The 72,089-nt window shown below is 44.6% G+C and overlaps 1 protein-coding gene and 2 pseudogenes across 1 annotated transcript; all 3 read right to left on the bottom strand.

The window, feature by feature from the left end:
* Nucleotides 1-10,191: 10,191 nt before the first annotated feature.
* LOC119334355 lies at nucleotides 10,192-11,906 on the bottom strand (annotated as a pseudogene).
* A 20,755-nt stretch (nucleotides 11,907-32,661) lies between these two features.
* LOC119332796 lies at nucleotides 32,662-38,093 on the bottom strand (annotated as a pseudogene).
* A 5,036-nt stretch (nucleotides 38,094-43,129) lies between these two features.
* Nucleotides 43,130-46,609, bottom strand: LOC119334551 (histidine-containing phosphotransfer protein 1-like). The gene is made up of 6 exons (XM_037607098.1): nucleotides 46,491-46,609; nucleotides 46,068-46,198; nucleotides 45,911-45,979; nucleotides 44,668-44,739; nucleotides 44,131-44,204; nucleotides 43,130-43,531 (listed from the first exon to the last, which is right to left on the bottom strand). The coding sequence occupies exons 1-5, from the start codon at nucleotides 46,545-46,547 to the stop codon at nucleotides 44,138-44,140; spliced, it is 396 nt and encodes a 131-aa protein (XP_037462995.1). The 5' UTR covers nucleotides 46,548-46,609; the 3' UTR covers nucleotides 43,130-43,531; nucleotides 44,131-44,137.
* Nucleotides 46,610-72,089: the final 25,480 nt, after the last annotated feature.

Below are 72,089 nucleotides of genomic sequence, written 5' to 3'. Positions count from 1 at the left end.
AAATTCCTCCTGTCTGTGCTCATCCCACGTACGTACATCGTTTCCATTCCACAGCTGTAAAAGTTCTTCAACTAATGGCCTTAGGTACACATCAATTTCGTTGCCGGGTTGCTTAGGGCCTTGGATGAGAACTGGCATCATAATGAATTTCCGCTTCATGCACATCCAAGGAGGAAGGTTATACATACATAGAGTCACGGGCCAGGTGCTGTGATTGCTGCTCTGCTTCCCGAAAGGATTAATGCCATCCGCACTTAAAGCAAACCATACATTCCTTGGGTCCTTTGCAAACTCATCCCAATACTTTCTCTCGATTTTTCTCCACTACGATACGTCAGCGGGTGCTCTCAACTTCCCATCTTTCTTTCGGTTCTCACTGTCATTGCATCAACTTGGCATGCTCTTCATTTCTGAATAGACGTTTCAACCGTGGTATTATAGGAGCATACCACATCACCTTCTCAGGAACCCTCTTCCTGAGGGGCTCGCCATCAACATCACCAGGGTCATCTCGTCTGATCTTATACCGCAACGCACCGCATACCGGGCATGCGTTCAGATCCTTGTATGCACCGTGGTAGAGGATGCAGTCATTAGGGCATGCATGCATTTTCTCCACCTCCAATCCTAGAGGGCATACGACCTTCTTTGTTGCGTATGTACTGTCGGGCAATTCGTTATCCTTTGGAAGCTTCTTCTTCAATATTTTCAGTAGCTTCTCAAATCCTTTGTCAGCCACAGCATTCTCTGCCTTCCACTGCAGCAATTCTAGTACGGTACCGAGCTTTGTGTTGCCATGTTCGCAATTGGGGTATAACCCTTTTTTGTGATCCTCTAACATGCGATCGAACTTCAGCTTCTCCTTTTGACTAATGCATTGCGTCCTTGCATCGACAATGACCCGGCGGAGATCATCATCATCGGGCACATCGTCTGGTTCCTCTTGATCTTCAGCAGCTTCACCCGTGGCAGCATCATTGGGCACATCGTATGGTTCCTCTTGATCTTCACCAGCTCCCCCCGTTGCAGCATCACCGTATTCAGGGGGCACATAGTTGTCATCGTACTCTTCTTCTTCGCCGTCTTCCATCATAACCCCTATTTCTCCGTGCCTCGTCCAAACATTATAGTGTGGCATGAAACCCTTGTAAAGCAGGTGGGAGTGAAGGATTTTCCGGATAGAGTAAGACCTCGTATTCCCACATTCAGTGCATGGACAACACATAAAACCATTCTGCTTGTTTGCCTCAGTCGCATCGAGAAACTCATGCACGCCCTTAATGTACTCGCGGGTGTGTCTGTCACCGTACATCCATTGCCGGTTCATCTGCGTGCATTATATATAACTAAGTGTCCAAATTAATAGAAGTTCATCATCACATTAAAACCAAAGTGCATACATAGTTCTCATCTAATAACATATAGCTCTCCAGAGCATCTAATTAATTAAACCATACATTGAAACTATGTAAAACATTTCAATGCGAAAACAAATGCGATCATAATCGCAACCAAGGTAACAATTGATCCAACGGCATAATGATACCAAGCCTCGGTATTAATGGCATATTTTCTAATGTTTCTAATCTTCAAGCGCATTGCATCCATCTTGATCTTGTGATCATCGACGACATCCGCAACATGCAACTCCAATATCATCTTCTCCTCCTCAATTTTTTTTATTTTTTCCTTCAACAAATTGTTTTCTTCTTCAGCTAAATTTAACCTCTCGACAATAGGGTCGGTTGGCATTTCCGATTCACATACATCGTAGATAAATAAAATCTATGTCACGTTGGTTGGCATAATTTTCATAAACAATAAATGAACCAATAGTTATAAAGATAATATACATACCAAATCCGAATCATAGACAGGACGAGGGCCGACGGGGGCGGATACCAAAACCATCGCACTATATAAGATGCAATAAAAATGTAAAAAAATGATACAAGTATCTATCTAAACATACAAGTAAGATTATTTTTCCTTTCAGAAAGAAGATAAGAACAAGAGGCTCACCACGGTGGTGTCGGTGATGAGATCGGCGCGGGTGATCGACGGCGGTGAAGACGGGGACAGGGCGTGACGAACCGCTAAATCTAGACAAATCTCGAGGAAAATGGAGCTTGGAGGTCGAGCTTCGAGAGGAGAAAGCTTAAGTAGTGTGGCTCGGGCATTTCATCGAACATCTCATATGCATAGGAGGTGAGCTAGAGCACCACAAAGCCCTCTCCCCCTCGGCCAGAAAAAACAGAGCACTGTGCTCTGCTCTTGCGCGAGGGGGTATATATAGGCACCTCATTGGTCCCGGTTGATGACAAGAACCGGGACTAAAGGGAAGCCTTTGGTCCCGGTTCAAGCCACCAACCGGGACCAATGGTGGTGGGCCAGGAGCGAGGCCCATTGGTCCCGGTTCGTCCCACCAACCGGGACCAAAAGGTCCAGACGAACCGGGACCAATGGCCCACGTGGCCCGGCCGGCCCCCTGGGCTCACGAACCGGGACCAAAGCCCACATTGGTCCCAGTTCTAGACTGAACCAGGACTAATTGGCTGAGCCGGCCTGGACCATAGCCCTGTTTTCTACTAGTGGTGGTTTATTTGTTGGAGTCCCTTATTTTCAGTCGACGGAAATGAAATTCAGTTGCAGTTGATTATGTCCATCATTGTCTATCTTTCTCCTATGTCATTGACGTCGACCTGTTAGCTATGTATTTAAAAAAATGTCAATCATGTATTTTGAAACATGTTTAACATATATTAAAAAATGTTACACATTCATAATAAAAAATTACAATGTGCATTAAACAAGTAAACATGTGTAAAAAATATAAACCTATGAAAACTGAAAATATAAACAAATAAAACCAAAGAGATATTAAACAGAAAAACAAGAACTAAAGAAAATCAAAGGAAAAACCGACAATAATAGTGAAAATCTATAAGAATAATATATATAAATAAATCAAAAACTCAGGCCGATGGTAGGCATAGTAGTGGGCTGCACCGGCGGAGCTATGGCAAGGCTCAAAGAGCCGTGGCTCGCCCTGGGGCTGGAGCAAAAAAAATTTGATAGCACTGATTGTACCCTCCGGCTACCCAGTAGATTCACGCTTATACCCCTAAAACAACACAAAAGCAGACTCGCGCTTGAGCGACGTACCGCGCACCCCCCAAGCCCCTGATCCAGTGTATCGACCGGCCCATCGACGGTTTATTCCCTACCATCTTTTTTGCTTTTTATGTTTTCTCTGCCAGTTTTTCTTTTTCTTTTTTTCTTTTTTACTTTCTTTTCTGTTTTCCTTTTATTATATTTTCTCTTCTTGACCTTTTCACTTTTTTTGCATTTTTTTCTTTTCGCCAACATTTTTTAGTTCGTCAAATTCAGCACATGTTCAACCATGTAAACAAATGTTAAACAATTCAGAAAATATTCATCGAATTCCATTCTTTTTGTTGACCAGATATAAAAAAATTCAACTAAATTAAAATAAAATCATCAAATTAAAAAATTAAAAATTGTTCGTCCAATTCTATGTCTGTTCATTGTTTTCCAAATATGTTCATCAGATTCACAATTTATTCATCATTTTTTTGAAAAAACAAATCATCAAATTCAGAAAAATTTCGTTGAATTAAAAATTTGTTCCCAATTTAAAAAAATCTTGAATACAAAATTTGTTCATCAACTTCAAAAATTGTTCATCAAATTTTAAAAAAATATTCTTCATAATTAGAAAAACTCATAAATATCTATCAAAAAAAATTAAGATTAAAAATGTTCATTATTTTTTAGATCACAAACTTTTTTTGAATTCAAGAAGTGTTTTTATCAGTACGCAATTTTTTTAAATTTTTAGAACTTGTTATAATCCCGAATTACTCTAACAGAATAAAAAAAATCATAAAATGTAAAAGTAAAAGTAAAAATAACAACAAAAACAGAATAAAAACAGGGAGGGCGCCACCCATGCATGGGCCGGCCCAACAGGGCCTGCGGAGCTGGAGGGTGCGCGCTGTCGCGACTGGGGGCACCTCACGCGCCAAATAAGGGAGCAACTTGTTAACGAGCGCTCCTTCGGGAGCCTCGCAACGATCAGCACCATTTGGTGCGCTCTCAGCCATTCGTCACGTGTTGCGCTCTGGACGCTTTCTTCGGATTTTTTTCCCGCACGCGTTTTCGGCTTGTTAAACGGTTTTTTTCAGTTTTTTTTGACATTTCAGTTTTCCCCCGGTCTTTCTTACCTTTTCGATCAAAAAAAAATTTGAAAAAAAAATTGCACGAAAAAAACGCGTTTTTTCCCTTTCGCGAAAGTCACGTTTTTTCTTCCGCGAGAGGCACGGTTGTGCTTTAGCGAGAGTCACGGCCGTGCCTTTCGAAACCAAAAAAAAATGTGTTTTCTGTTTTTTTTTCTTTCGCGAGAGTCACGGTTTTGCTTCCGCGAGAGGCACGGTTGTGCTTTCGCGAGAGTCACGGCCATGCCTCTCGGAAAGGGAAAAACAAAATGCATTTTCTGTTTTTTTTCTTTCGTGAGAGTCATGGTTTTGCTTCCAGCGAGAGGCACAGTTGTGTTTTCGCGAAAGTCACGGTCGTGCCTCTAGGAAAAGGAAAAAAATACGCGTTTTCTGTTTTTTTTCGCGAGAGTCACGGTTTTGCTTTCGCGATGGGCACGGTTGTGCTTTCGCGAGAGTCACGGTCGTGCCTCTCGGAAATGGAAAAAACATGTTTTCTGTTTTTTTCCTTCCACGAGAGTCACGGTTTTGCTTCCACCAGAGACACGGTTGTGATTTCACGAGAGGCACGGGCGTGCCTCTTACGGAAAGAGAAAAAAAACCATGCTCCCGGTTCAGTTTTTTCGCTCAGTTTTTCTCGTCCGTTTTTTTGTGAAAAAAAAAAGTTTGTCAAAACCTATCAACATGGGATCTAGTTTTGAAGATCTCGACGCGAGGAATCCAATGGTGAAAACTGTTCGAGATTTGGACGCACGGTTTAAGAGATAAAACATTTTGAATAAACGGATACGAAAAAGGGAAAACTCCCAGTTTACGACAAGTGGTGCGCTGCATGTGCGCCACTTGTCGTGACCCGGAAAAGTGGAGTGTTCTTTGCAACGAGTACTTCTTAATTAATGATTTCGGCCAAATAAGGTCTCACGACGAATAGCACCGGCGGGAGGAGAAGCCGACTCCTACTTGACGCCTTAGGGCATCTCCAGCCGTTCGGCCCCCCAGGGCGCCTAAATAGAGCGGCCTGGGGCGTGCCGGGGCTAGTTCGGCCCCTGGGGGAGACCTAGCGCCCAGTCGCGCCCCCACGCGCCGGCCCCAGGATGCAGGAAATTTAAACTTGGTCGTTCCCGCTCACAAAAGACGCCGCAAATCCGGCGATCGGACGTAGTCTGGCGTTAAAAAAACAGAGTTCGCGTGCGCAATGATTCACTCGGCGTGGTCGGCTCCAGGCGTTGGCGGAGTCGGCGTGCGCGGGCTCGGCGGTGTCGGAGTTGCTTCGGTGCTGGGCTGTGTCGGCGCGGCTTCGGCACTGCTGGGCGGCGACGTAGAGGCGTCGTTTGGATTTGGCGTCCGTGTGGTCGTGGACGTCGTCGGCGTCGTCGGTGTTGCCGTCGGCACCTCGTCTAGGATGAGGCCGCGCTGCACCAGGTACCACGCCTTGAGCTTCTCGTCATTGCTCTGGAGCATGTCCGCCCCGCCCATCAGAAAAGCCATGTCGGTGTTCCTCTTCTTCGCGGCGACGTTCGTCCGGAGCAGGTCGAGTTTGATGGCGTTGTTCTTCATCAGCGACGACCACCGCGCCTCGGTCTTCTCTTCGCGCAGGACGGCCCGGGCCTGCGCGTCGGCGAGGCAATGCTTGATGGACTCCTGCACTCGTGCGGTTGCCGCGTCGGCGTTTTTCCCCTTCTTCGCCAACTTGTGGCCGTCCGGCCGCCCCTCTGACGCGTCCGGAGTCGGCGCGTCCGGCTTGTATGTCTCCTTGGCCTTGTCGAGGGCACGCTGGACTTCCGCCCACTTCTCGCACTTGTCAATGCGCTTGTAGACGTGGACGTGCTTGAAGTCGGCGTCTTGGTTGTCGCCCCGATACATGGTGAACATACGCAGCAGCTGATCTTCAACGCTGGCGCCGCTCTCCGGGCGAGCCGCGACCTCCTCGACGATTCCATGCCATTTGTTGCACGCCAATTGGACACGGCCCCAATGGTTCGCCATCGCCTTGGAGCCGCGCTGCATGTAGACGCCTTTGAAGTAGGGGTCGACGAGCTTCCGCTCGTCGAACTCGGCCTTGATGCGGTCCGAGTACGTCTCCAAGCTCTGGTTCGCGCCGGTAGTCGGGTCGAGGCAGACGACTTTCCATGCTTCGGTGAGGCATTCCTCCTCCTTGGACATCCACTTGATGCGCGGTTCGCCTGACCTGGCCGCCCGCTGCTTCTTCTTCTGGCGCCCCTTCGCCGGAACAGGAGCCAGCTCATCCTCCTCCTCCTCCTCCTCCTCCTCCTCCTCCTCGGGTTTCTGCGCGTCCTCGCCGTAGACGTAGCCGAGCTCGGCCTCCATGTCGCCGCTGAGATCCACTACCTCGTCCTGGGTGGCGAATCCGGGAGAGGCGGCGGCCGCGGTCGATCATGTCGCGATGATGTCGTCCATGTCGGCTCCCGTGTCGTCGGCGTCGCCGAGGTGCGAGAAGGGCAGAGGCCCACGGTAGAGATGGGGCGTCGGTGTGGACGCGTAGGAGGCGGGCGGCGAGTAGTTGTATGGAGGGTACTGCACGCCGACGAAGGCGGGCGAGGGCGTGCGCGTAGCGGGGTGACCATGAGGGAAGGTCACGTTTGGGTTGAACCCACCGTGCGCGTAGCCGGGTGACGATGAACCCCATGGAGATCCGGCGCCTTGCTGTCCCCAGGGCGCGTACTGGGTGTGGCTGACGACAGGTGGATTCATCGCCGCCTGGTCGACCGATGAAGACGCCGCCGCGCGCGCCGCGTTGTCGCGGGCCTTCTTGGTGATGGCCCTGTTCCGCCTGTCGGCGGTGACCGCTTCGCGCCGCTAAACTTCCACCCTCCACTCGGCGTTCGACAGGCCCGGCGGCTTCGATGGCGGCGCCCTCGACTTCCTCTGCTTCGGCTGGACCACGGCGCCATTCGCGTTTGCCGCCGCGCGCGGCATGGCGTACTTCTTCGGCGACATGGCGGCGACTGGAAGGCGAGCGGGAGGGGGGTTTGGCGGGAGAAAGGGGGAGAATGGCGGGAGGAAGGCGAGCGAGCAGGAGAGATGCGAGGGAAAAGCGTCGACAAACGGCGGAAAAAGGCCCTCGGGTCGCCTCCAGGGCGGGCCCACGTGCCTTTTTTGCTTGCGCCGGCTCCTCAAGCGCCCCCAGGGCGCCGGGTTCGGCCTGGGTCCGCCGGCACCAGTTTTGGCCCGAGCCGGCGAAAAACGGCCTTCTGGGGGCGCGACTGGGCCTTTTTTTGGCGCCGGCGCGACAAAATCGCCTGGGGAGGGCCTGTTGGGGACGCGGCTGGAGATGCCCTTATGCGCCAGTTTTTGTTGTTTTGCCAAACCGGCGCACACCATTCGATCAGGTTGGACTGGCCGATCAAATAGTTTTTGCGGGAAGTTTTCCCGGGTTTGTGAAGATCTAAAAGCATACTAGGCCTTTTTATTAACTTTTTCTGGACTGGTTGTTTTCGGTTTTATTTCAGTTTTTTCTTTTCTTTTCTATATTATTTTTCATTTTCATTTTGTTGTTCCTTTTCCCCTCCTTTTATTTTCTTTCTATTTTTCATGGGCGTGAGCTTTTTTTTAAATTGAACTTTTCTTAAAATTTATGAACCTTTTCGAAATTCATGATTTTTTTTCAAATGCATGAATATATTAAAATGGTGAAAGTTTTTCTGAAATATTTATTTCACAATCCATGTATTATTTTCAAATTCGAGATTTTTTAAAAAACATTATTGAACATTTTTCAAATCCATGAAGTAAGTCGATGAACTAGTTTAAAATCCGTGATATTTTTCCAAATTTATGATTTTTTAAATCAATGATATTTTTGTCAATTCGTAAGTATTTTTTAAGAATAATCAACTTTTTTCGATTTCATGAATTTTCCGAATTTTCATAAAAAATTCAAGTCCGTGAAGTTTTTATTTCAAGAACTTTCTTTTTGTTTTTTCCGTTAATTAGATTTTGGAATTTTTAGTTTCTTTTGCGTTTTGTCCAAAAGCCAACGATTGACTGGCCGACTAGTCAACCATTGACCAAACGAATCAGGTGCGCCCGGTATGATAGGTCGGCTCATATCTGCAAGCACCCCTAACCAGCACAGAAGGGGACGATTAGGAGGTCTGGAGCAGAAGGATACTTTTGAGGTTTTTTGACGGTATGGCACCAAATAGGGCAAAAAATAGGGCCATATAATAGGGCACAATTGCTCCAATGGCCGCTCGAAAATAACGTAACTACAAGGCAGCCGCATCAACAATTTTTTGCCCACATTTTACATAGGACAACAAAAATATATGAACAACAACATATTAAAACCAATGTTCAAAATATCGTTTGATTCACCGATTTATCATCTAGTTTATCGCTATCAATGGGTGACCGCTAAGTTTTACCTTACCTTTTCTATTTATCATTTGAGCCAATCTATCACCCTGAAAAGTGATTAATCGGGAATCTAGGGATTAATTGGGCTGGTCTCTTGTGTTTAGAAACCCAAAAAGGGTCTCCCCTTCAGTAGACCATCGCACATTACACTTCATCCCCCATTCCATAGGCCATGCATTGTAGTGTTGTCCCATTTTATTTGTCATTACTCATTGTTTGACATGTAATATGTAGTTATATATTGATATAGTGTTGTCATATTTAAATGCTTACAACACACTGATGGTTATTTCCATTTTTACCTTATTAGGGCTCGGAACCTAGGAATTACAAGCAAAACCGGACTGATTAATAGTCGACCGATAAAATTTATTATTAGTATTTGAAAAAGTAGATATGACGGAGTCGTATCAGATATCCCTCGTGTGCCATGAGTCAGAATCCCTCTCGAGGGAACCGAATATCCGTCCGCGTAGACTTGGTTCCATAGAAAGGGTTCCAGCAGGCCCATGATCGAGCCCAGGTGCCTTGGACAGCCACTCGGAATTCGATGAGCCGACATTCGGGCCGCGAGACGTCCTCTCCAGAAGAAATTGAAAAATGGGTATCACTGAGTCTTCTTCCCAACTGCTCAATGTTTGTCCCTCCGTAGGCATGGACAAACTGAGTCCGCCGAGGTCTCTTGCTCCAACCTCAGATCCGTTGATCAGTCGGATGTCTTGCCGGAAGAAAGCACACAACAACTCTCCAGCGAAACCTCGACTGACTCGGGGGCTACTATCGAGTTTATAAATACGGGGTAGGACCAAGTATATGAATGGCCCGTCGGAGGTCCATGATCATATAATATACAGTCCAAAAGGCAATGGGCCAAGGGGCTTCATCATCAGCCCATCGGAGACAAGGTGGGCCAAATCCACACTAAGCCCCAACAGTTAGACTGCGGCTCAGCCGACTGTCGAGTACCCGCAGATGGACGAAGATGAATGGAGCTGTTGGCTAGACCATTAGTCAGCTATCGGCAATATAACCCAGTTAAATATGGTAGTTACCAGTAGTAAATGTCATGGAACAGTCGGACACACCTGAGGCTATGAATAATATTAATACCAGCCCTTTATGTACCCCTACCTGGCGTACTCTATATAAGCTATGAGGGAAGCCCCGGGCTGAAGGTTGAACTTCCACACTTTGTACCTTACGCTAAGAGCTAAGAGCACCACAGAGTAGGGTATTACTTCCACCGCAGAGGGCCTTAATGTGTATAAATCCTTGAGCATACTCTCAACCGCACCGTTCACTAGATATATTGCCTCTACATTCCTACCCTCCTAGTATTGTCAGGATTATATTCATGACAGACATAATAGCTTCTACAACAACCAAATTGATTTCGTTAGATGCATCACAAAATATGTATACATAATGTAACATGTTTTTCTTCCAAAATAATGTAACGCATTTGGTTTTATAGATGGCGAAGCACTTTTCTACAAACGTAATGTGGAATGAAGTGCAAATATCGATGTTTTTTAGTACGATGGAACAAGCGAATTACAGCAAACGGGGGCCAACCTATTGTACCTCTTGCATTGTGGGGATATCCAGAAGTACTCTAAAACTTTACATTACGTGCACCCATGCATCTGCAAGGAAGGGCGCATACTTATAAACTTAGAATCAATAAAAGAAGCTTAGACAAATTACATGGTATTGCTGGGTTGGTATTGTCATTCATTCGATCCGCCGTTTGAGGATCTTGGTCCACAACCCATTCTTCATCTTGAGCACAACTGATGGCTTTGACTCTACAACGTACCCTCCCACCATCTCAAAATCGAAGTTCCACACCATGGCGGCAACGACACTCTTCATCTGCACTACCGAGATGTGCTTGCCCAAGCACGATCTCGGCCCGGCGTTGAATGCTAGGAACTTGTAGGATGGTACGTACAGAAGCTTGCTGTCCTCTTTGACCCATCTTTCTGGGCGGTACTCGGTGCAATCCTTGCCCCACACACCTTCCATCCTTCCCATTGAGTAGAGTGAAATCAGGATGGTTTCACCCCTTTGCACCTTGTGACCGCTCGGCAGTATGTCATCGGTCATCACCGTCTTGCGCTCGATGGGGCCCGGTGGGTACAGCCTCATGGATTCGAACAATGCCGCGTGCAGGTAGACGAGCGGTTCGGTCTCCTCTGGCTCAAAGATCATCATGTGGTTGCCGCAGGTGGTGGTTGCTTTGTGCATGGCAATGGGAGCTAGTTCTCTTCTGATGATCGACACGACGTGTGGGTGTTTGATGAGGTTGTAGAAGGGCCAGGTGAGGGTCGTGCCGACCATGTCACGCCCAGCAAACATGTAGTTGATCAGGGTCGCGTACAGGAAGGCATTAGGTTTTCCGTGGTCGTCGGTATACTCTGGGTCATGGATGTAGGAAGAAACAATGTCTACCTTCTTTTGATCTTGCTCTTTATCCATGTCCATGTGGACTGGTCCGTCTCTCCATTTCTTCATCATCTATGTGACAAATCGGTGCAGTTCCGATTGCGCTGTGGCGAGCTTCCACTCCGGGCCGATTTTTAGACGCTTCATCAACTTCCAGCAAGATGATGGCACCATGTTCCGGATGAAGCCTACATCCATGACAGCTTCCATGGCGTCCGGCACAATTACAGGTGGCATATCGGCGGTCAGAAGGCCAGGGTCGATCCCAAAGACCGACATAGCCGTCATGTCGAATGTGAACCTGGTAAACAGGTCCTGCATATCCAACGAGGTTAGGCTCTCCATGCGCGCCAAGAAGGGGAGGAGGCCGTTCTCCAGCTTATCGCGGCAGCAGCGGGCCATGTGAGCCAGCAGCTGTGGGCTCGACATGAGGTGCTGCACTCTGCCACGCTGGCGGCGCCATGACTCGCCGTCCGCGTTGAAGAAGCTGTTCCCCATGGCGTCGAAGATGGCAGCGAACTCCTCGCCCTTGGGATAGTTGGTGAAGTTCGAGACGAAGATGTGGCGGACATTCGTCGGGTCGCAGGTGACGAAGAAGTGCATGGCAGGCCCACGAAACACGAAGCTACTGCCGGCAGCGGCGAGCAAGGAGGTGGTGTTGTCATGGAAGCGGTGGAGATTGGCGACAACGGAAGGGAGCATGCCAACCAGGGGCCATTCCGCTGGAAGCGTTGGGACAGTCTTTGAACTCCTCAACTTGATGAAACAGAAGAGCAAGGAGAGAAGCAAGACAAGAAAGGAGACGAGGAGGTGGTGTAGCTCTAGCGACGACAAGAGTGCCATTGTTTTCCTTGCTACTCAATGACAAATGCTTGAGAATTACGCAGAATTTATAGATTCTTTGCTTGTGCATGCAATATACTAGTACCTGTTGCAGGAAGGCCTTATAGATTATTAATGCAGGTCGTCGGAAGGAACATGATGCTGAGAGGGTGCTTGGATACGTTTTAGTTCCATGACTAAAAGTAGTGGGACTAAAACTTGCTAGCCTTACCCATATTTGGATCCAAATACTAAAGAGACTAAAATCAAGTTATTGAGCATTTATTATCCTTCAAACCCTCCAATCCAGAACTCGCATGTGTTAAAGGAGAGAAATTAAATGAGGAGAGAGAGGGCTAATACATATTTTAGTACGTTTCCTATGACTAAATTTTTTTAACTTCAAGACTAGTCCTATCCTCTCTTTAGTCAGGAGTGCTTGGAACTTTAGCCTCTAAAAAAGACTATTTTTAGTCAAACTAAAAATAGTCCCTTGGATCCAAGCATGTTCTGAGAAGCTTCCAGCCGGGGGCCGGGATCACTAACTGTCGCCCTTTTTTCGAAAAGGGGGATTCCCCGGCCTCTGCATCAGAAAGATGCATACGACCATCTTATTAACCAAATAAAGAAGTACCAACATGGTTTCAAAGGTCTCCAAAAGTAAAAAAAAGTACAAAAAGCTCACACAGAGCCAAATAAAGGCTAGAAACACCAACTAGCCAAGACAAGATGCCACAACCGGCCGGCTCAAACTAGATAGGGAAACTAAATACCTATCCTATTACATGACCGCCATCCCAACCGGTTGAAGATATCCCGAGCTACCATCTCCCAGCGGAAAGATCCAGTAACCAAATGCTCCCTGGCCTCCGTCTGGGTGAGTAGCGACCACGAACGGATCAGTGCCGTAGTTCGGAATATGACCTGCAAAAAATGTATACATGATATTCTGTTAAAGACCAAATCATTTCTGCAAGTCCAGATAGTCCACAGCAAAGCACAAATTCCAACCCGAATATGTCTCGCTAAACCAGGCTCAATCCCATTAAGCCAAGTCCCAAATAACGCATTAACAGAATTCGGTGGATTGATATTAAAAGCAATGTGGACTGTCTGCCAAAGTACCTTGGCCAACGGGCAATCAAAAAAGAGGTGTTTGATAGTCTCATCCCGATCGCAGAAACTACACCTAGTAGGTCATGTCCAATTACGCTTTATCAAGTTGTCCTTAGTTAAAATAACTTGTTTATGGACAAACCACATAAACACTTTTATTTTCAAAGGAACTTTGACATCCCAAACATGCTTAGACGTAGGAATGGAGTTCGAATTAATACCATCAATATACATTGATTTAACCGTGAATACTCCAGACTTAGTCAATTTCCAGCGTAATTCATCGGGTTGTTGGGAAAGCTGGACGTCCATCAGTCTCCTAACTAGACGGAGCCATTCTTCCCAACGATTGCCCGCTAGCGTTCGTCGGAACTGGATATTAAGGGGGGTAGATTGAAAGACCGATGCGACGAATACCTCACGTCGTTGAACAATGCGGTACAAAGACGGATATTGGATGGCCAAGGGTGTCTCGCCGAGCCAAGTATCCTCCCAGAAACGTGTACTCGAGCCGTTTCCAATAACAAACTTCGTCCTATTAAATAAGGCATGTTTGACTTTCATCAGGCCTTTCCAGAAAGGCGAATCGGTCGGCCTGACTGTAACCTGGGACAGAGTTTTTGTCTGGAGGTACTTGCTGCGAAGGATTTGAGCCCACATAGCATCAGTCTCCGATGAGAGCTTCCACAGCCACTTGCTAAGAAGGCATTTATTCTTAACTTCTAGATTCTCAATACCTAGACCCCCTTGGTCTTTCGGTCTACAGATGATATCCCATTTAGTAAGCCGATATTTTCTTTTAAGCTCATCACCCTGCCAAAAGAAACGCGATCGATAGAAGTCCAGTCTCTTCCTAACACCAACTGGGACCTCAAAGAACGATAGGAGAAACATTGGCATACTCGTGAGCACCGAATTAATCAGGATTAATCGGCCTCTGTATGACATGAGCTTACCCTTCCAGCAGCTCAGTTTCTTCTCAAATCGGTCCTCGATGCACTTCCACTCTCTGTTTGTCAGCCTACGATGGTGGATTGGAATCCCCAGGTAGGAGAAGGGTAACTCTCCCAACTCGCACCCAAACAATTGCCTATAAGCATCTCGTTCATCTTTGGCCCTACCAAAATAGAACAGCTCGCTCTTATGAAAGTTAATCTTTAACCCGGTCAATTGTTCGAAAAGGCATAACACAAGCTTCATATTTCTAGCCTTGGCCAAGTCATGCTCCATGAAGATGATTGTATCATCAGTGTACTGAAGGATGGATACACCTCCATCAATAAGATGAGGTACCAATCCACCTACTTGACCATTTTCCTTAGCCCTTCCTATCAAGATTGCTAACATATCCACCACAATGTTAAACAAGATAGGGGACATCGGATCTCCTTGTCTGAGGCCTTTATGTGTCTGGAAGTAATGACCTATGTCATCATTAATTTTAATTCCCACACTACCTTTTTGCGTAAATGATTCAACCTGTCGGCGCCAGGCCTCATCAAAACCTTTCATACGCAATGACTGTTGGAGGAATTACCATTTGACCTTATCGTACGCTTTCTCGAAATCCACCTTAAAAATTACTCCATCTAATTTTTTGGAATGGATTTCATGGAGTGTTTCATGCAGGACGACCACCCCTTCAAGGATATTTCTGTCCGGCATGAAAGCAGTTTGGGACTGTTGCACCACAGAATGCGCAATCTATGTGAGTCTGTTAGTCCCGACCTTGGTGAAAATTTTGAAACTAACATTGAGGAGACAGATCGGCCTGAATTGCTCAATTCTCACAGCATCCGTCTTCTTAGGAAGCAGTGTGATAGTCCCAAAATTCAAGTGAAATAATTGAAGCTGTCCAGAGAACGGATCATGGAACATAGGTAGTAAATCCCCCTTAATAATGTGCCAGCACTTTTTATAGAACTCTGCCGGGAATCCATCCGGTCCGGGAGCCTTATTGTTTTTCATCTGTGCAATAGCATCAAAAACCTCCTTCTCCGAAAATGGGGCAACCAGAATATCATTATCAGCAGCTGATAGCTGAGGCACGTCCTCAGTCCTGGACTCATCGAGGGACACACAATTATCCTCCGGAGGTCCAAATAACTGCTTATAATAGTCGGTAATCTATGTTTTTAGGTTATCCTGACCTAAAATAGTGCCCTCGTCTTGCTCAAGCTGAAAGATGCGCTTCTTTCTGTGCTTGCCATTAGCTATCAAATGGAAGAACTGAGTGTTCGCATCCCCTTGGACCACTTTGCGGACTTTAGCACGCAAAGCCCACTTCAATTCTTCTTCACGAAGCAGTTCTTTCAGCCTCTTCTCCGCCTCATTTTTAACCTGAAGCTGAGCTGGCGACAAGATATTGACTTCGGCTTGTATGTCCAGGGCCTGTATAAGAGTAAGGACTCTATCCTTTTCAATCTTATACACACCACTGAGGTGCTTAGCCCAACCCCGTAAGAAACTTCTTAAATGCCTAATCTTATTCTGCCAACGCTCTATCGCATTCTTGCCTCCTACACCTCTATCCCATTCCCTGGCGATCAAGTCCAAGAACCCCTCAAGTTCAAACCAAGACATGTCGAAGGAGAAGGTATTCTTGTTACCCACATGGTTCGGCTCCCCTGAGTCCACGAACAATGGGGTGTGATCAGATATTCCCCTCGAAAGAGCTTGCACCGTAACCAGAGGGAACTTTTGTTCCCACTCCACGCTCGCAAGTACTCGATCAAGTTTTTCATAGGTTGGGTTTGGTAGAGCATTAGCCCAGGTGAAATTTCTACCAGAAAGCTCTATCTCTCTCAGATCCAAGCTTTCAATAATGGTATTGAACATAAACGACCATCTGCCGTCAAAGTTATCATTGTTCTTCTCCTCTCTCCTCCTGATGATATTGAAATCACCTCCAACTAAAATTGGAAGCTGTTCTGACCCACAGATTCGAACAAGGTCCGCCAGAAACTCCGCTTTAAGTTCAGGCTGTGCGGCACCATAAACCGCCACCAAAGCCCAGTTAAAACCATCTACCCTAGACCTGACTCGAAACTTCACCGTGAAGTCTCCCATCACGACACTTCGGACTTCAAGCGAATCGCATCTCACACCTAGTAAGATACCACCCGATCTTCCTCGCGGAGGGAGGCAATGCCAATCTAAATCAATACCACCCACAAGAGAAGAGAGAAACTGGGGCGCAAAGTTATCTCTACCCGTCTCCGATAGAGCAACAAAATCTAATCTCTGCTCTAGAGCTGCCTCAGCTAGGAATCTTCTTTTAGCCAAGTCCTTCAGACCTCTGCTATTCCAAAAAATTCCTCTCATAGTTCATCATGGAATTTTTTAGTAACTCGAATCCTAGCACTCCTACGAACTGCGAAATTGGGATAGATCTTCCATTTCCACTTACGCTTAGGTTTACTAGGCTCAGTCGCCCGGTCCTCATAACCGGGTTCACATATATTGCTAGCCTCATTCTCTAGGGATACATCATCTTCCTCAGAGTCATGATTGGGGGGTGCTAGATCCGCACACAGATTATTGAGTACTCTAACCCCTAACGCATCAATCTCATCATCATTCATTGGTTTAACTGCTGCAAGATTACGAATAGCCTCTAAGGCACGTTCCGCCTCCAAATCTAATAGATCATTCACTGAATTGGTAATCTCACTATCTGTATCACCTAGTGAAACTCCTAATTGGTTTGCATTATTTATAATCTCCTCATTAGAAAAATGCAATAAGGAATTAGATAAGTTGACGGACATACCAGAAGATAAAGCAGCTTCCTGAAGCTTGGCCTTCCTCATAGCGCACCGCTGCTGCATATCATCAACCTCGGGGATGTCGAGGATGCGAGCACTCATCCGTCTCCCCGCGGAGATAGGGTCCGGGATCCTGCCAAACGCGACAACCTCCTCCGTAGTGAAACTTGGCACAGAGTCCCTCAAAGGGTCTACTGAGGTTACCAGAGAAGGCGTCGACGGGCTCCCGATCCCCTCAGACGGGTGCCCCACACCAGGGCCCCCGGCCATGGGTGAGAGCGAAGAGGGGATAACGGGGGCCACCTGCCCGCGCCCTCCTCCCACCCCAGCCGCCGGCTCAGACGGCTGAGCCATCGGCGAGGGAGAAGCAGTCCTCCTGACCGTCGGGGAAGAAGGAGGAGCCAGGGCCTCCTGCCCCAGCACCCCCCCAACGCAGCTGCTGCCGCGGTGGTTACCGCCACCATCGGAGTAGCAGGTGTTGGGGAACGTAGTAATTTCAAAAAAATTCCTACGCACACGCAAGACCATGGTGATGCATAGCAACGAGAGGGGAGAGTGTGATCTACGTACCCTTGTAGATCGACAACGGAAGCATTTGGTTGATGTAGTCGTATGTCTCCACGGCCCGACCGATCAAGCACCGAAACTACGACACCTCCGAGTTCTAGCACACGTTCAGCTCGATGACGATCCCCGGACTCCGATCCAGCAAAGTGTCGGGGAAGAGTTCCGTCAGCACGACGGCGTGGTGACGATCTTGATGTACTACTGTCGCAGGGCTTCGCCTAAGCACCGCTACAATGTTATCGAGGACTATGGTGGCAGGGGGCGCCGCACACGACTAAGAATATGATCACGTGGATCAACTTGTGTTCCTCTGGGTGCCCCTGCCTCCGTATATAAAGGCTCAAGGGGGGGGGGTGCGGCCGACTCCCCCCCCCCAATCCTAGTTGGAATAGGATTCACGGAGGGGGAAAAGAGGAAGGGGGCCGGCCCCCTCTCCTTGTCCTATTCGGACCAAGGGAGGGGAGGGGCACGCGGCCCATCTCTGGCTGCCTCTTCTCTTTTGCACTAAGGCCCACTAAGGCCCATATAGCTCCCGGGGGGTTCCGGTAACCTCCCAGTACTCCGGTAAAATCCCGATTTCATCCGGAACACTTCCGATATCCAAACATAGGCTTCCAATATATCAATCTTTATGTCTCGACCATTTTGAGACTCCTCGTCATGTCCTGATCACATCCGGGACTCCGAACAACCTTCGGTACATCAAAACGTATAAACTCATAATATAACTGTCATCGAAACCTTAAGCGTGCGGACCCTACGGGTTCGAGAACAATGTAGACATGACCGAGACACGTCTCCGGTCAATAACCAATAGCGGGACCTGGATGCCCATATTGGCTCCTACATATTCTACGAAGATCTTTATCGGTCAGACCGCATAACAACATATGTTGTTCCCTTTGTCATCGGTATGTTACTTGCCCGAGATTCGATCGTCGGTATCCAATACCTAGTTCAATCTCGTTACCGGCAAGTCTCTTTACTCGTTCTGTAATACATCATCTCGCAACTAACTCATTAGTTGCAATGCTTGCAAGGCTTAAGTGATGTGCATTACCGAGAGGGCCAGAGATACCTCTCCGACATTTGGAGTGACAAATCCTAATCTCGAAATACGCCAACCCAACATGTACCTTTGGAGACACCTGTAGAGCTCCTTTATAATCACCCAGTTACGTTGTGACGTTTGGTAGCACACAAAGTGTTCCTCCGGCACACGGGAGTTACATAATCTCATAGTCATAGGAACATGTATAAGTCATGAAGAAAGCAATAGCAACATACTAAATGATCGGGTGCTAAGCTAATGGAATGGGTCATGTCAATCAGATCATTCAACCAATGATGTGATCCCGTTAATCAAATAACAACTCTTTGTCTATGGTTAGGAAACATAACCATCTTTGATTAACGAGCTAGTCAAGTAGAGGCATACTAGTGACACTCTGTTTGTCTATGTATTCACACATGTATTATGTTTCCGGTTAATACAATTCTAGAATGAATAATAAACATTTATCATGAAATAAGGAAATAAATAATAACTTTATTATTGCCTCTAGGGCATATTTCCTTCAGTCTCCCACTTGCACTAGAGTCAATAATCTAGTTCACATCGCCATGTGATCTAACATCAATAGTTCACATCTTTATGTGGTTAACACCCATAGTTCACATCGATATGTGACCAACACCCAGAGGGTTTACTAGAGTCAGTAATCTAGTTCACATTGCTATGTGATTAACACCCAAAGAGTACTAAGGTGTGATCATGTTTTGCCTGTGAGAGAAGTTTAGTCAACGGGTCTGCCATATTCAGATTCGTAAGTATTTTGCGAATTCTATGTCTACAATGCTCTGCATGAAGCTACTCTAGCTAATTGCTCCCACTTTCAATATGTATCTAGATCGAGACTTAGAGTCATCCAGATCTGTGTCAAAACTTGCATCGACGTAACTTTTTACGATGAACCTTTTTGTCACCTCCATAATTGAGAAATATTTCCTTATTCCACTAAGGATAATTTTGACCGCTGTCCAGTGATCTACTCTTAGATCACTATTGTACTCCCTTGCTTAACACAGTGTAGGGTATACAATAGGTCTGGTACACAGCATGGCATACTTTATAGAACCTATGGTTGAGGCATAGGGAATGACTTTCATTCTCTTTGTATCTTCTGCCGTGGTCGGGCTTTGAGTCTTACTCAATTTCACACCTTGTAACACAGGCAAGAACTCTTTCTTTGACTATTCCATTTTGAACTTACTTCAAAATCTTGTCAAGGTATGTACTCATTGAAAAAACTTATCAAGTGTCTTGATCTATCTCTATAGACCTTGATGCTCAATATGTAAGCAGATTCACTGAGGTCTTTCTTTGAAAACTTCTTTCAAAACACTCCTTTATGCTTTCAGAATAATTCTACATTATTTCCGATCAACAATATGTCATTCACGTATACTTATCAGAAATGCTGCAGTGCTCCCACTCACTTTCTTGTAAATACAGGCTTCACCGCAAGTCTGTATAAAACTATATGCTTTGATCAACTTATCAAAATGTATATTCCAACTCCGAGATGCTTGCACCAGTCCATAGATGGATCGCTCGAGCTTGCATATTTTGTTAGCACCTTTAGGATTGACAAAACCTTCTGGTTGCATCATATACAACTCTCCTTTAAATCCATCAAGGAATGTAGTTTTGTTTATCCATTTGCCAGATTTCATAAAAATGCGGCAATTGCTAACATGATTGGGACAGACTTAAGCTAGATACGAGTGAGAAACTCTCATCGTAATCAACACCTTGAACTTGTCGAAAACCTTTTTGCGACAATTCTAGCTTTGTAGATAGTAACACTACTATCAGCGTCTGTCTTCCTCTTGAAGATCCATTTAATCTCAATGGCTCGCTGATCATTGGGCAAGTCAATCAAAGTCCATACTTTGTTCTCATACATGGATCTCATCTCAGATTTCATGGCCTCAAGCCATTTCGCGGAATCTGGGCTCATCATCGCTTCCTCATAGTTCGTAGGTCATCATGATCTAGTAGCATGACTTCCAGAACAGGATTACCGTACCACTCTGGCGCGGATCTTACTCTGGTTGATCTACGAGGTTCAGTAGTATCTTGTTCTGAAGTTTCATGATCTTTATCATTAGCTTCCTCACTAATTGGTGTAGGTGTCACAGAAACAGTTTTCTGTGATGTACTACTTTCCAATAAGGGAGCAGGTACTGTTACCTCGTCAAGTTCTACTTTCCTCCCACTCACTTCTTTCGAGAGAAACTCCTTCTCTAGAAGGTTTCTGAATTTAGCAACAAAAGTCTTGCCTTCGGATCTGTGATAGAAGGTGTATCCAATAGTTTCCTTTGGATATCCTATGAAGACGCACTTCTCCGATTTAGGTTTGAGCTTATCAAGTTGAAACTTTTTCACATAAGAATTGCAACCTCAAACTTTAATAAACGACAGCTTAGGTTCTTGCCAAACCATAGTTCATACGGTGTCGTCTCAGCGGATTTAGATGGTGCCCTATTTAACGTGAATGCAGCTGTCTCTAATGCATAACCCCAAAACTATAGTGGTAGATCGGTAAGAGACATCATAGATCGCACCATATCTAATAAAGTACGGTTATGATGTTCGGACACACCATTACATTGTGGTGTTCCAGGTGGCGTGAGTAGTGAAACTATTTCACATTGTTTTTAACTGAAGGCCAAACTCGTAACTCAAATACTCTTCTCTATGATCAGATCGTATAAACTTTATTTTCTTGTTACGATGATTTTTCACTTCACTCTGAAATTCTTTGAACTTTTGAAATATTTCAGACTTGTGTTTCATCAAGTAGATATACTCATATCTGCTCAAATCATCTGTGAAGATCAGAAAATAATGATACCTGTCGCGAGCCTCAATATTCATCGGACCACATACATCAGTATGTATGATTTCCAACTAATTTGTTGCTCGCTCCATTGTTCTGAAGAACAGAGTCTTAGTCATCTTGCCCATGAGGCATGGTTCGCAAGCATCAACTGATTCATAATCAAGTGATTCCAAAAGCCCATCAGCATGGAGTTTCTTCATGCGCTTTATACCAATATGACCTAAACAGCAGTGCCACAAATAAGTTGCACTATCATTATTAACTTTGCATCTTTTGGTTTCAATATTATGATTATGTGTATCATTACGATCGAGATCCAACGAACTATTTTCATTGGGTATGTAACCATATAAGGTTTTATTCATGTAAACAGAACAACAATTTATTCTCTTACTTAAATGAATAACCGTATTACAATAAACATGATCAGATCATATTCATGCTCAACGCAAACACCAAATAACACTTATTTAGTTTCAACACTAATCCTGAAAGTATAGGGAGTGTGCGATGATGATCATATCAATCTTGGAACTACATCCAAAACACATCGTCACTTCACCCTTAACTATTATTTGTTTATTCTGCAACTCCCGTTTTGAGTTACTACTCTTAGCAACTGAACCAGTATCAAATACCGAGGGGTTGCTATAAACACTAGTAAAGTACACATCAATAACACGTTTATCCAATATACCTTCGTTTACCTTGCCATCCTTCTTATCCGCTAAATACTTGGGGCAGTTCCACTTCCAGTGACCAGTCCCTTTGCAGTAGAAGCACTTAGTCTCAGGCTTAGGATCAGACTTGGGCTTCTTCACTTGAGCAGCAACTTGCTTGTCGTTCTTCTTGAAGTTTCCCTTCTTCCCTTTGCCCTTTTCTTGAAACTAGTGGTCTTGTCAACCATCAACACTTGATGTTTTTCTTGATTTCTACCTTCGTTGATTTCAGCATCACGAAGAGCTTGGGAGTTGTTTCCATTATCCCTTTCATATTATAGTTCATCACGAAGTTCTACTAACTTGGTGATGGTGACTAGAGAATTCTGTCAATCACTATCTTATCTGGAAGATTAACTCCCACTTGATTCAAGCGATTGTAGTACCCAGACAATCTGAGCACATGCTCACTAGTTGAGCGATTCTCCTCCATCTTTTAGCTATAGAACTTGTTGGAGACTTCATATCTCTCAACTCGGGTATTTGCTTGAAATATTAACTTCAACTCCTGGAACATCTCATATGGTCCATGACATTCAAAACGTCTTTGAAGTCCCGATTCTAAGCTGTTAAGCATGGTGCACTAAACTATCAAGTAGTTATCATATTGAGCTAGCCAAACGTTCATAACGTCTGCATCTGCTCCTGCAATAGGTGTGTCACCTAGCGGTGCATCAAGGACATAATTCTTCTGTGCAGCAATGAGGATAAACCTCAGATCACGGATCCAATCTGCATCATTGCTACTAACATCTTTCAACACAATTTTCTCTAGGAACATATCAAAATAAACATAGGGAAGCAACAACACGAGCTATTGATCTACAACATAGATATGCTAATACTACCAGGACTAAGTGCATGATAAATTAAAGTTTAATTAATCATATTACTTAAGAACTCCCACTTAGATAGACATCCCTCTAATCCTCTAAGTGATCACGTGATCCAAATCAACTAAACCATGTCCGATCATCACGTGAGATGGAGTAGTTTCATTGGTGAACATCACTATGTTGATCATATCTACTATATGATTCACGCTCGACCTTTCGGTCTCCGTGTTCCGAGGCCATATCTGTATATGCTTGGCTCGTCAAGTATAACTTGAGTATTCTGCGTGTGCAACTGTTTTGCACCCGTTGTATTTGAACGTAGAGCCTATCACACCCGATCATCACGTGGTGTCTCAGCACGAAGAACTTTCGCAACGGTGCATACTCAGGGAGAACACTTCTTGATAATTAGTGAGAGATCATCTTATAATGCTACCGTCAATCAAAGCAAGATAAGATGCATAAAAGATAAACATCATATGCAATCAAATATAAGTGATATGATATGGCCATCATCATCTTGTGCTTGTGATCTCCATCTTCGAAGCACCGTCGTGATCACCATCGTCACCGGCGCGACACCTTGATCTCCATCGTAGCATCGTTGTCGTCTCGCCAATATTATGCTTCCACGACTATCGCTACCTCTTAGTGATAAAGTAAAGCATTACAGCGCGATTGCATTGCATACAATAAAGCGACGACCATATGGCTCCTGCCAGTTGCCGATAACTCGGTTACAAAACATGATCATCTCATACAATAAAATTTAGCATCATGTCTTGACCATATCACATCACAACATGCCCTGCAAAAACAAGTTAGACGTCCTCTACTTTGTTGTTGCAAGTTTTACGTGGCTGCTATGGGCTTAAGCAAGAACCAATCTTACCTACGCATCAAAACCACAACGATAGTTTGTCAAGTTGGTGCTGTTTTAACTTTCGCAAGGACCGGGCGTAGCCACACTTGGTTCAACTAAAGTTGGAGAAACTGTCACCCGCAAGCCACCTATGTGCAAAGCACGTCGGGAGAACCCGTCTCGCGTAAGCGTACGCGTAATGTCGGTCCGGGCCGCTTCGTCCAACAATACCGCCGAACCAAAGTATGACATGCTGGTAAGCAGTATGACTTATATCGCCCACAACTCACTTGTGGTCTACTCGTGCATATAACATCAACACATAAAACCTAGGCTCGGATGCCACTGTTGGGGAACGTAGTAATTTCAAAAAAATTCCTACGCACACGCAAGACCATGGTGATGCATAGCAACGAGAGGGGAGAGTGTGATCTACATACCCTTGTAGATCGACAACGGAAGCGTTTGGTTGATGTAGTCGTACGTCTCCACGGCCCGACCGATCAAGCACCGAAACTACGGCACCTCCGAGTTCTAGCACACGTTCAGCTCGATGACGATCCCCGGACTCCGATCCAACAAAGTGTCGGCGAAGAGTTCCGTCAGCACGACGGCGTGGTGACGATCTTGATGTACTACTGTCGCAGGGCTTCGCCTAAGCACCGCTACAATGTTATCGAGGACTATGGTGGCAGGGGGCGCCGCACACGGCTAAGAATATGATCACGTGGATCAACTTGTGTTCCTCTGGGGTGCCCCTGCCTCCGTATATAAAGGCTCAAGGGGGGGTGCGGCCGGCCTAGGAGAGGCGCACCAGGAGGAGTCCTACTCCCTCCGGGAGTAGGACTCCCCCCCCCCCCAATCCTAGTTGGAATAGGATTCGCGGAGGGGGAAAAGAGGAAGGGGGGCCGGCCCCCTCTCCTTGTCCTATTCGGACCAAGGGAGGGGAGGGGCGCGCGGCCCATCTCTGGCTGCCTCTTCTCTTTTCCACTAAGGCCCATATAGCTCCCGGGGGGTTCCGGTAACCTCCCGGTACTCCGGTAAAATCCCGATTTCACCCGGAACACTTCCGATATCCAAACATAGGCTTCCAATATATCAATCTTTATGTCTCAACCATTTCGAGACTCCTCGTCATGTCCGTGATCACATCCGGGACTCCGAACAACCTTCGGTACATCAAAACGTATAAACTCATAATATAACTATCATCGAAACCTTAAGCGTGCGGACCCTACGGGTTCGAGAACAATGTAGACATGACCGAGACACGTCTCCGGTCAATAACCAATAGCGGGACCTGGATGCCCATATTGGCTCCTACATATTCTACGAAGATCTTTATCGGTCAGACCGCATAACAACATACGTTGTTCCCTTTGTCATCGGTATGTTACTTGCCCGAGATTCGATCGTCGGTATCCAATACCTAGTTCAATCTCGTTACCGGCAAGTCTCTTTACTTGTTCCGTAATACATCATCTCGCAACTAACTCATTAGTTGCAATGCTTGCAAGGCTTAAGTGATGTGCATTACCGAGAGGGCCCAGAGATACCTCTCCGACATTCCGAGTGACAAATCCTAATCTCGAAATACGCCAACCCAACATGTACCTTTGGAGACACCTGTAGAGCTCCTTTATAATCACCCAGTTACGTTGTGACGTTTGGTAGCACACAAAGTGTTCCTCCGGCACACGGGAGTTACATAATCTCATAGTCATAGGAACATGTATAAGTCATGAAGAAAGCAATAGCAACATACTAAACGATCGGGTGCTAAGCTAATGGAATGGGTCATGTCAATCAGATCATTCAACCAATGATGTGATCCCGTTAATCAAATAACAACTCTTTGTCTATGGTTAGGAAACATAACCATCTTTGATTAACGAGCTCGTCAAGTAGAGGCATACTAGTGACACTCTGTTTGTCTATGTATTCACACATGTATTATGTTTCCGGTTAATACAATTCTAGCATGAATAATAAACATTTATCATGAAATAAGGAAATAAATAATAACTTTATTATTGCCTCTAGGGCATATTTCCTTCAGCAGGAGCCGAGGCCGCCTGCCTCGGGCTCCCTCTCCCAGCACCGGCCGACCCCCTCAGGGCTGGTGTCACCGACGCCACCGAGGTCGGGATGGGGATGGAAGAAGACGGGGCCACCTGCCCCGAACCCCCTCCCCCACAACTCATCGCGCACGCAGTCGCCGACACTGGAGTCACGTCCACGTGAGGCGCCAGGACAAGAGAAGCACCCTCCGGCCTCCTCACCGTAGCCCCGACCAAAGTCCTTGTCGGCCGTCCAGCAGACAAGCAAGCATCCCCCTCGAACTCCAACGGAGGGAGCGTGTGCTCAAGGTAATCATCAGAATCTACCCGGTCACTCCATAGTCTGGGAGGTGCCGAGGCTGGCTCAAAGGACCCAAAACGCAGAGTAGTCATGGGCACCGCTGGTGATGCTGCAGGCTCAACCCCGGTCCCATCCCCAGGCGACTGAGATGGGTGAGAACCGTTAGACCCCTCTCGCGTGGGCTCATCTGACGGTGACCCCTTGGCCCCCGCATTGTCATCTCTGTCGTGCATGTCAACATCGTTACGATTAACCGCATCAGCAAATAAATCAGTGTCCTCAAACTCGATCTCAAGCGGGAACACCTCTCCCCTATAGGTCCAGTTGACCTTATCAGGCACGAACTCTATATCCAGAACACTCACTAAAATCCGGGCCACCCCATGGGCACGTGTGAAAGCCATATCCACTTTTTCTGTCTTCCCAACCATGATGCCCATACTAGCCACCACTCGAGCATCCTGCGGAGGCTTAGATGGAGCCCCTAAAAACTGCAACCAGACCTGCGTGAGCGGCTTTCCCTTAGGCTCAACCTGCTTCCACTCGTGGAACTCCAGGATACACTTAGTACCGGGGACTCTACACAAGCCAAAGCTCAACAATTTCTGCAAATCCTCCACAGTAGGGAAATCAACCTTAAAAACCATGTCCTCGATAGGCACCAATTCCCATCTAAAATCCCCGGGAGCCAGCTCCTGAAACCTCCTCACAATCTGTGCCTCAGTCACCGCGCCCTGGGTCGCTTTCACAATCCCGGTAGTCAAGCTCAGGATATCTTCCGGGACCTCTCTCGCCGCCGGGGACTCAAAAAACATGAGCTCAGCATAATAGACTCCATAAATATTCAGCGTCGGGGGCAGGTCACACAACAACGGGCACTCCCCGGAGTCATGTGCAGGCTTGCCACACGACTCACATAGCTGGGCCGCACACTCAGCAATGAAGTGGCCCTTCTCACCACAAAATTAGCAAATCATCCTCTCCTTCTTACGCGCATATTTGGATGCCCTCTCGGCATCAGACCTGTCGGTAGTCTCATCCATCGTCCCAGCCTCAGGAACCTCAACACTGGCCAAGGCGTTCACCACCTCCGTCGCCTGGGGAGGAAGCTCAGTGGCAGTATGGCCAGGCTCCACTGTAGACGCCGCAGGATCAACTGCCCGGGGCGGGGGCGGTCGGCGAAATCTCCCACGGCCCCCACCCCGACCACCACGATGGCCACGAAAGCCTTCTCTCTGACGGTGATCCGGGCCGGAGGCCCCCTCGACAAAACCACCTGCCGGGCCGAGAAACGGTCTCTCAGCCAACCCGTCGCTTTGCCAGGCATATCCACGACCTCCTCCCGTAGAAGAAGATCCTCGGTGCTGCCCGTCACCATACGCATCATACCCATCATCCCCCCACTGGCCTCGGGGCGGATCCTTGGACTCTCTGTTATTTGTCTGAGACGGACCAGTTCGGTTTTGCGCCGGCCTCGCAACGTAATGGGGCGGAGGAGCAGCCCGAGGTTGATTGCCCGAGGGCGCCGGCAAGCCCCCAACAGGCCGAGGCCCTCCACCGCGGCCAGCCGGAGCCACACCGGACGCGCCCGGCACAACAGGCCGAAGCCCTCCGCGACCCGCAGCCGGTAGAGCAGGAGGTGCAGCGCCCGGCGCCGGGGGCCTCAAGCCGCCCCGACCAGCGACCGACTGGACGGGCACTTGCCCTGGAGGCCTCGCGCCCACGGGGCCAGCACCTCGCCCCGGGTTGCCCTGAGTGGCGCCCTCGCCCGCCGGCGGCCTCGGGGCAGACGACATCGGGACCCCTCGTCCAGCGGCCACCGCCGGTGGCGGAGCTGTCCCGCCCCGTCCCACAGGACCGGGAGCGGCCTTTTTGGCTGGCGGCGGCACCGCCCCTCGGCCGGCCATGTCAGGCAGCGGGCAGATTCTCCTAGCCCGTTGTAGACCACAGGCAGGAAAACCTCTCGTGCCGTGCCTACGAACCCTAGGGCGAGGAGGCGGCCGCGCACGATCGAGAGAACAATCACGCTCGTACGTGCATGGCAACGCAATAGGTGGAGGAGAGTGGCCCGGTCCAGCATGGGCCTCATACCCATCTTTCTCCGGCCCAACATCTCGCGGACCAGGTCCACACCGAACCGGCCCAAATCCACCTAGCAGCTGAGTCAATCGCTGTGATCTCGCGAGCGAGATCGTAGTCATCGCCGCTGCCGTCATGGGGGCCGCCGTTGCCGGACTACCGGCGCGCCGCCTCGCGTTCTTCTTATACTTAACAGTGATCCAAGACTCCGGCCTGATCATATCGAATAACGTGAGATTCGGAAGACTCACCTTAGGTATGGGTCCCTTCCACGGTCTGAGCGCCGACGCCGCCGTCTTCCGATGAACTACGCGTCGGATCATCTCATTCTTCTCGCCCGCGTGAAGACCGATACGCGCCGGATCGTCCGGTGGCAGAACCTGATCGATCGTCATGGCCACTTCATCTTCGCAATAACCTGCATGGAATAAATCGCAAACGAGATCTGAAGGTGTCGGTGAGGGCGGCGCCTCTGCCGGGATGCATCCCCATCGTCGTCTGCGTCTTCTTCGTCGGACTCGGCGAGAGCCCAGAACCACCCGCCGACGCGTCGGCGATCACCGGCGGCGGACGGCGCCGTCGCGGTCGGGTGCACGGTGGCTCGCCCAGTCGCCCTCATGCCCGCCCGGTCTCTTAGTCAGTAGGAAATTGAGTCCTGTCCTTTTCCAATAGTCGGGTGTGTACGTGATTCATGGGCGTGTATATCGACCATTCAGCCAACTCTCAACCGCCAGCTCCCTAACCGTACCGTGCCAACGTTAATTTATGGACAGGCTGCACCTCCACTTCGCTCGACTGCTGCTGCTCTACTCTTCTTCTCCAAATTACTGTTCCAGTGATGCCGAGAATATGTTAACAAAATCTCACGGATATACATTGACTATGCAATCTACCTAGTCTTATTTGTAAATGTCATTACATTTGGTCCACATTTTACTTTACTGTAATCAAATAATATGTTCACGTTATTAATTCTATACTTCTAGCCCGCACATCGGACGGGCCACATTGCTAGTTTCTATAAATTGGAGCATAACCATGGCCTCAAAGCATCAACTAAATCATTGTTGCATATGATGACCATTAACTGAACGTTATGGGAATCCATGATTGCGCGTGTTAGAGAAAGAGAGATGACAGAAATGACTCCAGAACACCTGGCCGGAAAGAGACATCACGTGGACCCATGCACGATCCACGCGCTGTCACATGCATGCACAGAACCATGGATGAAATACTCAGGCAATTCGCTGGTAACTTTAGTACAAAGTTGAGTCATCTATTTTGGAACGGAGGGAGTACATGGAGTTGTTTATATTGGCTTTCTCTGTGAACTACCTTCTTCGTAAAGTAGTCACCTAAGGGCATCTACAATGCTGGCCGCCTAACCAGGCGCTTATGGAGAAAAGAAATTGATTATTTTAATTAGAAAATATATATAAGAGACCAGCCTTCCAACGCAAGACGCTATCAGGGGCGTTAAGTGTGCCGCTAATTATGTGCCACATGCAGGCAAAAAAGGAAGGAAGCGCCCGGCGCATCTCTTTGCGTCCGGTGGCGTCCGACGCCAGGATTCGAATGACTTAACTGCCAATCGATCGGGATAACGGCGGGAATTAGATCCTGACATCGATTACAAGCGCCCGCATTGGACATGCCCTAAAACATCTTATAAAAGTTCACAGAGGGAGTATTTTTCTTTTCTTTTTGAAGGTGACTCCGTTTAGTAAATTTGCAAACATATGCAATGTTTGTGTTGCTTTCTCTATGAATAACATATGTCACATCTGATAACAAAGTTATTGCTATATTATTCTTTTGGGAAGATAAACTATCAACATCAGAACCCATAACCAAATCGACAAGTTTCGCTGATAAAACAAGCATGTTATGGAAAATCAGGCAAATGAGCATGTTCATTGATATCGACCAAAAGAGGGACTGCCGCATGTTTCATTTACTCCTTTTCTACTAAAAATAGAAATATAGCACAATCCACAAATCGATTAGTTATTTCTTACGGAAACACATGCCTCTATGGCGCTCCACAAATCGACTGTGTTTGCCAAGACACAAGCAACCGTTTTGAAGTATGTAAAAAGATGACGCAAGTGCGTACAAAAGAAGATGGTGTTGCACAAAAAATAAGTTTTCTGCATAATAAACAAAAAAATCTACATGCACCAAAAAACGATAATCAAAACCCTTGTAAAAATATAAATACCAATCCAAAATGAGCATATAGACAACAAACACAAATAATCAAAACTCTTACAAATAAAATAAGCAAAAAAAATTATGTACCTACCCAAAACAAAGTATAATGGCTGATGATAGTTTATCTTCCCGAAAGAGTAAAATAAAGATAATATTGTTACCAGAGGTTCCATCAATTATTATAAATAAAGAAACCGTAGGATGGAGGGGAACTTTTGGTCTAGGGGGACATATACACCCTGCATGGGAAAATAATTTAGTAATTCAACAAAAAGTCAAAAAATCTGAAAATATTTTTAAAATAAACTAGACCTTACATTGTACTCCCTCCATTCCAAATTACTCGTCGTGATTTTAGTTCAAATTTGAACTAAAACCACGACGAGTAATTTGGAACGGAGTGAGTACTTGTGAGAAAAGTTTCACAAAAAGAAACCCCCCCTTTGACTTCTTTTTAAAAAAGACAAAAATTTGACCAAAATAGTGTGAATAGTGACCTATAATAGCAAATAAATTTTGTCTTTTTCGCTGTGAAGTCAACGTTGATTTTTATTTCGTGGAAATTTACATGCTAGTGCAAAAGTAAGTCAAGTTTATTTTAAAAAAAATTCTGAACTATTTTGACTTTCTGTTTAATTATTAAAAAATCCCCATATAGGGTATATATACAATAAGGAATTGAAGTGTATTTCCCATGGACGAGTATTTGTGCCATGGCTCTATGCATGAATGCGTCGACACGTCAATCATGCATGGGTTCATGTGCCCTCTCTTTCCGGCCAGCCGTTCCAGGGTTATCTCCCCCCTCTCTGTTTCCAAGAGCATTAATTAACCTACAATCTCAGTCTCTCTCTCTCCAGCACGCACAATCATGGTGTACCCATCCAAACCCTGTGTGGCAGCCCATGATGTTCAATCTTGACCATTAATTACTTATGCGAGTGCCTAGATTTTGATGGTCTTGTTGATGCTTTGATGCAATGCAACTTTGATGACTGTGCAACTTGTACTACTACCTCCGTCACGGTTTAGAAGGCGCGTTTGAAAATTCTCTGAGACCTAGGTGATTATCTATTGGTTATGAGATGGGCTAAAAAATAGCATTCACACTACGCATGCATATAGAAATAGTATATCGGAGTACTAATTAGCTACTAGAAATAAATGCAATGTGCCCTAAACCTTGTCTATTGTGAAAACACACGCAAATTTAACTGTGCCTTCTAAACTGTGACGGAGGGAGTAGTAATTGCTCACATTTATATAAAATGCTTGTCATCGTGCTTCCCGGCACCAGAGGACGGTGCCATTGTTGCAGTACAACATAGGATGAGCGGCCTGCTCTTCACGACATGTCTGGCAAAATAAACGAACGGTTGCGGGATTCGGAGAAGAAGAACGTTAGCGGTGGACGGATTGCTTGGTGGGGTCCTAGCATGTCCATAAATGTTGGTACAGTTAGGGATTTGTCTATTGTGAGTTGAGAGATGGAAATTGAACGCCCTTGATCGGCGACAAATAAGTTATCATTCTGATAACAACGATTGAACCTCACTTCGGATGAAGAGTAGTCAAAGGATCAGTAGGCGCGACTTTAAAGACTTTGAGCACTCATAGTGGGGAGTATCATATACTAGTATGCATATGATACTATCTTCATAGTGCATAGTATCATAAAGTAGTATCATAGGTGATCATATTTATTGTCATGCAGGACACAAAGTAGTATAACATTTAACGTATCTACCTATGTTACTTTAACCTTCTCTCTTCTTTAATTCTCTGCCACATCAGCATGTTTGTTATTCCCGAGTGCATGATACCGGCTAAGATGATACCACCACTATGGCCAGCCTTAGGGGGGTACTGGCAATGTCATGCCCCGAGGTATAGCTACAGTGTACATAAGAGGTCTGACCACCATAGAGTGGTCCAAGCCTGCTACTCGAAGTTCACCGGCAATACAGGGTGCATCGCCACTTCGGGGTACAAGACAGGCATTCTGTTACGTAAATAGCTAGGTCTTCTGTATTTTATGCATCTACCAACCGACACCGGACCTATAAACCTAGCCATAGTTGACATACTACACCGTAAATAGAATCATCCGAGGAAAACATCCCACCTAATCCAAGGGCTTGAACCTGGATAAATCTTTATTTGTATGGATGAATATAGCTTAAGAATGTAAAACATAGACCATTGCCATCTATCTTGACTATTGTTTTAGATTCATGAAAAGTACTGCATCAGATGACCGAGTTCTTCCTCTGCCATAGATAATACATCAGATGACCACATCTAACATTCAGTCCCTTGTGGGCAATGACCTCATCCTCTATAATTATTTCCTCTGCCATAGGTGATCATGCAGGAGCATGTCATCGAGCAAAAATTCGAGCGCAATATTGCCAAAAAAGAACAACATGATCTAGTGTCCCAAGTTGGGCACGCAGAGCGGGCCGTGGCCGATCCACCACACTGCCTTGCGCACATACGTTTCGGGCGTTGGTGTCAATGGCGCGAAGCACCTGGCCTCTGCGAAGGCGGAGGCCATCGTGCCGGCCAAGAAGAATGGTGCCTAAAGATAGGATTAGACGTTAATATAATGCTGGCTGGCTCGTGTGGGCGAGTTCTGTTAGTAGTAATCTTGACATGCATTATGCGGTTTAGGCTGGCTTGTGTGTGCAGCCAAGGTGCACGTTGTTAGGCCAAATCATATGGATCACGGTCAGTTTGCCGGGTCATGTGCTTGTGCTTGTGCGAGTGCTAGTCATGTGGCCATTCCCCGCATGCATATAGTCATGATTTAGTTGGCGCATGGAGCCGTTAGCAGCATGGTCGGGTCATAGATCGTGGAGAGATTCCAGGTCTGTTAGGCAGGACGTGCGTGCGTGGAGTTGGTGGCCGGGGGGCGCGTGTGTGTGCTAGCCTGGGTATAAAACCCCCTCCCCATGTACTAATCAAGGAGCTACGGTTTGTTCCTGAGACGGTGTGGTATGTGCCACTGAGCCGGGGTATGTGCCCAGTGAAGTGACGCCTTTCATGCGGCGGGGCATTTGTGCGCCGGCAAAAAATCCAGTGTGCTCCTTCTTCCACCTTTGTCCGAGCGAGTGAGAGGAGATGAGCGGCGAGCTGGTCCGGGATTTGTCCCAACATTTGGTATTATGAGCTTGGTTATCTTGGCGTCCTTCCCCTTGCCGGATGCGTGCCGGTGGTGGCGGTGTTCGCCGGCGGATGCGTGATGAACTCCGGGCCATGTGTCGGCCTATAGAGGTGTGCGGCGCTGGCGCAAAGTGAGTCCGCGACGAGCATGGCAGACGTCGGGGCATATGACGGAGCACGGTGCGATCGGTGTCAGTGCGCCAGGTCTGGTCCGTGGCGGTGCGACCGGCGTTTGTGCGCCAGGTTGGGTTCGTGGCGGTGCGACCGGCGTTTGTGCGCCAGGTCGGCTCCGCGGGCTGGGTCACGGCCATGTGTGTCGCCAGAGAAGATGGCGTATGTCGCCAGAGATGAAGAAGCAGGTACGGTGGTGACCGGCGTGAGCGTGCCCGGTCGAGTCCAGCGACGACGAGCAGGCGGCACGTCACAGCTACGGGCAGAGACGTTTGACACGACATCGACGACGAGTCGGGGCGAGGTCATAGTTTAAGGGGAGAATGTTAGGAATAAACCGTGGTGGGCAGTGGCGGAGGCACCGCCCAGCGACCCTGGGCACTTGCCCGGGCTCGCTTGTCCTGGACAGTAGCGATCGATCCAAATTCTAAAGGGCAAAACACATTCCGTGGGTTGGTTTACCCGGCCAAAAAAACGGGCCTTGGATTCTCACAGCGGCTCAATACAACAGTCTGCAGTCTGCCCAAGCCGATACAGCAGACACGCGAGCGAGCCTGGGATCGATCGCTCGACGAACTCCCTATCTCTTTGTTTTCTCACAGGCGGCGAGCGCCTGGCAGCTGGCGCTACAGCCCTAGACGGCTAGACGCACGACCGGCTGCGAGTGGACGCGAGGTGCCCAGCGGCTCAGGCAGTGTACTCGTCCGTTTGTCCCTCAACCCCCTCCTCATTCGCTTTGGCTTCGTTCGGTAAGAATCTAACTAACTAAAAATCCTCAATCAGAATTAGGGTTAGCCGGCTAGGGATCCCTCATCTCTGAATGATTGTTGGCTAGGGAATGAATTGTTCATTTGTTCTTGCACAATTAATTGGAAGGAGAGCTTGTTGCGCCAGCTCACATTACTGAACAACATCTTGAAGTAGAACTGTAGAAGGGAAGATAATAGATTACGGATTACGCTGTGCTTATTTTTAGGTCAGGACCTCCTAACGTTTTGATCCTCATATGATTTTCCTCAACATACCATGTATACATATTTATTTTCAAGTCAATTAATCTGTAGTAGAACTAACTAACTACTCCCTCCGTCTCATAATGTAAGACGTTTTTTTTACTCTAGTGTAGTGTCATCTTACATTATGGGACGGAGGGAGTAGCAACTATTTTCAAGTAGTTCTGTACTATGAACCTGTCACTTGTTGTAGCTCATTTTCTTATTTACTTGTTTAACAACTAACCTCAAACTTTATCATTAAATTTCAGAAATGAGGTTCTTGATTGATAGAGCAAGCACTGAAAGTGTGAATGGTGTGCAATCGGAAATAGAAGTGGAGGCACAACCACCTCCTAACATTGACAATGAATTTAATCCAAATGATATTGGGCATGATCCCGAAAAGAGGAAACAAATTTGTGAGTATCCTCCTAATATTCAAGATCAAGTGAGAAGAGCATATGTATTGAAGGGTCCAATGCAACCAAATTTGAATAAATTTCCTCGTACTGAATTTGGAAGTTCACGTTCATCGAGATCATTTTCTAAATCTTGGTACAAAAAGCATTCAAGGATTGAATACAGTGAGTGGAAGAAGGCAGCTTATTGTTTTTATTGCTTTCTCTTTAAGCAACCTGGAATGGCTGAGCACTTTGGTTATGATGTATTCACCAAAGAAGGATTCACTGATTGGAAGCATGCATCTAAAGCCATCAAAGATCATATTTGTGGTCCTGGTAGTAAGCACAGTTGTTGCGTCAAGCATTATGATGATTATAATAATCAGAGACAAAGTGTGGCAAGCAATTTTGCTAGAATAAACAAGGAATCAGAAGAAATGTATAAGATCCGCTTGACTTGTTCTGGAAGTTGTTCAAGATATCTCATTGCACAAGGCTTGGCTTTCCGTGGACATGATGAATCCTCTACTTCTCTGAACAAGGGAAATTTTAGAGAGATGATAGATTTGGAAAAGACTAAAAATGAACAAGTGAGAGATGCTTTTGACCGTGGTGGAAGGAATTGTACAATGACATCTGGTGACATTCAAAAGGAGTTTGATGATATGTTACATCGAGTGAGAGTTATTCAAGTCAGTTGATGATAAGGATATTATTCGAACATTTACTGCAATGAGATCTCGGAAAGGGCATTTGCCTCGTGATTTGCTTTAGTGCCTTGTCGGTATGTTTCATCTAACCATCTATATTCTTGCATGCTTTCGATTTTACATCTCACAACAAAATTTATTTAATTACAAATACATTTTTTATATTGTAGTGCCTTCTAGGACCTTTGCAAACATGGCGAGTTTTCCTATACGCAATGCTAATCGTATGCCCAGTGGCGGAGCTAGCCAATCAATGGAGCCGGGGCAAAATACAAAGGGATGTGGTTCATGGTCATTTGCCCACTATAACTGATGATTAATTCTTCATCTTCTTCTATAATCAAATGGAAGTTTCTAGGCAGAGCCCGGGCAGCTGCCCAGGGTCGCCGGGAGGTGGCTCCGCCACTGTGTATGCCCATCTTTCGGCAAAAATGAACAAGTGAGAGATGCTTTTGACCGTGGTGGAAGAAACTGCACAGTCACATCTAGTGACATATGGTATGGCGAGTTTTACTCTATGCAAGGCTGACTCTTTATTTATTTTTGTCATGTATCCACTTTATTTGATCTATGAAGTGGATATTGATATATTAGCTCACTTTAAAATTAAATTTTGTGTGACTACTATGGTTCTGCTTTCATTTGATTATTAATGCGGATTTGTTATTCCAAAACTTGGTGGTATAGTATATGTTGTGTATTTGAATACCTGATTTTTTTTCTCGATTATACGCTTAGGCTTAACTTGCCCAGGCTTCACAAAATTTCTGGCTCCGCCACTGCTGGTGGGTGTGCCATGTCCGTGGTGTAAGTATGTGTGCGTGCTCGTGACCGTCGTAGTTAGGCTGGCAGCAGTAACAAAACGGTCGTGGCATTCCGTTCGGAGCCAGCCGGGTCATACGCGTAGAGCGCGTCGTGGAGGTCGGGCTGAGCGGATGGATAGTGTGCTAGATCGGGGAGGTGGGCAGCGATGTCCATGCATGCGTCGGCCAAGTATAAAACCCATCGGATTGAATTTGTTACGAGAGGGGTCTAAAGAAAATGTAGTCTTTGTCGGGACCATGGTATGTGCCTGATCGATGTGAGAGTTCTTCTGAGTTGTGCTGCGTGTGTGCGTGTGTACCTTCATGTATCCGTTCGAGTCATTGTGAGAAATAAAGCCAAGATACAGGCGTTCGTGCGCTGTGGCGTTCGTCGCCGGAAAATTATGATGTCTCTTTCGTCTACCTCTATCCGGTGTCATTTGCGCCGATGGGTTTGTCCCACAAATATAATGCTGGCTGCTCGATTGTTTGAAGTGTTGGTGAAGTTATTAATGAGTAGATTATGGGAGATGAGTTTATTTTACCTGGCATTGCACATCGATTCCTTTGCTTCTATATTGGACGTGAAGACTCTTAGAGAACCGGGCAACATAGCTGCATGGAAAGAATCAATGGAGCATGATCTTGTCAACGACATCGAGATACTACTACTAATTAAGATGTGATGTACTCCTACTCTACCATTGAGCGAGTATGTATATGTGCTTACCGTTTAGTGGCGGCGTACATGGTGTAAAGGGGTAAGGTGGGGATGGCCTCTGACGAGGCCGAGCCCAAATTGACCACAGCTCCCCTCCCGCACACCACCATGCCCGGAATCACCACCGCCGTCACCTCCGTCAGCCCCAACAGGTTCACCCGTATCATATCCACCCACTCCTCCACACCGGCCTCGTGCAGGAACACCGCCCTGGGCTCCAGCACGCCGGCGTTGTTCACCAGCACGCCGACGTCCAGCGCCTCCACGGTCTGCCGCAGCCACCGCATCGCCTCGTCGCCTGCCAAATGTATTCTAGTTTGCTTCGTGTTTCACCGTGGGCGGTGGCGAGCAGCGACAGGGTCCAAGACTAGAGTCTTGGTCTTCACGGTGGGAACGGCCCTGCATATCGTCCGGGAGATGTCGCGGAGCTTGGCCGAGTCTCGGCCGGCCAGGATGTTGAGATATAGCTATGTATATTTCTTGTACAACAAGCTTTCCTTCTTTCATGTATAGTTGAGGACGTGGCTCCTCTATGTAGTACTTATATGTATGTGTATATTGCATCCGATCAATATATCGTGAGTTGCATCATATTCTACACAGGATAAGGTTCAGCCCACTGCGCGCGAGCTCCACGGCCAGGGACCAGCCAATGCCGGATGTTGGCCCCGTGATGACGGCCCACGTGCCGTAGCAGCGCCAGAGGTCCTTGGGACGCCGGAGGCACACGGCCAAGTGCGGAACGAGGCGGAACGCCAAGGCAGCTACATATACGGCACCAAGAACGACCAATGGTGCGAACCATGCCATCGTATCCTCCTCTTTCGCGCGCCTCTCCATCGTATATATCCTCCTCCAGCAAATTCTGCATAGCAAACCATCAAAATATGCATGCATGCATGCAAGCATCGGTCGACATGGATGTGAAGCAAAACACAGTCGGGCAAATCTCTGTAGCAAATGCTTAGCACAAAAATCAAACTCACGTGAGCTGGGGGAGAAGCAATTGTTGCTCCACGGGCTCTTTGAGATCGGCTCAGGCGGGAGGGAAGGAGGCGAGCTGAGTAACTAGTTTGATATCCTTAAATCCTTTCTAGATCAGCAACTACATAGCCTTGAACTGGTGGGCTTGTTGTCGGACCCAAAGGCATATGCGCGCACGGTGCTCCAATCCATCTCCAAAGTGATCCACTTTAGCTAGATTTCAGTCAGCTGACTTTTAGTTTTATGGTCAGTCGATTTTCTGTCTATTAGATTGTGCTTTAAGATTTGTGTAGTTTTCCTTTTTCCTGTCTTGTTTTGCTGGTGTACTGGGCTGTGTGGATTCTATTGACTCCTATTTTGGGTCAGTCAATTTCCTTCTTGGGCTGGGTTTTCGTGTGTGCATGCTTTTTTTCCTTGGATTTGCTTTGTTTTCTGCTCGTGTACGCTTTTATTTTTCTATTTTTCAGTTGAGTTTTTTCCTTTACATGTATTTCCGGATGTTGAGTATGTGTAAATGTATAGATGTACGAATTACACTATAGTACGGATATTTCACTCTTATAAATTTATTCTATATATTATAAAAGTGCATTTTGGTGTTAATTGTATGATTTTTTTGTTTTTTCATTTTATTTATTCTTTAAGGTTAATAACAGTGCTAATTGTTTTGTGCTAATTAAATACAGTTTTCTATTATTATGTGTATGTATGCATGAAATTACTATAGAATATTTGTGTAAATTATACTAGACTGCTAAAGTTGCATTACTAAATGTGTATTCACTGCATATTATAAAAAGTGCAATTTCACTGATAAGTTGTGTGTAAGTTTTTTTAATTTTCTATCTTCTTAAGAGTAATATCAATGTCACTAATTGACTCTCTCTTAGAAAACTTTGTTTGTTTTATTATGTCTAGTTTGAAATTCATTTCCTGTTTTTAAGGATGATACCAGTGCCACTAATCTGTTCCTTGTTTAAAAACTTTGTTTTATGTAAAATTCACTATTATATGTTTATTCTTGTATAACTAAAAAAGTGCAATCTATGTTTAAATTGTGTGCAAATTGTATCATTATTTTTTATTTTCTTCTTAAAGGGTGGTACCAATGCCACAATACTTGATTTCTTCTTAGAAAAAAAAATATTTTTATTTTTGTGTTTGTAAGTGAGCATACATGCAAGTATGATGCACCATGTGTGTAAATTATAGTAGACAGCAAATATTGCACTGTATATGCTTATTTTTTGCATATTACAACAGTGCAATTTCAGGGCATACTTGTGTGCAAGTTATTTTTTAATTTTTATTCTTCTTAAAGGGTTTCATTTTCCCCTAGGAAAACCTCATTATTTTGTTTTTGCTTTTGCTTTTTTAGTGTTTTTTCTTAAAGGGTTTCATTCTTACATAGAAAACTTCATTATTTTGTTTTAGTTTTAGCTTTTTTAGTTGTTTTCTTAAAGGGTTTCATTATTCCATAGAAAACTTCATTATTTGGTTTTTGTTTTTTATTTTATTTTCTTAAAGGGTTTCATTCTTCCCTAGAAAACTTTATTATTTTATTTTTGTTTTTATTTTTTAGTATCTTTCTTCTTAAAGGGTTTCGTTATATTGTTTTTATAATATTTCATTAGTGATATTTACATTTTCATTTCTTTCTTTTTAAGGGTAATACAAATTCCAGTAATTCATCCCTTCTTTGGAAACTTCTATTTTGTGTAAATTCTGCAATTATATTCTTATCCTTGCATATTATAAAAGGCGCAATTTTGTGTAAATTGTGTGCAAATTTTACATTTGTTGTATTAGATTTTTGTTCATTTGTAAAGGGTAATATAAATGTCACTATAAATTCTTCGTTGGAAAACATCATATTTTATTTTTGTTTTGGTGTTTATTTCACTTTCTCTCTTCTTAAAGGGCAGTAGCATTGTCACTTATTCATTTGTTCAAATTTTGTCTGTACATTGTGAAAAAACACAATTTAAGTGTAAATTGTGTGCATAAGCGCAATTTAAGTGTAATATATGCTTATTCTTGCATATTGTGAAAAAGAGCAATTTAAGTGTAAATTGTGTGCAAATTTTGCCGTTGTTTATTTAGTTTTGTTTCATTTTTATTCTTCCTGAAAGGTAATACAAATGCCACTAATTTATTTGTCATTAGGAAACTTCTTTATTTTAATTATATTTCAGTTTATATTTTATTTTCTTTCTAGTTTAAGAGTAATGACAACGCCACTAATATTCATTTTTTTCTTAGCAATCTTCCTTTTCGCGAAAATTCACCATTATATTCTTATTATTGCATATTATAAAAAAGCATAATTATGGGTAAATTGTGTGCATATTTTATCATTGTTAGTGTTTTAGCTTTGTGACAGACGCATGCTAGACTTTTTCTCAGGTATTTTTCTCTAAATAACACTGCATTTAGATTGCAGGTAAACTGTAGCAAGTTGTGGGACATACATACTTTGTTTTGGCGGCATTTGAACCATCGCGGTCAAAAAGAAAAATTACCTCACACTGTGACTCCCTCTCTTATTAAACTTCTCTGCCATGCATGCATTCTGTCTCTCATTTTTTTCACATGCATGCACACATCACAAATCTCTCTCAGTAGTTCTCTCTCTCTCTCTCTATCTCTCATGTCTGTGCACAACACCATCTCTCACAAGCGTGCTCTCTCTCGCGCGCGCACACAGTCCAAATCTCGCAGGCATAGTTGCTGCCGGCCTTATTAGGCTTTTTTTCCCTGTGGTTGTGCATGTTCACACCTACACAGAAAAGTGACTGGCAGAATACAAATTTCAGTTGATTGACAGCTAGTCGGTCCCAAAGTGATCAATGCTATACGGCAAGGTAGTTAAGCCATCCTCGATCCTCCCTCCATTCCATAATACAGATATTAGATTTGAAAAAAATGATAAAATTCACAGAAAAAATTATCAACAACTAAAATACCAAATCATCCTCCCGACGCGGGCAAGTGCGGGTCGTGTGCTTCTTCAACACGGGCTTCAGCTGCTGATATATCCCATGGCCTACAACTGCTGCCTGGTCCTCGAGAGTGCTGCTATCCATCCGTGTCGCCTGTGCACATGGCTTCACCGCTGCCAAGATGCTCTACAACAAGCGAAGAGAGCTATAAGAAAATAGGTTTGAGGATTAGAGAACAACGCGGGGGTTCCACAAAAAAAAAGATGTATAGGCTAGTGATGTCATTATTCTTTATCGCAATGGTGGATAATATATTTATATTATTATTAAAACAAGGGAAATAGTATCTCACGAACGTCAGGCTTTCTGGCCATCTCGGCGAACGCTTTGACGGCTGTCGGATTAAGCGCACAAATCCTGAAGCAGTGGATATATCCATGTCACCCACAGACACCTGCTCGTTTGGGATGACTCCTCAAGCGAACGATCTCTCCCCTACGCCCATACGCTTTCAGCCACCGCGCAACGCAGCATTATTCTCCTTTCTCTCTGTCACTTTTCACTCTCCAAGTCGCCAATGACCGCGCGTGCTAACTGCTAGCATTTTGACCAATGACGCTGACTGAATCGGTAGCACCTTATTTTCAAATTTACTGATCATGGCAAATTAGTGGCAAAATGGAGTGGGTGCAGTGATGCTTAAAGAAGGGAAAATATTTAGACTTTTTTTTCTGTAAAAGGTCACATGGCAGGTGCTTTTGTAGTTTTTCCATATAATTCAAGGTAAAGTATGAACATGTTTAGCCCATAAATGCCATTTCATGGCAAATGTACATAATTTTTATTTCATGGAATTTACAATGGCAAATTCTCTTTTTACCATGGCTTTTTTTTATTGTAGATACTGTTAGAGTTGTGTCGAATATTATTTCTACAAGGTAGGTTACAGTTGGACTTGGAGCCGTACGGTGTGTAGACAGGATATGGATTCGTGTTCAAGTATGACACTTATATCTTAGGTCTCTTATATAATGAGAGGATAGACACACACTGTAACATATGCCAACATAATAACACAGGAACGCAGGGGAAGCCGGCGGCATGTGCCGGTGTCCAGAGTGACTGGATGCGGTATTGTAGCGGTGTCATGGGGAGGAGCGCCCATAGTCAAGTCCCGGGGATGTAGCCATATCGGTGAACCTTGTTAACAAATCTTGGTGTCGTGCTCGTGTGATTGCTTTGTCCTTGGATGATCGATGGTGACCTCGGATTTATTCTAACAGATACCACCATGACAAAATTTATCTTATGTAGCTTGGCTAATCCATAATTATTCCATACAATATACTTGCCACGACTTTGTAGAGGTTTATATATAGTTTTGGCCATGGATCATGGCCAATTTTGCTATTAGTTTTGTTTTACTTGTTTCCAAAAAATCATGGCAATTTTGCAATGTGTTTTCTGTTCACTTTTTTAATTAGCTTTTTCACATGGATCACGGCAATTCTGGTCTTAAAGAACATTTTTTATCATATAGTACTCGGAATCTCGAATGATCGAGACAAGAAACAAATGTCAAAGATGGTCTTTCTCGTTGACTGTGTCTGCTACCAAGGCACTTGCTATTCCTCAAGTGACCCATTACATCTAGAAGTATATATAGTTATCATCCTGCTCTGTTTATCTGTCAACTATACTTTGAGGAGGAAAATATATTTGTAATCTCAAGATGTTCATAATCTCATCTGATAACTGAGTATATCTAAATCTCAAATCAGTCCTGGCTTTCTAGATGTGTAATCCACACGAGGAGGGGATGGAGAGTCAGATACGATGAGTTGGATGAAATATATGATAAACCAAAGAAATAAAATTATTTTGGTATGCACATTGTCACCCAACAACAAACATAACTTGATAATGAAATAACATTACAATGTTCTCCACAATATACCACCATAGTCCATACGCCGACCGCAGACACATGATTTTGTCGAGATTACACTGCCACTGAACTGATACGAGCTAGAAACTGACTAGAACCATGACACCAGATTAACCACTAAAATGCAAAACGATCGCGGATGATTGTTATTTTACCACCAATAATTCAGAACGAAACTACGGATAGTACCACAGAAATCGACACCAGATGAGCAGCTTGTCACTTGATAGAACTATAGACCCCACAAAAGCAAACAACTCCAGGACATATATGCTAAGTTGAGCATGTTCTACGACTTCAAACACAATGTGCAATCAGAACATGCAGCTCCAGCTTTATTGCTCCGGCCTATAGTTTAGGACATGCTGCTGCAGCTGTATTTGAAAATAAGATAGCGCGTAAGTTGCGTATACCACGATCTTACTTAGAAGGAGGACTCAAAGAGTTAAACACAAAATAATTGTAAAGATTATGTCATCATTCAGACAAGAAAGCAAACCATGAAGTCTATTAAATATCAATGTTGTGATATAAGATAAGTTTTGAGGCGGAATTTGGGTGACCATTTCGAGGTACATGAGGCTAAGATTCAGATATCACATACATACCCAAAACAGTTATCTGTGAACGAAGATTTTCAAGTGAGATTTCTAGTAGTCCTAGAAACCAAGTAGTACCTCTAGGTACAGACTTGCCATAGAAAAAAACTTTCCCTGCTTGTCTTTTTCCACAATTAGCACTAGTAATTTAATGCTTGACATGCAAATTAGTCGCATTCATTTCATTAACATGTCTTTTGTCTGTTGTTATGCAGTAAGGTAACATGTCTTTCCTCATATTTATTGTTTAGTTCAACATTTTGTATTTCATGCAAACTTTAGAATAAAAAGAAAAGTGTTTGGAGATTACTATTCTATTTTACTCTAAAGCTACATGCTACTTAGATTTTAAGACGAGTTATAGAAATCAATACCTGAAGCCTATGGTATGAACATGCTGCACAGATCATAGAAATCATTTCTCACAGAATCCAGTGCCTTCAGGCACCTGACAAGAAAAAACCCAATAAGTTGTGAAGCTCGTTTCCAAGTGCTCATGGCGATGTTATTAGTTGATAAAGGAACATGTTATTAATTAATAACTACTAAAAATGCTCATGGCCATTACAATTTGCCTCCTTAAGAACAAAACTCTGCATTGGTAGGGTTATCTTAACAATCCTAAAGGATACAATCAACTAAATTAAAACGGAGGAGTTATATTCCTAACCCGAGAATCTCAGTGGAGTTAGCCAAATATGTCTATCTATAATGTCTGAATACATTTAGCATATTACAAAAGCAGTGAACATGCAATTCCATCAATATATACTATGATAACACTAATAGTAAGAAAATATGTTCCAGTAGATGACGTGAGCACACTAGGAAATCATTATTCAGTATGAAGATTTCAATAACGAAATGATTGAAAAACAATAGTGTATGACATGAGAGCACAAATTACTAACCCAATGTTGCTCTTCTCCTGACAACACTCATGGAACTGAATGCAAGTGTTCTTCACTCTCCGAGCACCAACACTGCGTCATGCAATAGCATACAATGAGGAAAGACCCACAAAATCGGCTTAATGACAGAAAAATAGCATTGTAGTGCTCTCCCTTCATTCCAGCCTCCTAAGCAAATAGATGTACCACCGACTTATGAAATCAACTAAATACAACTATGAAAGCCCAGTGTAAGCAAAGTGATACATTGATCCACTAGGAGTTAACATTTTCAGTAATGAAAGTGTTGTGATCCAAAAAAAACAATACGTATATACCAAAAACATACCTAAACCAAGATTCATTAGGCAAGGGATCTATGTCATGCAAAGTTGTGATGCTGAAGGAGAGGGTGACGATCCTCCCCAAATTAATTGTGCGAGCCCCACTTCAGAAAGGAAAATCTGAAGTGCTTCTCTTTGAGCCCTCTAATCATTAAGCACTACAACAGATGAATGGATGTCAACCTCCAAAACATCAATTGGAAGAGCCACTTAACAAGGTGGATATTTTTTTTGCGGGGTAACAAGGTGGATATAAGAGTACTACTCATGGAGCTATATGATTTATGGGAAGTTATTGATATTTGTCAGATCTAATTCATAGAATGGTACAACAGCCAAGGTTTTTTGGATCCAAACCGTAAAGTACTACAATGGCCAAATTGTCCGATGTACATCATAGAATACAATGGTCGAACGGTTTTGTCAGATCTTAATCATAAAACGGTACTACGCCTATACAGTTTGTCAGATGTAAATTATAAAACAGTAAAACAGCCAAAGGGTCTTCGTATAGAAATAATATAAGAATATAACAGAAAAATTAATTGGAAGATGTCACGTGCTAAATGTTGAGCTACCTGAGATGTACAGAATGGATTATTTTTTGTCAGATCTAGATGATAAATCACTACAACTTGCCAAACTTATATCAACCCTCCCCTTATTTATCTCAATCTATCCATACTTGTTGAGCCGCCTGATCAATTCAGGAAATTAACCACCCTTGCCATAAAACACTATAATGATGAAAATGGACTATAATTCTCCCCCAACATGATAGTATGCCTTATGATGTATCTAGCTGGGATCTAAATACCTAGTTTTCATTCCAAGACACAGAAAACTACAATAGTCCTGATACATACTACTGCACAAACACATACAAAGAGGACGTGAAAGAAGAAGGAAAGAGGCCTCACTATAAACTATTTCCCCAGAGCTGATCCACAAATGTGTCCACCTTGCCATAGTCCACACATGGTTGGTCCCTACATAGACATAATCCGAATGCCCAAGTAAGAAGTCAAATCAAACCACCCTACACAAATGATCAGATCACCTAACATGGCAACGTACAATTGCTTGGCGAGCTCGCCAATGATACGCTCACCCTCCTCGCAGAAAAGCATGACAACCTTCGCAACGAAGTCTGGGTTGCCCTCGTCTTGGAGCATCTCAAGTTGCCGGAACTGATCATCCAGCAAACCCTAACCCACCAAAGAAACACAAAAGCAAAAACATCATAATCCAACAATTAATATTGTGTTACACATCCACCTTGGGAGAAACTAGAACCCATGGTTTTAAATAGCCCGCTATAGCGTTTACAAGAGGTCTTGCGCTACGGGACTTTGATCCAAACACATGAAAGAACTTTTTAAATAGCTCTGCTATAGCACGCTATAGTGTTTAGAAGAGGTCGCCGCTAAGAGGCTTAGCGCGCTATTTAAACTATGCCAGAACCCCACACAAATGGCATCAAAATTGTATATAGCTCACCGCAGTGAACATGTTGGCCACAAGGGTGCTGAGTTGGTTTGACTTCGCCGCCGCCATGGCTACCCACGGCAAGGAGTTAAGCTAGCAGGGAGGAGAAAAGCTAAGCGAGGAGAGGAAAAATGAGGGTGATGTGGTAATGGATGGAGATTGGGGTTGAGTTGGTGCGGTATATATAGGAGAATTTGATTACCAAGTCATTGGCTGTAGCTAGAAACAGAGGGCTGCCATTCCATATTTTTATTGCCCTCATTTATTTCATCTTTTGTCCTTTCATTAGCTGTACTAGCTGGAAATGGACGACTACCCTTCCTTCTCTTTATTACTCTCGTGTATTTCCTTTTTTTACCTTCACCTTTTGATTATTTTTAGCTACCATTTTATATCAATTAAATGCCTTACTTGATTTGACTGGTTAGATCTAGGCATTGTTTCATTGGATACCTTTCATTTGCCTCTCACTTTCCAGGATGTTGAATATTAAATTGTTTCAATTATTGTGAGATCGCTAAGTTTTATGTAATATTCTTGATGGGATGTAGGAATAGTTTCATTAGATACCTTTTATTTCCTTGTCTCATTTGGAGTAAGTCATTAATTTGACTAGCTGGATCCATTGCTATTTTCGCTGGATACCATTTATGCTCCAGCTTTTACTTAACTGTTTACAACTCATCCTCATTAACATAATCATATAGTTATATATAGTAGTTAATGTGGATTACGATGATATAGGGATAATGGTGGGCAACGCTATGAATTAAATAATTGTGGGTTGTGTATTCCCTTGTAGCTCCCTTAAGAAATCAAAGTTTAGTGTAGATAAAGTTTAGTGTAGCTCCTATTTTTTTCTGAACTGTTGTAACTAGCCATCTATGGCATAACATCTGAGGGACGACCAATGTTCGGTCACAAAGGTAGCTAGATCACGACAACTTGATGATATCGGTTACTATCGTGAAGACGACAATAGACGTAAAATGTACGTGGTAAGTTGAAGCAACCGTATAATATCTACCATGTCCGAGAGAACTTTTCTTTATTCATACCATTTAAAGTAAATACAAATATATCACATGTGCCATTATATTGAATCATTACGTACAAAAAGATTTCTTCATGATGTAAGTACTTTTTAGTGGCATGGTCCATTATCATTATGGACATATTATGGTCGATATCATGGTCACCAAACAAGAGTTTATCTTGATGCACGCAACACATTGCTGGCTGTCTCTGTGTAATTATATATCAATTACATTACTAGCTAGAAACCAAAAATGACAGCAGTACTCGACATAGCTCTCCCTCCGTTCCTAAATATAAGTCAATATAAATTACATATGGATGTATATAGACATATTTTAGAGTGTAGATTCACTTATTTTGCTCCGTATGCAGTTCATGGTGGAATCTTTAAAAAGATTTATATTTAGGAATAGAGGGAGTACTCAGCTAGCTGGTTTTATATTGGTACAACGACCGAACAGCAGAGCTTTGGCTTTGATATCTAGATCATCTATCTGCCCAGGTGGATGTCAATAATACAAACATAAAGGAAATTGTATGTTTTATCCCTTTGGCCTCCTTAAAAAAATATCCAAACCAAATCTTCAGTCTAGAAATCCAAACCACATATTAAGTTTTTAATATATGCTGAACCTTTTTTATATATGGTACGGTGAAACAAATTAATTGATGAACATTTTTTATACAAACTGACCTTTTCTTTAGCTTGTAAAGTATGATGAACTATTTTATTAGTATACATTTAGTATTTTTTTTCTAATACACACAAAACTTTTTTGAAAACAAACGACCTAATACACACAAACAATTTTATAAAATTCTTGAACTAATTCCAAAATTTTCGTTTTTGAATTCACAAATATTTTTCAAATGTAAAAAAAATCAAAAACAGTGCTATGAAATTCTTGAATTTTATTAAATGTAAAGTGAAAGCACTCAAAATAAAAAACGAATTGAAAAAATCGAAAGAAGAAAAAAGTAACAAACTTACCATGCGCTGGCACATGCGCGCTGTTACAAGTTGGGCCAGATCCTACTTCTCGCATGGGTCGGAGAATAGCCTAGTAATGTGTACCTCCCGTCGCAGCGTGCTGGTTAAATTGAGCCGGCCAATTTCTAGCTTTTCCACCTCACTGGTTAGTTTTCCCTTGTTGTCTTGGTTTTCCCTTCCGATTTTTCTTTCTTTCTTCTTTTTCATTTTTTCGTTTTCTATGTGTGCTTTCCTTTTTGTACAATTTTTTTTGAAGAATACTTTTTGAATTTCGCAAGCATTTTCTGAGTGCGTGAAAATTTACAAGTCTTCAACACTTGTTTAATTCCTTCATGTTTTTTGATATAATTTTTTTAAGTTAGTGAACATTTCCCAATTTTGTGAAATGTTTTTAAATCTGAGAACTTTTTCTCAAATCGACACAAAAATTCAAAATTTCGGAACAAAATTTGAAATTAGTCGATATTTTTTTAACACCTGGATATCATTTGAATTGGCAAATATTTGTAAATTGATGAATAATTTTTCAAATTTGGGAACTTTATTTGGTCTCCACAAGAATTTCGAAAAACAATACAATATTTGAAATTCAACAAACAAGTTTTGAGATTATAATTCTTTTAATTCATTTTTTTAGAAATTCATGTACATTTTTGTTATTCGTAAAAATTTATCAATCCCGAAAATATTTCAAATTCATGAACACTTTTCAAAATTTGGAATAAATTTTCAAATTCATGAATCATTTTTGTAACAAAGAACATTTTTTAAAATCTATAAAAAAATTAGTTGAGATTTTGGAATAGTTTTTGAAGTGAAAAGGCAAGAAGAAACAAAGAAAAACGAATAAAACATGAGCGCCTAGCCCGAATGCGGATTGCCCAAAATGGCGTGTGGGGGAAGCTTGGGTGCGCGTTAGCTCACTTTCCAGTGCGCATGTCGCGAAATAGGACTCGTGAAGGCGTATGGCCTAGTTAGCATGGGCGCACACATGTTGCCCTCTTTTGAGATAGTTGCCCCCACTCAGCGGACATGGATAAACTGAGCTTGAGCTCATATGAGCTTGGTGAATAGTAAAATCCAAAAAAAATGAAAATAAATCCAAACAAATCTGAATTTTTTTGTGGCAACATTTGGCAAATGTTTTAGATTCTGGCAAAATTTCATCGTAAAATGACATTTGTGTAAGTCATGGCAAAAAAAAACAAAATTGATGCTGCAAAAGCTATTCTTGGAGTGTTGATTTTATTACTTTGGTCACGACCTCCACATATGTTATTTCGTGATGAAAATTTGCAAGCACGGAAAACATTTGTTAAATTTTTTCACAAAAAAATTCAGAATCTTTTGAATTTTCTTTGTTTTGTTTTTGGATTTTACTCGAGCTCATATGAGCTCGAGCTGAGAAGGCTACTCACAGCACTGGGCCCATTTTTTCTTTTCTTTTCGAATGACCTTATATTGTAAATCTATAAGGGCAGCCAACCACTTAGAAACATCCCAACAAGAGGAAACGAGAGCTCCTATTCGGCGCTTATAGCACCCGCTAAAGAAACTTTCTCTCAAGGGCAAGCTAGATGGGCCATAACCCACGAGGCCACATGACCTTTGATTTTTTTTTACCGTAGACCATTCTTAATTGAACTTTGACTTTTTTGCGATAGAATTGACCTTTGACTTTGACAGTTGACCTTTGAATATTGACCGTTGCAAAAGTTCCTCAATTTGAAAAGGTTAGCCAAAGTGTAAAAAGTTCACTAATTTAACAAATTCAGAAATTGGAAGTTTTCCCTAATTTCAAAATAGGTCAAAATTTTGAGAATCTTTTTAAATTTGGTAAAAGTCCATGAATTTGATATAAGTTCAGGAATTTGAAAAAATCACCAAATTAAAAATAATCATAAAATTTGATTAGTTTCCGAATTTCATAAAATTTCACGCACTCGACAAAAAATGTAAAAGAAAAGAAAAAAAGGGAGAAAGAAAAACAAAAACAAAAAACTGAACAAAACAAACCTAAATAAACCACATAAAACCACCCCAGAAAAAATGAGAGGAACCGGTTCAGAAAAAAAATAATATGGGTTGGCCCACTACGGAAGGGGTCATGGAACCTCTCTATAGGTATTTGGTATTATTTGCGCCTTAACCGGTGCTAGAGGCACGGAATAGTAACCAAGCGAGGAAATAGCATAGCCTAAATGCGTGTTTCATGGGAAGTAATTAGAGCAAGGGAATTGAAATTGAAATGGTATGAGGCTTCAAAGTTATTCTTTGGTGAGGGGGTTGGAATTCATGAGAGAATAGGCATGAGACTTAAGACTCTAACTCCAACAATTTTATTAGGGGAGGGGGTGGGAATTGAAAGGAAATTGTTTTAGTGAGTCAATAACTCTTCATCATAACTTACATTAACTTCTCAGTTCTAGTCTCTCGTCAATTCCCATATACTAAGCAAGGGAATACAATTTCTCTTCAAATTCTCACAAAATTCCAATCATGCGCCAAATAGAGGATTGGAAACAAAATGACTCTTCTCATGTCTAATCTTAATACAACTATTTACTCTAAACTACCATTCCCCTTCCCAAATATTGCCAAACGTACAATAAGACTAACGAGGCCTCCAGGAGGGTTGCTACAAGGGGGCTTTCGAGTTGGCCGGCCCATTGCACGACCATAGAAGGAAGGGCCGGGAGTGAGATGTGTATTATAGCTAACCATAAAAGTGCTATTCTGTGAGCGAGCACAGATGCCCTCGATATCTTTGCTCCTCTTTCCCCTCAAGATTCCCAAAGCACAGAGTATAGGCCCAAGTATATCACATGTATTTAGATTATTATGCAGGGCTGGTTGCCCACAGCTGACTGCAAGGCCACATCACGATGTCGGCCTCCACCATAGCGGCTCGGAATTTGACATACGATGTGGGTCGTCACACACTGGATTCTGGACTAACGCCAACAGCTAGCCCATTTATTGCATCCCACCGTCTACCAATCTTATTCTACACTATCTGTATCCATCTATTCTCCTCACCTTCCACACACACGATAAAATCCACCTGCGCCCAAATTCGTTGTCATCTCTAATCCAGAGCGCTGCCCCGAGCTGTCTTAATCGATGTCTACTTCCGCATCCTCCGGTGGCCACGAGTAGATGTTGCCCTTGACAGAGCAACCGCTGTTAGCTGAAGTCAATCCAAATGTAGTTCAGATAAGAAATCATAAACCATATGGGTCAGTACCTCTGCTGATACTATGTGGTGCTTCGAACTTGCATCCGGCTGTGTGATGGTTGATCCAGATCCAGATAAGCACTGAAGGAGTCATCAAACTTGGCTTCGAGTTGCCCAACAGTCTTCAGCACTTCTATCTGTATACTCAGCAAAGGATCAATAGAGGACAAATAAAGGTCAGCAGCCACTCTTCTGTTGTTTTTGTAATCCAGCCTCTACTTTTCCAACTCTTGTGTTTCGAAATTCGAATCCAATGGACACACCGTGCACGTGTAACCTGCTACATGGTTACCCTTGTTGGAATTGCAACCTCCAACGCTAGCTTGAAAACGTTCTTATATTATGGAATGGAGGGAGTAGCATTTAATTTTATAAGATGGCGCTTTGCATATCAATCAGCTCTAAGTATGCACCAAACTATAGCAATTTCTTCCCTCAACGACGTGTCCAGTACTCCAGTACTGCATATTAAGAAATTCCTTAATATCCTGACCATCAAATATTCAGAAAGGAATCCAATGAAAATTCAGAAAGATGACCATCACCACAAACCCATTTTCCGATGGTAGGGAACACCAATATATCGATTTAAATCAGCATTACTACTGGAAAGCATAGTCATAACTGGATAAAAACTAGAGAACATGGATTGACAAACAATAATGAGTTCTACGAAGATCGACAGAGGACAGTCATCACAGCGTGTGCTAAGTTAAGTTCGCAATAACAACATCTTTACAATCTAGGACACACTTGTTCGACGACACTATTCATTACCGTCTACTAAGGGAGACACACAATCACTCAACACTGATCACATTACCGCAATCCCAGCTACAGTAGCCGACCTGACCACATTGCCGCAATCCCACCTGCAATCCAAAAAAATCAGCATCATCCTTACAATCCTTATGCAGCAAGTTTCGCCCTCATCAGCGGTCTCCCTTGCAATTTTCACAAGCAACATAAATAAAAGTCTACTTCTTATGCAACAATGCGCAGCCCAACAAATTCTGCAAACATGGAAAGTTTTTAGAAAGAAACAAACAACATCCTTACAATTCTAGTCCATTTCTCCTCGCAGTTCTCCTCGGATTCTCTGTCAAACTTAGCCTCACATACGTTTGCACAAACATGTGCATGGGACACCTCAGCAGCACATAATTCTTCAACATGTGGTTGGCGCTCTCACTCCTTTGTGTGTTGGTCCTCTTCACACATTACACACCCTTAAAACAAGGATTAGCCCATTTCTGCCTAATCTCACAAAGTTGTGTCATGTAAGGATGTGCCCTCAGCTTGTATTTGTCCAACAACATTTCCCATCCTCTCTCAAATTCATCTACTAACAGCATGTGGTGGTTTACCACCTTATGAAATTCTGCTCTGAACTCACTTTTTTGGTGTACAAAGCTCCCAATGACTCCTTTGCTTTCTTCAACTCGTGCCATTTGCACCACCGGTGAGTTGTGTCTAGCATGATGCTCTTGATAGCCAGCTCCATGGCACGATTTTGGTCTGACAAAAGAGGTAGACATCAGTTCGCAACTATCGACATGCACCCGCACCACTTAAAGAGCTATGTACCTAGTCATCCATGCATAGTACAGTACATGGGAGCATGGTCACTGGTGGAGAACCACCATCATCCTGAGAAACTCTGAGAATAGTCACTCGAAACTCTCTGCTATCTCGTCCCGGACTCCAACACTGGGAGAAAATCTTTTAACAACAACATTAACTCCAAAGGTAGCCCGACTCCCGTGTCGCCTACCTCTGGGCGCCCCGGGAGACACTCCCGCCGCCACCGCCCCAGGTCCCAGATCCTTGCCTCCCTCGCCGTCGGCCTCTGCCGCGGTGGCGGCGGGCACGCGCCAAAGGTAGCATGGATGGTTCTAGCATTGGTGTTCTGTTGATGAAGACTTGGGCATCAGATCCAATCGGACCTCGATTCCGGCCGGCGGCGTGCAACGGCAGCCATAGTTGCTGGCCACATATTGGCATGTGGAGGAGCACGGAGCTTGCTCGCCATTGTGTAGGGGGACGCCTCATCCAGATCCTATCGCGACTCGCAGCCGCCGCCAGTCGGGATGCCATGATCTTGTTTTCCTGCAAAGGTGGCTTTGTCGAGGAGGCCAGAGATGAGGTCCCGCCCCTATTTCTACGGTAATATGCAAGGGCTGGCAGTGCTTCCAATCGTTGCGACGGTCTTGGGCACGCGTCGCCAGCCGGCAGCAGTTCCAGGTACCACTAGCCCCAGGTGGCCTTGGCTAGATGCGTGGCTCCCGGATCTCCGGCCTGCGGTGGTGGGCTGGTGGCCTCATTGTTGTGTGGTGACCATTGAAAGAAAGATCTTCGTGAGGATTGCTCCAGATCCGATGGTTCACTTCGATGATGAGATGTAAACTGTAGATTATGGCTTTATGCAAAGGAATGGTTGTGTAGTGGCGGCAATACATCGCGTGTAGCTGCTGGGATCGTGGAAAAGCGGTGCTGACAAACATGGATAACATCGATGGTGGTGCTACTCAAGCACACAGTCTTGAGCTCTGGGGTGAAAGCCTAGGTCTGACCCGAGGTGGTTATACCTGGCAATGAAGATGTTTTTACGTCGTTACCTTGTTGAAGGCATTGCTCGGATAAGCTCGGACTAGTTCTTAAGGGTGAAAATCTAGACTAGCCTTGGTGGTTGGATCCGGTGACGGCGACGCTTGAGTGTCGCTTCCTTTCTGAAGGCATTGCCGTCGAAGAATATCGTAGTCCATGTGATGTCATTAGATGATTGGTGCGGATATGGTCATTTCTGTAGTTTGTGATAGTGGACCTGATCGCTTTTAGTTTTTTTTACTCGCCTATACATAGCTTTGGTCGTTCATGACTTTGCTATTTGCTAGTGTTTTTTTATGTGTGTGTTGGTGTTGGCTGCGTGCATCCTAAGTATGCAGAGGCCGGTATGTGCTTGTTGTGTTTGTATCTTCTTGATGCTCCATTTTGAGCCAATAAAATACACACTTTATCGAAAAAAATCTCGTCTCAAACTAGCACACCTACCAGTATCACACTCTGAAAATGATTGTTGACTCCAACAAACAGAGCACCCATAGACTATCTCTTGCATGCACTTGGTCCTCTCCACATTTAGCCGACTCTTTCCATACTGTATGCCAAAACCTTTTCCCCATGAGTATAGATTGTAGAAGTTGTAAGCCTCTCTCAAGGAGTCGAAAGTAGTGCCAAGAACAAGTGTGGTCACATTTTCAGCCGGATTCTCTCCAAAACACTTGGCAGCCTTCTCAAACGCACTGAGTCGATTTGGGCATGGTGCTCTGCTAGGTGCACCAGAAAAATCCTCAGCTTGCAAACACCAAGCACTTTTTAGCATGGACTACTTGAATGCAGTGAACTAACTCCTCTAAACCAAAAGGCTATAATTGCTTGATTTCCATAGTAATGTCAGTTTTCAATTACTAGATCATTGCATCTCTGTAGAGATAAGGACACTTCTCCACTTACCACTTATTCCATCTGGGCGCCTCGGGATTCATCTTCCTCGTCGATAGCTCAGTCGTCGGAGGGAGATCTCCTTTTGCCCACGACAGCCTCCTTCGCTGACAACAACTGTTCTTCTCCACTGTCCGCTGCCTGATACTAATGCGGCATCGCCAACACAGCGCCATTCGCAACAAGAGGGCTAGGCACCAAACTCTCTCCTGTCTCCTCAAGCAGAGCAAATCTAAATCATGGGGAAAAGCAATAGCACTCAATCAACTACCCAATGCCCTACAAATGTGTTGGGGAACGCAGTAATTTCAAAAAAATTCCTACACACACGCAAGATCATGGTGATGCATAGCAATGAGAGGGGAGAGTACCGTCCACGTATCCTCGTAGACCGTAAATGGAAGCGTTATGAGAACGCGGTTGATGTAGTCGTACGTCTTCACGATCCGACCGATCCAAGTATCGAGCGCACAGCACCTCCGAGTTTAGCACACGTTCAGCTCAATGACGTCCCACGAACTCCGATCCAGCAGAGCTTCGAGGGAGAGTTCCATCAGCACGACGGTGTGATGACGGTGATGATGTTGCTACCGACGCAGGGCTTCGCCTAAGCACTGTTACGCTATGATCGAGGTGGATTATGGTGGAGGGGGGCACCGCACACGGCTTGGAACAATCAACTTGTGTGTCTTTGGGTGCCCCCCGCCCCCGTATATGAAGGAGCAAGGGGGAGGCTGGTCGGCCTTGGTGTGCCCCAAGGAGGGGAGGAATCCTCCTCCTAGTAGGAGTAAGATTCATCCTTTCCCAGTCCTACTAGGAAGGGGGAAGGAGGAAGGAAAGAAAGGGACAGGGAGAGGGAAAGAGGGGTCGCGCCCCCCTCCCCTAGTCCAATTCGGACTCCTCATGGGAGGGGGCGCACCACCTCCTGGGCTGCTGTCCTCTCTCTCCCCTCAGGCCCACTAAGGCCCAATACTTCCCCGGGGGGTTCCGGTAACCCCTCCGGCACACCTCTGAAACCATCCGGAACACTTCCGGTGTCCGAATATAGCCGTCCAATATATCAATCTTTAGATCTCGACCATTTCGAGACTCCTCGTCATGTCCGTAATCACATCCGGGTCTCCGAACTACCTTCGGTACATCAAAACACATAAACTCATAATACCGATCGTCACCGAACTTTAAGCGTGCGGACCCTATGGGTTCGAGAACTATGTAGAAATGACCGAGCCTCGTCTCCGGTCAATAACCAATAGCGGAACCTGGATGCTCATATTGGTTCCTACATGTTCTACGAAGATCTTTATCGGTCAGACCGCATAACAACATATGTTGTTCCTTTTGTCATCAGTATGTTACTTGCCCGAGATTCGATCATCGGTATCTCAATACCTAGTTCAATCTCGTTACCAGCAAGTCTCTTTACTCATTCCGTAATACATCATCTCACAACTAACTTATTAGTTGCAATGCTTGCAAGGCTTATGTGATGTGCATTACCGAGAGGGCCCAGAGATACCTCTCCGACAATCGGAGTGACAAATCCTAATCTCGAAATACGCCAACCCAACATGTACCTTTGAAGACACCTGTAGAGCTCCTTTATAATCACCTAGTTACGTTGTGACGTTTGGTAGCACACAAAGTGTTCCTCCGGCAAATGGGAGTTGCATAATCCCATAGTCGTAGGAACATGTATAAGTCATGAAGAAAGCAATAGCAACATACTAAACGATCGGGTGCTAAGCTAATGGAATGGGTCATGTCAATCACATCATTCTCCTAATAATGTGATCCCGTTAATCAAATGACAACACATGTCTATGGTTAGGAAACATAACCATCTTTGATTAACGAGCTAGTCAAGTAGAGGCATACTAGTGACGTTTAGTTTGTCTATGTATTCACACAAGTATTATGTTTCCGGATAATACAATTCTAGCATGAATAATAAATATTTATCATGATATAAGGAAATAAAATAATAACTTTATTATTGTCTCTAGGGCATATTTATTTCAGTCTCCCACTTGCACTAGAGTCAATAATCTAGATTACACAGTAATGATTCTAACACCCATGGAGCTTTGGTGTTGATCATGTTTTGCTCGTGGAAGAGGCTTAGTCAACGGGTCTGCAACATTCAGATCCGTATGTATCTTGCAAATCTCTATGTCTCCCACCTGGACTAGATCCCGGATGGAATTGAAGCATCTCTTCATGTGCTTGGTTCTCTTCTGAAATCTGAATTCCTTTGCCAAAGCAATTGCACCAGTATTGTTACAAAAGATTTTCATTGGACCCGATGCACTAGGTATTACACCTAGATCGGATATGAACTCCTTCATCCAGACTCCTTCGTTTGCTGCTTCTGAAGCAGCTATGTACTCCGCTTCATATGTAGATCCCGCCACAACGCTTTGTTAAGAACTGCACCAACTGACAGCTCCACCGTTTAATGTAAACACGTATTCGGTTTGTGATTTAGAATCGTCCGGATCAGTGTCAAAGCTTGCATCAACGTAACCATTTACGATGAGCTCTTTGTCACCTCCATATATGAGAAACATATCCTTGGTCCTTTTCAGGTATTTCAGGATGTTCTTGACCGCTGTCCAGTGATCCACACCTGGATTACTTTGGTACCTTCCTGCTAGACTTATAGCAAGACACACATCAGGTCTGGTACACAGCATTGCATACATGATAGAGCCTATGGCTGAAGCATAGGGAACATCTTTCATTTTCTCTCTATCTTCTGCATTGGTCGGGCATTGAGTCTTACTCAATTTCACACCTTGTAACACAGGCAAGAATCCTTTCTTTGCTTGATCCATTTTGAACTTCTTCAAAACTTTGTCAAGGTATGTGCTTTGTGAAAGTCCAATTAAGCGTCTTGATCTATCTCTATAGATCTTAATGCCCAATATGTAAGCAGCTTCACCAAGGTCTTTCATTAAAAAACTCTTATTCAAGTATCCCTTTATGCTATCTAGAAATTCTATATCATTTCCGATTAGTAATATGTCATCTACATATAATATCAGAAATGCTACAGAGCTCCCACTCACTTTCTTGTAAATGCAGGCTTCTCCAAAAGTCTGTACAAAACCAAATGCTTTGATCACACTATCAAAGCGTTTATTCCAACTCCGAGAGGCTTGCACCAGTCCATAAATGGATCGCTGGAGCTTGCACACTTTGTTAGTTCCCTTTGGATCGACAAAACCTTCCGGTTGCATCATATACAACTCTTCTTCCAGAAATCCATTCAGGAATGCAGTTTTGACATCCATCTGCCAAATTTCATAATCATAAAATGCGGCAATTGCTAACATGATTCGGTCAGACTTAAGCATCGCTACGAGTGAGAAGGTCTCATCATAGTCAATCCCTGAACTTGTCGAAAACCTTTTGCGACAAGTCGAGCTTTGTAGATAGTAACATTACCGTCAGTGTCAGTCTTCTTCTTGAAGATCCATTTATTTTCAATTGCTTGCTGATCATTGGGCAAGTCAACCAAAGTCCACACTTTGTTCTCATACATGGATCTCATCTCAGATTTCATGGCTTCAAGCCATTTTGCAGAATCTGGGCTCACCATCGCTTCTTCATGGTTCGTAGGTTCATCATGATCTAGTAGCATGACTTCCAGAACAGGGTTACCGTACCACTCTGGTGCGGATCTTACTCTGGTTGATCTACGAGGTTCGGTAGTAACTTGTTCTGAAGTTTCATGATCATTATCATTAGCTTCCTCACTAATTGGTGTAGGTGTCACAGAAACCGGTTTCTGCGATGTACTACTTTCCAATAAAGGAGCAGGTACAGTTACCTCATCAAGTTCTACTTTCCTCCCACTCACTTCTTTCGAGAGAAACTCCTTATCTAGAAAGGATTCATTCTTAGCGACAAATGTTTTGCCTTCGGATCTGTGATAGAAGGTGTACCCAACAGTCTCCTTTGGGTATCCTATGAAGACATATTTCTCCGATTTGGGTTCGAGCTTATCAGGTTGAAGTTTTTTCACATAAGCATCGCAGCCCCAAACTTTCAGAAATGACAACTTTGGTTTCTTGCCAAACCATAGTTCATAAGGCGTCGTCTCAACGGATTTTGATGGTGCCCTATTTAACGTGAATGCGGCCGTCTCTAAAGCATAACCCCAAAACGATAGCGGTAAATCTGTAAGAGACATCATAGATCGCACCATATCAAGTAAAGTACGATTACGATGTTCGGACACACCATTACGATGTGGTGTTCCAGGTGGCGTGAGTTGCGAAACTATTCCGCATTGTTTCAAATGTAGACCAAACTCGTAACTCAAATATTCTCCTCCACGATCAGATCGTAGAAACTTTATTTTCTTGTTACGATGATTTTCAACTTCACTCTGAAATTCTTTGAACTTTTCAAATGTTTCAGACTTATGTTTCATTAAGTAGATATACCCATATCTGCTTAAATCATCTGTGAAGGTGAGAAAATAACGATATCCGCCATGAGCTTCAACATTCATTGGACCACATACATCTGTATGTATGATTTCCAACAAATCTGTTGCTCTCTCCATAGTACCGGAGAACGGTGTTTTAGTCATCTTGCCCATGAGGCATGGTTCGCAAGTACCAAGTGATTCATAATCAAGTGGTTCCAAAAGTCCATCAGTATGGAGTTTCTTCATGCGTTTTACACCGATATGACCTAAACGGCAGTGCCACAAAAAAGTTGCAATATCATTATCAACTTTGCATCTTTTGGCTTAAACATTATGAATATGTGTATCACTACTATCGAGATTCATCAAAAATAGACCACTCTTCAAGGGTGCATGACCATAAAAGATATTACTCATATAAATAGAACAACCATTATTCTCTGATTTAAATGAATAACCGTCTCGCATTAAACAAGATCCAGATATAATGTTCATGCTCAATGTTGGCACCAAATAACAATTATTCAGGTCTAATACTAATCCCGATGGTAGATGTAGAGGTAGCGTGCAGACCGCGATCACATCGATTTTGGAATCATTTCCCACGCGCATCGTCACCTCGTCCTTCGCCAGTGTTCGCTTAATCTGTAGTCCCTGTTTCGAGTTGCAAATATTAGCAACAGAACCAGTATCAAATACCCAGGTGCTACTGCGAGCTCTAGAAGGTACACATCAATAACATGTATATCACATATACCTTTGTTCACCTTGCCATCCTTCTTATCCGCCAAATACTTTGGGCAGTTCTGCTTCCAGTGACCAGTCTGCTTGCAGTAGAAGCACTCAGTTTCAGGCTTAGGTCTAGATTTGGGTTTCTTCTCTTGAGCAGCAACTTGCTTGCTGTTCTTTTTAAAGTTCCCCTTCTTCTTCCCTTTGCCCTTTTTCTTGAAACCAGTGGTCTTGTTGACTATCAACACTTGATGCTCCTTTTTGATTTCTACCTCCACAGCTTTCAGCATTGCGAAGAGCTCGGGAATAGTCTTATTCATCCCTTGCATATTATAGTTCATCACGAAGCTCTTGTAGCTAGGTGGCAGTGATTGGAGAGTTCTGTCAATGACGCAATCATCTGGAAGACTAACTCTCAATTGAATCAAGTGATTATTATACCCAGACATTTTGAGTATATGCTCACTGACAGAACTATTCTCCTCCATCTTGCGGCTATAGAACTTATTGGAGACTTCATGTCTCTCAATTCGGGCATTTGCTTGAAATATTAACTTCAACTCCTGGAACATCTCATATGCTCCATGACGTTCAAAATGTCGTTGAAGTCCCAATTCTAAGCCGTAAAGCATGGCACACTGAACTGTCGAATAGTCATCAGCTTTGCTCTGCCAGACGTTCATAACATCTGGTGTTGCTCCAGCAGCAGGCCTGGCACCCAGCGGTGCTTCTAGGACGTAATTATTCTGTGCAGCAATGAGGATAATCCTCAAGTTACGGACCCAGTCCGTGTAATTGCTACCATCATCTTTCAACTTTTCTTTCTCAAGCAACGCATTAAAATTCAACGGAACAATAACACGGGCCATCTATCTACAATCAAACATAAACAAGCAATATACTATCAGGTACTAAGTTCATGATAAATTTAAGTTCAATTAATCATATTATTTAAGAACTCCCACTTAAAAAGACATCCCTCTAATCTTCTAAGTGATTATGTGATCCAAATCAACTAAACCATAACTGATCATCACGTGAAATGGAGTAGTTTTCAATGGTGAACATCACTATGTTGATCATATCTACTATATGATTCACGCTCGACCTTTCGGTCTCAGTGTTCCGAGGCCATATCTGCATATGCTAGTCTCGTCAAGTTTAACCTAAGTATTCTGCGTGTGCAAAACTGGCTTGCACCCGTTGTAGATGGACATAGAGCTTATCGCACCTGATCATCACGTGGTGTCTGGGCACGACGAACTTTGGCAACGGTGCATACTCAGGGAGAACACTCTTATCTTGAAATTTAGTGAGAGATCATCTTATAATGCTACCGTCAAGCAAAGCAAGATAAGATGCATAAAAGATAAACATCACATGCAATCAATATAAGAGATATGATATGGCCATCATCTTGTGCTTGTCATCTCCATCTCCGAAGCATCGTCATGATCACCATCGTTACCGACGCGACACCTTGATCACCATCGTAGCATCGTTGTCGTCTCGCCAATCTTATGCTTCCACGACTATCGCTACCGCTTAGTGATAAAGTAAAGCATTACAGCGCGATTGCATTGCATATAATAAAGCGACAACCATATGGCTCCTGCCAATTGCCGATAACTCAGTTACAAAACATGATCATCTCATACAATAAAATTTAGCATCATGTCTTGACCATATCACATCACAACATGCCCTGCAAAAACAAGTTAGACGTCCTCTACTTTGTTGTTTGCAAGTTTTACGTGGCTGCTATGGGCTTAAGCAAGAACCAAGCTTACCTACGCATCAAAACCACAACGATAGTTTGTCAAGTTGGTGCTGTTTTAACCTTCACAAGGACCGAGCGTAGCCACACTCGGTTCAACTAAAGTTGGAGAAACTGACACCCGCCAGCCACCTGTGTGCAAAGCACGTCGGTAGAACCAGTCTCGCGTAAGCGTACGCGTAATGTCGGTCCGGGCCGCTTCATCCAACAATACCGCCGAACCAAAGTATGACATGCTGGTAAGCAGTATGACTTATATCGCCCACAACTCACTTGTGTGCTACTCGTGCATATAACATCAACACATAAAACCTAGGCTCGGATGCCACTGTTGGGGAACGTAGTAATTTCAAAAATTTCCTACGCACACGCAAGATCATGGTGATGCATAGCAATGAGAGGGGAGAGTATAATCTACGTACCCTCGTAGACCGACAGCGGAAGCGTTATGACAATGCGGTTGATGTAGTCGTACGTCTTCACGGCCCGACCGATCAAGCACCGAAACTACGGCACCTCTGAGTTCTAGCACACGTTCAGCTTGATGACGATCCCCGGACTCCGATCCAGCAAAGTGTCGGGGAAGAGTTCCGTCAGCACGACGGCGTGGTGACAATCTTGATGTTCAACTGTCGCAGGGCTTTGCTTAAGCACCACTACAATATTATCGAGGACTATGGTGGAAGGGGGCACCGCACACGGTTAAGAGAACGATCTTAGAGATCAACTTGTGTGTCTAGGGATGCCCCCTGCCCCCGTATATAAAGGAGCCAAGGAGGGTGCGGCCGGCCCTAGGAGGAGGCACGCAGGAGGAGTCCTACTCCTACCGGGAGTAGGACTCCCTCCCTTTCCCTAGTTGGACTAGGACTTGTGGAAGAAGGAAGAGAGGGAAGAAAGGAAAGGGGGGGGGGGCGCCGCCCCTCCTCCTTGTCCAATTCGGACTGGGGGGGAGGGCGCGCGGCAGCCCCTAGGCCTTCTCTCCTCTTCCTCCACTAGGCCCATTAAGGCCCATTAGGTTACCGGGGGGTTCCGGTAACCTCCCGGTACTCCGGGTAAATACCGATTTCACCCGGAACACTTCCGATGTCCAAACATAGGCTTCCAATATATCAATCTTTATGTCTCGACCATTTCGAGACTCCTCGTCATGTCCGTGATCATATTCGGGACTCCAAACTCCTTCGGTACATCAAAATATATAAACTCATAATGAAACTGTCATCATAATGTTAAGCGTGCGGACCCTACGGGTTCGAGAACAACGTAGACATGACCGAGACATGTCTCTAGTCAATAACCAATAGCGGAACCTGGATGCTCATATTGGCTCCTACATATTCTATGAAGATCTTTATCGGTCAGACCGCATAACAACATACGTTGTTCCTTTTGTCATCAGTATGTTACTTGCCCGAGATTCGATCGTCGGTATCTCAATACCTAGTTCAATCTCGTTACCAGCAAGTCTCTTTACTCGTTCTGTAATACATCATCTCACAACTAACTTATTAGCTGCAATGCTTGCAAGGCTTATGTGATGTGCATTACCAAGAGGGCCCAGAGATACCTCTCCGACAATCGGAGTGACAAATCCTAATCTCGAAATACGCCAACCCAACATGTACCTTTGGAGACACCTGTAGAGCTCCTTTATAATCACCTAGTTACGTTGTGACGTTTGGTAGCACACAAAGTGCTCCTCCGGCAAACGGGAGTTGCATAATCTCATAGTCATAGGAACATGTATAAGTCATGAAGAAAGCAATAGCAACATACTAAATGATCGGGTGCTAAGATAATGGAATGGGTCATGTCAGTCACATCATTATCCTAATAATGTGATCCCATTAATCAAATGACAACACATGCCTATGGTTAGGAAACATAACCATTTTTGATTAACGAGCTAGTCAAGTAGAGGCATACTAGTGACGTTTAGTTTGTCTATGTATTCACACAAGTATTATGTTTCCGGATAATACAATTCTAGCATGAATAATAAACATTTATCATGATATAAGGAAATAAAATAATAACTTTATTATTGCCTCTAGGGCATATTTCCTTCAAACACCGCCGAGGAAGCAATGATCCACGTACCTGCCATGGTGGATCGCCGTCGCCGCTCCAGACCTCTATCTCGCAATCCTCACCTCCAAAACACCACTCACGTTGCAAGAGAAGATGATGGACCCTGCATTCTATTCGGGGCCGCAATGCCCATACCGAAAAGCGAACTTGCTGATCCATGGATCAACTCGCCGACGGCAAACTGCCGTCCATCCTCGCCTTAACTCTGGTCAATGTACTCAGTCAGGTTGGCTCACGCCCCGCTCTGCCACGTACATATTTCGGCATAGTGCTCGATTTCTGGCAGACCGAAGATGCCCGTATAAACTAATGGCGCAAATCCAGACGTGCTAACTGACATTGCGGATAACGAGCGCATTTGTGCTCGTGATCAGTTACTCCAAAAAAGCAAACACTTTTAAAAACTGAACACTGTTTAAAAAAGGCTAACATTTCAAAAAATTCATGAACATTAAAGAAATTCCGAATAATCTTTGAATATTTGATCAGAATTATATGTAGGAATTCTGGTCCTATTGTTGTTTGACTTCAAGCTTATCAACTTTCTTTTGGCAAAACAATATACCTCATGTTATGCCAGTAAACCATCATTTTCCTTGGGGTTGAAACAAGAATATACAGTTAACTGAGAAATAATCAAGTGTTCCAATGTGGACTTGAGAATTTCAGTTAACTAATTTTGAATCTAAAAAAATGACCCTCATGAAATTATCCAATATGCTAATTATTACAACACAAATACTCAACATATTTACTGATTACCTTAGTATTGTAATTGGTGATTGAATGTGTAATTTCCACAGTGTGGTGGCAAATAATGACTATAAGAGTATATATTTTCAGTTCATATATTTTGACTTTTGCGGGAAGATGATGTTTCGTTGACAGTTGTAATGGTCATTTTTCTGCTGTGATGACTTATGAACCAACTAATCCACATGGAACACTAAGCCTAACCTAGCCTATGGAGATTACACAAGCTACTTCAAATTACCCAAAGTTGTGTGCGCGGTAAGAAAACAATAGGCTACCACACTCTTTTATCCCCTCTGTCATACGTTGTAAGTGCATCTAGTGGCTCCTAGGGTTTTTTGGATGATTAATGAGAAAAAGTTACGAGACTAAATGTATTTGTCGGTATACATAGGTGAAAGTGCCCGAGGATTTGGTTTAACATGAGTTATGACCCCTAAAAATTGTGTTGACAACGAAGACTTTCAGAATGCATGTTCGTGGAACAATCCGCTCGCAACAAGGGATATGAAGCATAGTGAGGACTTTTGTTTTCTGGTTTAATTTCTCTCTTTTTGAGTCATAGGGCAAACCATACTATTAAGGGGGGGTCTACGTGACCATTGAGATTCAGGTCTTCCATGATGCTCAACCCAAAACCTACTTCTTCGAGTGAAGACTTGGAAATCTCTTCCAACTATGATTTTCTCTCTGAGTCCGAGATGATATTCTTCAGGACTTCGAGGAAAAATCAAGTGCAATCGAGTCAAATTGACTTATTCCACAAGTAAGACGTAGCCCGCATTTGAAATCCAACCATTACTCTCCAAGTGTCGGCTGTCCATTAGGTGGCCAAGGCCCTTATTGGTTATTCCACACCTCGGGATGCTCCGCCACCCCATTCAAACCTGAGATAGTTGGTTCCTCTAGAGAGAATTGACAAGAGCTTCTTAGAGCAACCCATTCTTCGCGAGAATTGTGAGAACCTAGTGAGGAAATACCCTAGAGTCTAAAACAACCAAGTAATTGAGCATCACTAGACAGTTAGGTGTTAGTCATGAGCCTTAGAGAGTAATTGTGGATGGCTAAAGAACAAATATGTGAAGGTCTCGAAGATCTAACACGAGTGATTGGGTGAAGCCTGAGTGAATTTAGCTTAAGGAGAATAGGGTGTGGACATTGTCCTCTGAGTCAAATCTAGACCCATCCAACAAGACGGAGAGTTGTGTGAGCAACTCGAACCGGTCAAACAAATCTTTATCTTCGTCAAGCTACGAGTTTTACTTTCCCAAACTAATTTACCTTTGTAACTTGCACGTGTTTGTCAATCATTCCCCGTCTTGTTAATTTCTCTATGAATGTTTCAAAGACCATTCTGAGAATAGTTATTCCATTGCCTATGCTATGTTTTCCCTTGGATGCACTGCTACTTAGATTTACCTATGTTTAGCTAGTTGTTTCTCTGTCCAGTTTAGTTTACTCTCTATTATGTTCAGTAATTGTTCTACATACATTGTTTTACTTCAGTAAACCCATCTTTATTAAATATTTTCCTAATCCCATTCAACCCCACCACTTCTGGTGAGTGGAGATAGGAACAATGCTACTGGTGTGTATGTTCTTCACATGTCCTGCTTCCTATCATGCATTTGGTATTGCAAACCCTATCCTTGTCCACATGGTGAACGCTCCCTCATCACCAATAAACCTTGCATCCTCCTCCTACATTCTCGCTCGCCACTAGTTCAAACCTCACGCCTCCATGATCTCCTTCACCCAACCAAGACACTATACCAACACCATCAAAGCACGCACATCAGGGCAACACTAACTGAAACATGGGTATCATGTCGAGAGGTATTACATTTGTTTACCAGATTTGTATTTCACCAAAACGGACAACTAAAAGTGGGATGAATAGAACCTAGGTCAAAAGAGGACGCTACCGACCGATTCACGCAGTTGGCTACACGTGTTGTAGTTTGCGGCCCAAAGGTCCCACTGCCGAGGCAGTGCCATATATAGTTTGGAGTGTGGTGAGGCAATCACATGTTGGAGACGTGGGTAGGGCTGGACAAAAAGCTCGTAGCTCGTGAGCTTAATGAGCGCTCGATAGTTCGGCTCGTTAAGCTCAAAGCTCGCTTCTTAATAAATAGAGTCAATCATTGATTTTAGCTCGTTAAACTTAACGAGCTTAACGAGCGAGCTAACGAGTTTCACGAGTAGCTCATTAAGCTCATTAGTAACAACACAACACATATTTTTATCTTATGTGACAAACTTTTTGTAGCACCTCAGCCCGTCTATTTAATCTAATCGACATGAGGCAACAAACTACTTCATTTCTTTTTGTAGTCACCATATTTCATCTTGAAAACCATACCTACACATTCATCACGTATATCATAACATGTTATAAAGCTCGTGAGTGCTCACGAGCTTAACGAGCTTCAAATGAGCTGAGCTGAGTGATGAAGCTATGTACCTAGGGTAGGGTCATGGACCTGTCCTAACTGCCCTACCCAAGGACATCTCTAGAAGAAATCACCTTTCAATCGACTTGGAGGTGTTCCACTCGACAGACTCGAAGACACTCGACCAAGAAGCAATCACTCGACCAAGATCCAACCACTCGACGGCCAGGAGACCTAAAGTCACTCCGCACGCTAACGGTCGGTCATTAAGTAGCTTTTATGGTCATCATAGCACTTTATTAGGGGCGTTACTAGTAACGCCTGACCTTAATGTACTTAAAACCCTGCATAACTAAGGGCCGGAGGGGTCTGGCGAACTCTATATAAGCCACCCCCCTCCTCAGTGTAAAGGGTTCGCACCCCTGTGATTCATACACACATAATCCAGTCGACCGCCTCTGGGCTCCGAGACGTAAGGCTATTACTTCCTCCGAGAAGGGCCTGAACTCGTAAACCTCGTGTGCTTACAACTACTCCATAGCTAAGATCTTGGCTCTCCATACCTACCCCGATACATTACTGTCAGACTTAGAACCACGACAGTTGGCGCCCACCGTGGGGCAGGTGTCTTAGCAATTTGTTGGAGGAGTTGCGATCTTTTCCGATCCAAATCATCATGGTTTCTGGCGGAGTTTTGGTGGAGGGCCGCGAGATCCGTCTCGGCGCACTCACGTTCATCGCCGACGACTCCGCTTGGCTTCAGGAGGCTCCGCTCGACGTCGACGCATTCCCTGTCCGCGGGGCAACGCACTTTCGCGCGTGCGTCCACGGCGTCCTCTTGCGGCAACCGTCGACCCATTATCGGTCGGCCCCTGTGTTGTCCTCCCTCCCTGTTTCCCGCCGGCGCAAGCGCTCCGGTCGGTCGAGACTTCAGCGGTGGGTGAGACACGCGGTGGCACGCCAGTCGGCCACCCCTCAAGTCGCGGCGATCGAGCCCGACGAATCCCTCTACGGCCTGTTCGACTGGCTCCGCAGAGACTGCATCCGAGTGCGACAGCAGTGATCCGGCGGCGGAGGTTCTGATGGTTGATGGACCGCGCAGTCCTCCCGGTTTTCCCCGCACCGACGGAGGCGCAGGTGGAGGTGACCCGTCGCATCCCCATGAGGAATATCTCCCCGAGCCTCTCACGTCGCTGCAGAGAGAAGAACTTCGTCGCCGGAACATGGATGCACTGCACACTCCTATCATTGGAGAAACCCCCGAGGCTCGTGCCTTGGAGGACGCGCGCCTGGCAAACTTGGCTGAGCGCGCTCGACTGGAGAACCTCCAGCGAGCACTCGACGAGCGTGCGTGACAACGGGTTCCAGAATCCAGTCGACGTCAGCTCTTTCCACTCCCGCAGGTATATCGAACTCCGATTCAGAATTTAGCAGCTGCAGCCCGTATAGCAGAGTCGATTCAGCCTTCCTAGTCAGAGGCTGGCAGAGGCTTGTTGCAGATCAGAGCGTTACTCCGGGCAGTAGGAGACCAGAATTCCGCTGTTTCTTAGTCGCGGAACAGGATTCATAGCAAACTCATTGCTGCAGACACAGTCCAGTCGGCTCATACCCAAGATCGCCCCCGAGGCGTGAGGGACGTGGAGACCGGCGTGATCAATATGGGAACCGTGAGCAGTATGATCACTGATTGATCGTGACGATCGACGTCGAGTGCCCACCCCTCCCCCGAGGAGTGGATCGTATGTGCCTCGACAGCAGGATGACAGGCGCCCTCATAGTGTTGGGCGAAGGATTCCAGTCGACCCCAGGGAACCAGGCTTTGATGCGAGATCCATTCTGGTTCAAGGTTTGGTCGACAAGAACAGAGCTCACCGAGAAGGTCACGACAGAGATGCACCTACCAGCAGCAGAGTACATGTTTCGGGGCCAGAGTGCTTTAGTAGAGCCATCAGGGCCGCTGTGATTCCTCCCAACTTCAGGTTGGCGACTGGAGTCAGTAATTTCACTGGTGAGTCCACGCTCGATACTTGGCTTGAAGACTATCGAGTGGCTGTCCAGATTGGCGGTGGCAATGATGAAGTGGCCATGAAGCACCTGCCTCTCATGTTGGAGGGCTCGGCCAGAGCGTGGCTGAATCAGTTAGCACCCAGCAGCATTTACACTTGGGAAGATCTCGCCCGAGTGTTTGTCACCACATTTGAAGGAACATGTAAGCGACCGGCAGGACTGACGAAACTGCGGTCTTGCGTGCAGAAGACGAATGAAACTTTGAGGGATTACATCCAGAGATGGATCACGTTACATCACACGGTAGAGAATGTGCCTGATCACCAAGCAGTCTGTGCCTTCAAAGAAGGCGTCAAGTACAGAGAACTGAATCTGAAATTCGGTCGAACCGGAGACATGTCTCTGAATCGGATGATGGAGATTGCCACCAAGTACGCTAATGGTGAAGATGAGGATCGACTCCGGAGTGGCAAGCACAAGTCAGTCGCCCAAGAAACCAGAGGAGGAAATCCCAATCGGAAACAGAAGCGGAAAGCTGAGCCAGCTGCTCCTGGGGAAGCCTTGGCTGTAACTCAAGGAAAGTTTAAGGGAAAACCCAAAGGGCCTTGGAACCCCAAGAAAGTTAAAGACCAAGACGGAAATGATGTGTTGGATTTGCCATGTCACATCCACACCAAGAAAGATGAAGAGGGTAAGCTCATTTACCCGAAACATACCACTCGACAGTGTCGGCTCTTGATCCAGCAGTTCCAGGGCAAACAGCCCAAAAATAAGGAAAAGGAGTCGGACAAAGTTGAGGACAAGGAAGACAGTGATGATGGATACCCCCAGGTCAATTCCACCTTGATGATTTTTGCTAATGTTGAAAGCAAAAGTCGACTGAAAGTTATCAACCGTGAGGTGAATATGGTTGCTCCGGCGACACCCAGTTATCTAAAGTGGTCTCAGACTGCCATCACATTCGACCAGTCTGATCACCCAACGCACATTGCCACCCCTGGGAGGCAAGCTTTGGTGGTCGACCCAGTTGTTGAAGGCATTCGACTGACCAAAGTCTTGATGGATGGTGGCAGTGGTTTGAACATACTGTATGCTGAGACGTTGAAAGGGATGGGCATTCTGATGTCCAGACTCAGTACCAGCAACATGAGTTTCCACGGAGTCATTCCTGGGAAGAAGGCTGAGTCACTCGGCCAAATTGCTCTTGATGTGGTTTTCGGTGATTCCAAGAATTACCGCAAAGAAAAGTTGACGTTCGAAGTTGTGGATTTCCAGAGTGCTTATCACGCTATTTTGGGCAGGCCAGCTTATGCACGCTTCATGGCTCGACCATGTTATGTGTATCTCAAATTGAAGATGCCTGGTCCCAAAGGTGTGATCACTATTACGGGCAATCGGAAGAAAGCAGAAGAGTGTTTTCAGAAAGGCTCAAAGATCGTTGATGCTCAGATGGCAGTGGTGGAGCTGCAGAAGTACCAGAAGACTGCAGACCCGAGTGATTTGTTGCGAGCCAAGAAGCCTGCTACAGAACCAGCTTTTCAGTCGTCTGGTGAAACGAAGCCGGTTCACATTCACCCGACCGAACCCAGTGCTGCTCCGACTCATATCTCAACAACACTCAACTCCAAATAGGAAGAAGCGCTCATCCAGTTCCTCCATGAGAACTGGGACATCTTCGCATGGAAGCCTTCTGACATGCCGGGTGTTCCCAGGGGGCTGGCTGAGCACCGCCTACGAGTCGACCCAAAAGTGAAACCTGTCAAAGAACATCTCTGATGGTCCACCGTCCAGAAGAGAAAGGCTATTGGTGAGGAGGTGGCTCGGCTCTTAGCAGCGGAGTTCATCTGAGAGATTTACCACTCCGAGTGGCTCGCCAACGTTGTCATGGTCCCCAAGAAGGACAAGTCACTTCGCATGTGCATTGACTTTAAACATATCAATCGGGCCTGCCCGAAAGATCATTTTCCTCTCCCTCGCATTGACCAGATAGTCGACTCGACTGCAGGATGTGAGCGACTGTCTTTTTTAGACGCCTATTCCGGGTACCATCAGATCCGTCTGTATGGACCTGATGAGATCAAAACAGCTTTCATCACTCCATTCGGGTGCTTCTGTTATGTTACCATGCCATTCGGCCTCAAGAATGCCAGAGCCACATTCATGAGGATGATTCAGAAGTGTTTGCTCACTCAAATCAGTCGGAATATGGAAGCATACATGGATGATATTGTGGTCAAGTCACGAAAGGGTTCCGACCTGCTGACTGACCTTGCTGAAACCTTTGCCAACCTCAGGAGGTATGATATCAAGCTTAATTCATCAAAGTGCACATTCGGAGTTCCTGGCGGAAAGTTACTCGGTTGTCTCGTTTCCGAACGGGGAATCGACGCCAATCCAGAAAAATTCGGTACTATACTCCGGATGAAATGTCCTGTGCGAGTGCACGACGTCCAGAAGCTTACTGGTTGCTTGGCCGCTTTAAGTCGACTCATCTCTCGTCTCGGTGAAAAGGCATTGCCTCTTTACCGATTGATGAAGAAGTCAGACAAGTTCGAGTGGACTCCTGAAGCTGATGCAGCGTTTGCAGAGCTCAAAGCTCTGCTCTCCACCCAGCCGGTGCTTGCTGCTCCAATCAGCAAAGAGCCTTTGCTG

Source organism: Triticum dicoccoides, chromosome 7A, assembly GCF_002162155.2.
Source record: "Triticum dicoccoides isolate Atlit2015 ecotype Zavitan chromosome 7A, WEW_v2.0, whole genome shotgun sequence".
In the NCBI taxonomy this organism is placed as follows: domain Eukaryota; kingdom Viridiplantae; phylum Streptophyta; class Magnoliopsida; order Poales; family Poaceae; genus Triticum; species Triticum dicoccoides.
The sequence above is the reverse complement of the archived record's forward strand: the minus strand, read 5'-3'. Positions and strand labels throughout refer to the sequence as shown.

Excerpts from the sequence above, each read along its gene's own strand:
- LOC119334551 (XM_037607098.1), bottom strand. The coding sequence starts at position 46,547 with ATGGCGGCGGCGAAGTCAAACCAACTCAGCACCCTTGTGGCCAACATG. Across the intron at positions 46,199-46,490 it reads TGGCCAACATGTTCACTGCG|GGTTTGCTGGATGATCAGTT; the intron begins GTGAGCTATATA and ends TTGGTGGGTTAG. Across the intron at positions 44,205-44,667 it reads CAGGAGAAGAGCAACATTGG|GTGCCTGAAGGCACTGGATT; the intron begins GTTAGTAATTTG and ends TTTTCTTGTCAG.